This window comes from Henckelia pumila, chromosome 2, assembly GCF_033568475.1.
Source record: "Henckelia pumila isolate YLH828 chromosome 2, ASM3356847v2, whole genome shotgun sequence".
Taxonomy (NCBI): domain Eukaryota; kingdom Viridiplantae; phylum Streptophyta; class Magnoliopsida; order Lamiales; family Gesneriaceae; genus Henckelia; species Henckelia pumila.
The window spans coordinates 32,388,656-32,460,744 of record NC_133121.1 but is presented as its reverse complement, the minus strand read 5'-3'; the positions used below and the strand labels follow the sequence as shown (position 1 = coordinate 32,460,744).

Here is a 72,089-nt window from a genome sequence, read left to right as displayed (position 1 = left end):
TCTGGAACCATTTCCGAGCCTCAGCTGGGTCTCACCCATCCTAAGCCTGCGACTTCTTGTCATCACCTGCAAATCATTGTAAATGTGAGATCCACATCCGGTATCCAATACCCAAGAAGTAGTATTAAGTGAAACATTTATTTCAATATAGAACATACCCTTCGCAGTTCGCAACTGCTCTAGATATTCCTTGCAGTTACGCTTCCAATGACCGGGCTTCTTGCAGTAATGACAAACATCCTTGGATTTTTCATTGTTTGAAGCCTTTGTCTTGTACTTCTTCTCGGGTTCGACTTTCTTGGGTGGGGCAGAACGCTTCTTGCCCTTTGTACTTGGCCCCTTCTTAGCAGAAGAAGAGGAGCCCACCAAGAAAGCCGGTTTATCCTTCTTTAATGTGGATTCATATGTCACAAGCATATTGACCATCTCTTCAAGGGAGGCCTCTATCTTGTTCATATTGAAATTTACCACAAATCCGTCAAACGAAGAAGGAAGAGACAGAAGTAGTAAGTCCACGTTGAGTTCATGCTCCAACACCAAATCAAGGGTTACCAACTTCTGTATGAGCCAAATCACTCGTACCCCATGATCACGGACCGAATTCCCTTCACGCATGCGACACGTCATTAGCTCCTTTACAGTAGCGAACCTTTCATCCCTCGATTGAGCCCCAAAAAGTTCCTTGAGTTGAACGTGAATGTCAGCAGCATTCACGGTGTCCTCAAATCGCCTCTGGAGTTCATCAGACATCGAGGCTTGCATATAGCATTTGGTCTTGATATCATGGTCCCACCATGTATCAAGTTTGGCTAACTCCTCTGGACTTACGTCAGCTGGTGCTTCCTTCGGAGGAGATTTTTCTAACACGTAGAGCATCTTCTCTGAAGTCAAGACAATCTTCAACTTGCGGAACCATTCCGTATAGTTGGCGCCAGTCAACTTATTTTGTTTGAGGATCGAGAAAAGTGGATTACGCGAATTCATTGTATGAAATACTGAAAAGAAACAGACAAATATCAGTGATTGTTTAAGCAATTTACTAAGACATAAAATAGGCGAAATTTATTTTATGAATCTCACTCCCACTATTTTCACGATTTCACTACCCTCTAGTGAAAACGGAAAACTGTTTTCCTTAGTGAGAACATGGAGTCCAATTGACAAACTTATAGTCCCGAATAATATCAGCCAACCATAATTTTCAAAAGGTAGAGCCCAATTGCTTCCAAAGCAACCTCCACGTTTTTACCTCACGTCCAATAAGGGCCCAATAATATGACGCCGATTATTGTGACATGTCAAGATGACCCATCAATATTAAGTTGTGATGGACGGTCGCCATGTGGATCCCCCAATAATATGAGCCGATCCCATGGGAGTTCCACCCAACTTACAACATGTGTCGATCCAATGTACAGCTTTCCGACGAACGGGCCCCCCCAATAATATGAGCCGGACCGTATCCGCGGGTAGCATCTCATACATTGATCGTTGATGGAAGGTAGGAACATTTAAACAAATTTAAATTTCCTTTATTTATCTTGATATCAATTTTAAATCATATTTAAAATGAGGGATTTTAATTATAAAAATTTGTCTCATCATTTTTAAAATTTTGTATGCTTGTCGGATTCACACAATTTTGTCTAAAACATGCATACAACTATAATATCACATATTATATAGGATGATCGATTCCATTTCTAATCGACCCGTGGTTGCCAATCACGAGTCTTAGTCCAATCCTAGGTAATATGCAGTATGAAATGCAATCCTATTACATTTGCTTCCAATTTACATTTCTTCTGTCTTTATTGTCTGCTGGGCCCACCTCCATCTTCAAATCTTGATCTCCCACTAAATCTAATGTATTTACAATAAATAAAAATGACAAGTAGGGGATACATTTTTAAGGGGTGGGAACGGGCCATAAACCAAGCCCACTTTTATTACATATGACATTCATATTGGGCCATAAACCAGGCCCATTAATAAAACCAACAACAATAAAACAAATGTAAATTCCTAACATACACCTACAAAATTGGTCATGGCAATCGATCATCCTTATCCAATAACATTTAATTCAAAATTAATTTATTGGATAACATGCAATGACAATTTAAATTTAAAAAGATAAAATCATATCTCATACATAAAATCTTATTTTACATATAAAATCATATTTTATCCTTTTATCAAATAAAATCATATTTTATCTATAAAATCCAATTTTATACATAAAATCATATTTTACTCAATATATCCATAAGATCATATCTTATCATCAATTGTACCAAAAATTAATTAATTTCAAAATTCAATTAAAGGATAAAATATTAAAATTTTCCAAAAATTCAAATTTATCCAAAAATCAATTTTAAAATTTTCGGACTCGAACAATTCGATCCGACGACTCGTGGACCAATCAAAACAATTTTCGATCGGACCAAAAATAGAATTTTAACATATTAAAATTTAATTTAAAATTAAAAAATAATTTTTCCCGCGGGCCGCCCGGGACGTTCCCGGGCCGTGCAGCTCGGTTGCCCCTAGGGCAGCGACGATCGCTGCCCTGGGCAGCGATCACATCGCTGCCCATGGGCAGCGCCGAGCGCTGCGCCGGGCAGCGCCGTGCGCTGCCCGGGGCAGCGACCATCGCTGCCCCGTGCGCCGCCCTGTGCAGCGCCCAGCGCTGCGCAGGGCAGCACCGTGCGCTGCCCGAGGCAGCGACCATCGCTGCCCCTCCCGGGCAGCGATCCAATCGCTGCCCGGGTTTTTGCCCAAAAAAAAATATTTTTATTTTAAAATATTTATTTTGTTTCAAAAACCGAGGCCTAAAAATTTTTGTACAATCGATTAATTTAATCGCTTGATCTGAGCAACCTGGCTCTGATACCACTGTTGGATTGCGCGGCGTTCAGATCAAACAAGATTGATACCCGGTGCAGCGGAAGTTTAAAATTTTTATTATATGGAACGATTCCATATTGGGTATCAAATCTTTACGATTAAATTGTGTGTGTAAAAATTTAAATAACTATTATAAAATTTTTACCTTTAATCTCGAATCGAGATTCTGGACACCAACAGATTTCTCTACTCTTGTTGTATCTCCCTGGAACCGATGGACGAACAGTTCTTCAATCAGGTCCACGAATAGAGATTTAATCCCTCTGATAGATTGCACTAGAAAATCTATCAGAAGTTTTCTACGAAGAGAGTTAACGAATTTGATCCGTTAAACCAGACTGTAATTCAAAATCACAGGCTGGAATTTTTCTCGAGTAGAGAAAGGGAGAGGGGGCGGCCACTTTAAGAAAAATAGCTTAGGGTTTTCAAAAATTTTGTGCCTATTGTGTGTAATTTATGTACTGCAATAACTTATTTATAATGCAGGCCACTAACAGCTTAGGGCCCATTAGTCATAAGTTCAAGCCCGACAAGCAAAGCCCGCATGTTCAGAAATTAATATAAAATTCATCGTGACTCCGATTGATAAACCGATTTCACCAATGTGCACAGAAACCATTTCTGCACCTTTTAAAGTCAAGATAAATTTTTCTGAATCCGAATTCAGTGATTTCCAAAAATGGCCATCCCTATGTCATTTTAGGAAATCTTACTCCTCTACTCTTAAATAAGAAGTCCAACTTCTTCGTTCATTAAATTTAACTCTTTAAATTTAACTATCTCAACGGGGATTAAAAATCCATTACACTGTGTGACCCTCAATGGTTCAGGGATACAGCTAGCCGTGGGCTCACAACTCCTTGTGACTCGGAACAACAATTTCCGACTTGCCCATCGAATCATGGTATGAGCGCCTAGCAACATCGCCCCATGATTCCCTAGGTATCACTGATAGTGCCTACAAGAACCAGTAGATTTTGGTTAGCGTACAGTACGGTCCCTTCATCCATATATCCCGATCGAATCAACAACCATTGGTATATCGAGAGTCGCTCGAGATTCGATAACTATGCAATGCATCTTGAAGATCAAATAGTGACATCGCATGCGCTACTAAGAAACCATTTCTTAAATCACATCATGTACTCTGTCCAGAGATTCGTCACACTAATATCTCCTCAGATCGCATAGGATATCCACACTCGCAAGTATGTGGTGAATCCTTGACAACAAAGCATCGACTCCTATATGTGTTGTAACTGTACCCAATCCCGACACCTGATGACCCCAATAGAGTCGGTAAACGAGTCAAAGCACAGTACTAGCATATAAAGTCTCAATGATGTTTCAAGTAATAAGGACTAATGGTGTACAACCAAAACCGCGGACTTTATCCACTCGATAAGTGATAACCACTTGGTAAGTCCGGATAGGGTAGTTCGATCATTCATCATATGAATATCCATTTGCATGCTTCGAACATCTCTATGTTCCTTACCAATGAAACGTGGTACTCCGCATCGCAAATGCTAGTCTCAAACTCGAGCGATCCTTTATCCTTATTTTCGGACGGCTCAATCGACTAGGAACAGTTTAGAATATACAGTGACTATAAGATGTGTTTCATGATAGACATCTCCATGTTCTACCACATTTTACATACACTATAGTATATTCAAGGTCTTTATCAAAACAACAATAGTATATCACAATATAACAATATGAAGAAAGATAAAGTCATTGCCATTAATAAAAGTGTAAATTATATTAAACAAAAGATTGTTTATACAAAGAGTCATCAAAGCCCTTAGCCACAAGTTGGCTCACTGGGCACCCACTCTTTCATTTGATTGATGATCTATGAATGTTTTCTTGAAAATTTTATGAGTATGTTCCTTGATTGTGATACGAGAAGCATTCTTGATGTTTTCGGTTCAAGTTTATTGAGTTTTGAATGATTTGAAGGCAAGAAATCAGATTGTTGGGGTAAAAGTGAATGAGGGTTTTTGATTCAAAATCTTTGAAATGGTTGTTGTTTTGGGAAAAGTTATTTTGAAGTTTTGATGTTTTTGAATGGTATTTTTGATGGAAAAACGTCCCAAAGCATTGTGGGTTTTGAAAAAAGTGCAGAAAAGATCAGTTCTCGGAATCAGACGCCGCGACGGCGCGCCCGCGCTGCCGAGCAGAGCGCCCATGCCTGAGCTGCGAAATCTCTGCGCACAGACGGCGCGCCCGCACCGCTTTGTCGCAAGAAGTCGAGCGGGCGGCGCGGCCGCGCTGAAGAAGCAGCGCGGCCACGCAGGGCTAGCGCGCCCGTGCTGTTGAGACAGCGTGGCCGCGCCTCAGGCTCAATTTTACCACCCCATTTTATGAGTTTTTGAGTCCTAAAAATCATGATTTTGATACTTTAATGTATTTTAATTATTTTTAAGAATGTACATTCATGAAGAATTTTTAAAGTTTTCAAGGTCCGAAACGGATGGAATGCCTCGCGTGGATCAGTCAAGTTATGTATTGCATGATTATGTGATTTTCTCATGAAAGTTAATTTCTCATGAAATGTTTTGACGGATTTTAAGCATGTAGCATCACGAGAAACTTTATGAGCATATACGAGATTTATGAAATGACATGATAAGATGAATGATATGATGCATGGAAAATATTTTGATGATTTATGCGTCTTGTGGTGATTATATGGGGTATGCACTTTGGGATGAGCTCCGGAGCGGCTATCCAAACATGGCTCACGGGATGGTTATACGTGGTATGCACTTCGGGTTGAGCTCCGAAGCGGCTATCCAAAGAATGAAAGTTTGCGGGCTTAATGCCATATGCTTGTTGATCAACAGAAAACTATGAATGGCTCGTTATGAAGGTTACCACAATACTCATACTTCATCTCCCCAAATATTTTTATGATATGGCTATATTAAAGTTATGTTTATTGCATGGGAGTTTAAGTTAATGTTTTCCTTTTAAAGTTAGAAAATCCTTTTCTGCATGCTCTTGCTGAGTCTTGCGACTCACTATACTTGAATGGTGCAGGTAATGATGATGTGGATGCTTTTATTGATGATTATGTGGGCGGACATTAAGAAGAGGCAGGGATCGGTCCAACGGGCAATGCATGATTATGAATGCTTTAGAATGGAAGATGTTTTAAACCTTTTTATTTGATGAGAGGCAACAAGTTTTAATTTTTTTTTTAAGTTGATGGCCATTTTTTGGCAAATATTTTTAGATGCTATTTTATTTTGTGCACATTTTATACGCTATTTTAATAAATAAGATGATGCTTCCGCAAAGTTTTTATTTTTACCAAATTTTTAAGTAAGTATGTTTGAGTAACGTTTCGATTGAGAAATTGGGACGTTACAATATAACAGGGAATATAGGGCTGAGAGACTCTACTACAAATGCTATCTCGAATGAGACTCGGCTCAATATGAAAATAGCTGGCCTAGATGTACAAGTATCTACAGTTCAATCCTACAAACCAAGATAATATCATATCATTAATACTAGTCTACAAGTCTTAAATAAGCTAATAGATACTCCATAATACTAATTGGGATCTCGGACTATACCTGCGTCCGTCATCAGCCCACTGATTTCAAAGGCCCTAACCTAAGAATAGCTCCGCTACAAGCCCCGTAGCACATAGCTATCGCCCGACCCTCAAGTATAAGGCTAAAACCCTAAGAATATAAGCTGGTGCACACTCAAATACATCCAAACACACATTAGTTGTGAGGATTTTGGCCTCTATTTATGGACCTCAATTGGAAGCTCAGATCCCTAGCTCGAAAGCTCCGATCTATACATGTATTTCACGTTCAAAACTGCCCTGGTCGGAAACTCAGATCCCATATTTGGATGTTCCGATCTCATGCATGCGATTGCGTGTCAAAGCATTGGTGACACATCACTAGTGCACATGTCATAACTCTTCAGAAGCTCAGATCTGTCGTTCGATGGTTCTGATATACACCCTCAGCTTCCAAACTCCTTTGCTTGGTCCGAACTCTTCGGACCTTCCGAACTCACACTGGACCATGTTCAGACCTTCCAAAATACCCGAGTCAACTTTGTATTTTCGACCATTTTTGGACATCCTAGAGTTGATTTCTTGGTCCGATTAATCTTCATAAATTTCTTTAATCATGTTTAACTATTAAGCTCGTAAAATGGGATACGGGTTACTACAAAATTCTCCCACCCTAAGAGATTTCATCCTCAAAATCAAGTCTAGATCTTACCTGAAAATGTAACCGCAAAACCGTATTTAACACTGAACTGTAACCAATCACTGATGTATCCTTTAAGATCAATCAATACCTAGAAAAATTGAAGTTCCTAATCTATGATCTGAACAAAGCTTACCACAAAGGCATCACAACATTAAATGGCGCTTCAAACAAATATAAAACTCATTTTTCACATATCATTCTATCAAGATACGCAAAGCATACTTGTACAAACAACAGGATCAAAAGATCCCAACAATCCTCAGATTTCAATGAATAATGTCCCAATACTTAGAACGGATCCCTAAAATAATACCACCCCAAGGCTATGGTGATATACATGTTGAATAGAGAACTTCATCAAAGTGTCATTTTTCGGATCTTTTGCTGATCCAAATAATTCAAATATAAAAGCAGACATTGAACACCAGTTCTTATGTTATGATCGGGGTGAGTAAATACACACTTAAAAATATTTTGGAGCTACAATAGCTTCAAAAATTAACCAAGCATCGAGAGATTTTATCTAGTTCAATTTTCAAATCGAGAAGAAGACATTCAAAATAATCTCTCTAAAAACCGATTAAACATTTTAGAAATCTTTTGAAAAGAATGCAAGTTGAAATGATAAAAAAACAGTCTAGTTGATGAATTTTATCAAACACTTTGTATGCAACATTTTGAAATTTTATCAAACTCAGAAAATTCTTCAAAAATATATCTCAAAACAGAAACAACAAGTAAAAACAATAAAGAAAATAAACACAAATTTTTTTATGAAATTTCGAATGTCAAATCCTTCTACATTTCCCCTTCCGTTTTCGGAAGGATTCCAGTAGAAGATTTTGAGAATTCCAACTTCTTGTAACTACCTCACTCCAATCTTAGGACTTACTCAGTGCCTAAATCGGAACTCCTAGTCTCTCACTTTCAAATAGAAAACACGTCCAAAACTCATTACAAAATTTACAAAAATTTGCAGATTGTTTAACGTCTTTGTGCAAAGACTCTCACTCAACTAATGTAAGAATACATCTCTCTTTTGTGTGAGTGAGTGTTGCATGTTTTCTGCTCGCAAGTACACGATGTCAAGTTTTAATATATGATAAGTAAAATATCATTCCAGCAAGGAGTATGTATTTAAAAATATATTGATTCTTGTAATTAAAATACACCAGATTTTATCTAGAAAATTTAGAAAATCAGATTTATTCAAAATTAAATTAATTAATTAGAAAAACCAGCAAGCAACACACACAATTGACATATATAAAGGACAGAAAATTATCTATAAGTTTGATTTCATTTAGTTTCGATGATGACTACTTCTATCGAATTTATGTTCATGAATTTCACTTATTTAATAGTCAATATATAACACTTAATTGTTTCTATTTTCCTTTGTCAAAAAACAAATAGAATGTATCAATTATGTTTTGATTCCAATATCCTTATTAAAAATCTAGACAAAATGAATTGTGGAAAACAATGTTCTTACTTAAACTCTGATGACGTTATATGCCTCTCGAACTATATAAACATTCAACAGTGTATTTTCCTATGATCCTATTCAAAATCCCCTATCCCAAGTGCCAAATTTTAAATAAATTTAATATCCAATCTATGACCAGTAAATTTAAGGACAATAAAACCTAGAAAACACAAGAAAGTTGAGGAATTCAATCACATAAATCAAAGAGTCATAAATATCGTCTCAACTAAGCTACATCATTCCACTTGAAATAAATAAATAGTTCATAATGCAAAAGAAACAAAAACAAGGCATGCTCATGAATCAAGACATCAAACTTCAATAGTAAGAGAAAAAGGGAAAGAATACCGAAGCCAAATCCGTGTCTCTGTCCCCAGATTCAGTGTTCTTCGTCTTTGCAATCAATCTTTCTTCAAACCCTTCAATTCTCTTGTGTCGTTCTCTCAAATCTATTGTATGCATGTGTAGCGCCCCGATTTTTATCTTAATTGAGTTTATTTGAGATAATCAGATATTACAGAGTTCAAGAGCCGACTTGATTTTGATCAGGGTTTATTTTGCAAATTTTGGAAATTTCAGGGACTAAAGTGCAAATTTGGAGTTTTATATATTTTCTTGGCATTATTTGACTTCTTCATCCTCTCCTCTCCTTCATCTCGCATCTCTCCTCCATTTTTAAGCTTGGAAACGTGACTTCAAGCTTTCAGATTTCAGTCCGAGTTCGATCCGTCCGTTGAAAATTATTTCTGAAGGCAGTTTAGCGATCACAACCGCGAGAGCTTTGTTATATCGTAAGTTTTTCTTCGATTAGCTAAATTTTGATTTTCAGATGTTGTTAGAATCTATTGAGTTTCGGTTATGTTGTGATTGGCAGAGTTCTGATCATTTATTCTCAGACGGTTTTGAAATAGAGCGTCGTTCGGATTTGTTATGATTTTTTGAAGCTTATTTTCGAAAATGGAGTTTTGAGATTTGTTGGGTTTGAGCCTTTGTTGTTGTCTTAGCGTTGATATGAGTTGATATCGATATTGTACTGCTGTCTGCGTTTCCGGTTTGATCAGTTTATAGCCGTTATGCCGCCGGTTTGAGTTTTTGGGATTTTGAACCATTTTTGAGTTGTAGAACTTTGGCATTGAGTTTTGATCTTCGTTATTGATCTTCTTTGCCTCCGTACAGATTCTTTTGTAGTTTTTCGAGACCATGTTAGCAGCATTGGATCGTCGAAGAGTTGGACAAAGAGTTGGACGAAGAGCGGTAAAGAGTTTACCTTGAGCCATGTTGTTGTTTAGGTTGTGTAGAGTTTGATATAAACTTTTATTGTAGCTTATCCAGAGTTGGAGATATTGCATTGAAAGGTACAAGCAGTCATCGTTAGCGGGATAGCATACTCGGGAGAGTTGGTTCTTGAGTTTTCCCTTAAATCACATACTTGCATCAATACTTGTTCTAACATGTGGAACTTGTATTTTGTTGTTGACTGAGTGTTTTTTGGTTATATGGCTTAATGCTTTATGTTTTCTTATGCATTCATCTTGAGCCAAACCTTTGATTTCAGCGGGCAGAATAGCCCTTTTTTTTAGATGTTTTGGGGGCTATAATGCGAGTGGCCTGGGTGTAGAAGTTCACCCAGTGTCAGCATACTCCTTATAGTCGCACCAAAGTTTAGGGGATTGGGATACGTGGCACCACCTCGATTGGGAGAGTCGGTGAGTCATTACGTGATCTCATACTTGGGATCCCAAAAGCATAGCAGCAATCCATCGTTTATCAGAATTGATATCTCGATTTAAAGACATGCATATCATTCGTTTGGATTTGATTATGTTGTATTGAAATCATGTTGTTGATATATTACTTGTATTACATGTTATGTTGCTTTTACTGGGAATATCTTTCTCATCGGAGTTATCTGGTTGTTGCTTTGTTTTGTATGTGTACTTGGCAACAGGTGGGGCAGGATCAAGTCAGCGAAGACCTGGTTAGCATCAAGAGGGAGAGATAGTAGTGGGAATCGGTTTAGAAGTCGTGTCAGCATGTCTATAGAGTTTATGTTGGAACTTGTTTAGATCTCAAACTTCGTTGTTTATGTTGTATCGGATATGCGAGCTTTATGGTTAAATGTTGTCGTTGCATGTTCTATCCTTTTGAGCAGTTGATCAACTCTAGAACTTCATGTATTATTTGGAGAGATTGTGATTGTAATGGATGATTATGATTTGAATGTATTAGAATTGAGTTTTTAGCAAGTTTTCTGCTGCTTTTGCTTCAATACTGTCACCGCTCGATCGATGAGATTTAACCGATCGAGCGGTGGTCATTTTGCTGAGTTTCTATTTCTGCTATAGAGTGCCCACTCGATCGGTGAAATGTTACCAATCGAGCGGCACTGGATTCTTCCGAGACAGTAAGTTTTGGGAAACTTGCTCGCTCGATCAGTTGGATCTTACAGATCGAGCGAGAAACTATTTCAAAAAAAAAATTATTTTCCTTTATTGCTTTTTAGTCTTGGATCTTGTATGCTTAATTGTTGTTTAATCCGAGATCAGTTGTTTAGAACCAAGGTCTCACATTAAGTGGTATCAGAGCGATAAGTTTTTGGTTGTACTAGAGTAAGCGGAAATAGATCGAGTCTGCGTGTATTGGCTCCTCGCATGTGATTGAGTTATTTAATTTTTATTTAATTCCATGCGACCATGATTTATTATTTGAGAATTAATTGAATTACATGATTATGTGATTTAATTTATAAAGCATGATCTACTTGAGATATAACTGTTTTTGCTATCGACTGGTATTTGATTTTCTGAGAGGTTTGAAGGGCACCGTTTGTAGCCAAAAAGATATTTTGTGTCCTAACCTTTGATTATCAGATGGGTCCTCGTCAAGTTATTAACAAAAATCCACCGTCAGTTACTCCTCTAAGTGAGCAAGCTAGTACTGAAACTGTTTAGATTGATGCTATAGCGACGCCTATGGAAACCTTGCTTGAAGAGGTTTCAGTTGTTTAATCCGCCGTTGTTGCTAGGTACAGAGAATCCGGTTGACTGTGAGAGCTGGTTGGACGACATTGATCAGTTGTTCGATTTCCTTGATTACTCTGACGACCGCCGAACTAGGTTAGTCATTCATCAGCTTCGAGGTGTTGCTAAGAACTGGTGGATCACGATGAAGAGATCCATGGAGAATCGAGGTAAAATTGTTACTTGGTCTCTTTTCAAAACTGAGTTTTATAAGTGGTTTTTCCCTATTTCATACCGAAAGGATAAGGGAGCCGAGTTTGCTAATCTGAGGTAAGGGAACTTGAACATTGAAGAGTATGTTGCCAAATTCGATAGTCTGTTGCGTTTTGCTCCGCATATTGCCGACAATGAAGAAGCCAAAGCCGACCAGTTCATTAACGGCTTGAATCCCGACATCTTCACATTGGTGAACACTGTTAGGCCTGATAACTTTGCGGATGCCATGAATCACGCAAAGGGAGCTGAAGAGCTTTTGTGGAGACAAAGAGGAAATCAGATGGTACCTCAGCAGTAGAGACAGTCTCAGAATCAAATGTCTCAGCATCAGAATCAGCCACCTCAGTATTAGAACCAACCATATAGGTACGAAGGTTGAAGCAATAGCAATAATAGGAAGGATCATTACAAAGAGAGAGGGAAACAGTTCAAGAAGCATGGGAACATTTCTTCTAGTTCTAATGGTTCCAAACAATCCAGTTCAGGACAAAGTTCTGGATCTTCATCTTTGTTCTGCAACAAGTGTGGGGGAAAGACACTCCCCGGATCAGTGTGTAGGAGTCTTTGGGAATTGCAATACCTGTCAGCAACCGGGACACTTTTCTAATGTGTGCCCTCAGCGTAGTAGAGACCAAGCTCAGAGTGGGAGTTCATCTAGACCTACAGCTCAGCCTGAGAGACAGTTTTCTGCAGTTCACTCCTTCCAGCCTCAGCAGCAGAACAGACAGGGAGGTAACCCTAGTGCGAACCAGCCTCCGAGACAGCAGGCACAAGTCTTTGCTTTGACAGAGGATCGGACTCAGGCATCACCGAAAGATGTTATAGCAGGTAACTGTTCGATTTTTGGTTATTCTACTCATGTATTAATAGATACAGGTGCTTCTCATTCCTTTATCTCCGAAAAATTTGTGTTGATGCATGCTTTGCAAACTGAGTTGTTGCCTACTGTAGTAGTTGTTACTTCACCTTTGGGTGAAGGAATTGTTTCTGTCAGATTATTTAGGAACTTTGAACTTTGTTTTGAGGGAAATTTGTTAGAGTTCGACTGTATTGTACTTGGACTGTCAGATTTTGACGGTATTGTTGGTATAGATGCTTTAACCAAGTACAGGGCAACAGTCGATTGTTTTTTGAAGGTTGTCAGATTCAGACCTAAAATGGTAGACGAGTGGAAATTCTTTGGTAAGGGTTTTTGATCTAGAATTCCTTTGATTTCAGTGTTATCCATGACTTGTTTGTTACAGAGAGGTGTAGAGGGAATTTTGGTTTATGCAGTTGATGTACTGAAATCTAGCCCTGAATTAGTTGATATACCAGTGGTTAGGGAATTTGCTGATGTGTTTCCGAAAGATGTTCCTGGATTGCCACATGTTCGAGAGATCAAATTCAGCATTGATTTAGTGTCAGGTACTCAACCTATTTCCAAAACTCTGTATCGTATGGCACCGATTGAATTGATAGAATTGAAGGAGCAGCTTGAGGATTTGATTGCCAAGGGATACATCAGACCTAGTGTGTTGCCTTGGGCCTTGTTGTTGTTTAGGTTGTGTAGAGTTTGATATATCCTTTTATTGTAGCTTATCCGGAGTTGGAGCTATTGCATTGAAAGGTACAAGCAGTCATCGTTAGCGGGATAGCATACTCGGGACAGTTGGTTCTTGAGTTTTCCCTTAAATCACATACTTGCATCAATACTTGTTCTAGCATGTGGAACATGTATTTTTTTGTTGATTGAGTTTTTTTTGTTATATGGCTTAATTCTTTATGTTTTCTTATGCATTCATCTTGATCCAAACATGTGATTTCAGCGGGCAGAACAACCCTTTTTGTTTAGACGTTTTGGGGGCTATACTACGAGTGGTCTGGGTGTAGAAGTTCACCAAGTGTCAGCATACTCCTTATAGTCGCACAAAGTCTAGGGGATTGGGATACGTGGCACCACCTCAATTGGGAGAGTCGGTGAGTCGTTACGTGATCTCATCCTTGGGATCCCAAAAGCATAGCATCAATCCCTCGTTTATCAGAATTGATATCCCTCTTTAAAGACATGCATATCATTTGTTTGGATTTGATTATGTTGTCTTGAAAGCATGTTGTTGATATATTACTTGTATTACATGTTATGTTGCTTTTATTGGGAATATCTTTCTCACCGGAGTTATCCGGCTGTTGTTTTTTTTTGTATGTGTACTTGGCAACAGGTGGGGCAGGATCAAGTCAGCGAAGACCTGGTTAGCATCAACAGGGAGAGATTGTAGTGGGAATCGGTTTAGAAGTCGTGTCAGCATGTCTATCTAGTTTATTTTGGAACTTGTTTAGATCTCGAACTTCGTTGTTTATGTTGTATCGGATATGCGAGCTTTATGGTTAAATGTTGTCGTTGCATGTTTTATCCTTTTGAGCAGTTGATCAACTATCGAACTTCATGTATTATTTGGAGAGATTGTGATTGTAATGCATGATTATGATTTGAATGTATTGGACTTGAGTTTTTAGCAAGTTTTCTGCTGTCTTTTGCTTCAATACTGTCACCGCTCGATCGGTGAGATTTAACCGATCGAGCGGTGGTCATTTTGCTGAGTTTCTATTTCTGCTATAGAGTGCCTGCTCAATCGGTGAAATGTTACCAATCGAGTGGCGCTGGATTCTTTCGAGACAGTAAGTTTTGGTAAACTTGCTCAATCGATCGGTTGGATCTTACCAATCGAGCGAGGAACTATTTAAAAAAAAATTTATTTTCCTTTATTGCTTTTTAGTCTTGGATCTTGTATGCTTAATTGTTGTTTAATCCGAGATCGGTTGTTTAGAACCGAGGTCTCACAGCATGTGGTATGCGTTCTCATTTCCTTTCTGTAGGTTATAGTTTGTCTTTTATAAGTCTCAAAGCCCGGAAATTAAATCCCAACAAGTCCTGTCATTTTGGTTGCTCGAAACTTCTTTTTCTTCATGTTTTTCGCAGGGGTCTGCGCCTAGGTGGTATTCATGGTCAGGTATTGGCTCCTAGGCGCTAGTTACCACCCCTCTTGCACCATATTCTCTTTTTGGCAAATAGACACCTAATAGTGGTTCTTAGAAGGAAGAGCCTAAGCACCAAAATAGGCGCCTAAAGTGTTGGAAAAAGGAGGAAGTAAGAAGCAGTGGCAGACCATTAGGACTCCCTTACATTGGGATGAAGTTGGAAAAAGAGCTGTTCGGGACCAGAAATAGTGACCCAGACAGTAAGTCTGATAGCTAAGATCAGAGATAGAATGTTGACAGCTCAGAGTTGTAAGAAAATATATGTCGCGCCAACCAGCGGCATAGAGATTTGGAATTCGAGGTTGGAGATCGCGTTTCTTTAAGAGTGTCACCATGGAAAGGATTGATGAGATTTGGAAAGAAAGGAAATTTGAGTCCGAGATACATAGGACCTTTTGAAATTCTAGAGAAAGTTTGGGCTCGAGCTTATCGAGTGGCTCTTCCTCCAAACTTGTCAGGTGTACACAACGTCTTCCATATCTTCATGTTGAGAAAGTATGTTGCAAATTCTTCCCATGTGATTTTCCATAAACCAGTCAGTTGGAACCATATTTTCCTTATGTGGAGATGCAAGTTCAAATCTTGGAAAGACAAGTTAGAAAGTTGGGGAACCGAGAGATTGGAATGGTGAAAATTATGTGGTGTAACCAGTTGGTAGAACAAGCCACATGGTAAATTGAGAATGATATGCATACTTTCTATCCAAATTTGTTTGGTAAGTCGAATTTTGAAGACGAAATTCTTTTAAGGAGGGTAAAGCTTTAAGATCCAAAAGTTCACTATCTCACTTATGAAAATTTTAAATGATTTTTATGGTTTTATGCATTTTATTTATGAAATTTAAAAGTTATATTTAATTTATGTGATGCAATGGATATACCTGATATTTAATGTTTTGTAAGTTAGTTTAATGTTTTCAGGTTTGAGATTAATATTGGATTGAAGGAATAATATTAGCCGTCGAACGAGGTTAAGAGAAAATATTTTATGATATTTAAGTTTGATGTTTGGTGCAGTTTTATTTTTTAAAAAAACATGTTTTATTCTTATAATTTTAAGTTGAGGGAAAACATTAAAGTTTGTTTTTTCAAGTAAAGGGGCGACTTTCAAGCTCAATAGTTATAAATCAAGTAGGTGTTCACTCTTTCTCAAACTTTTCTCAATCACGATGCCTACATCCCTTCTCTCTCTCTCTCTCTCTCTCTCTCTCTCTCTCTCTCTCTCTCTCTCTCTCTCTCTCTCTCTCCCTTCACATTCAAATCTGCATACAAATCTAGGTTGATTTCTTCACTGTTTGAGGCTAGATCGCTCCCAAATTTCAGATTAAATCCAAAAGTCAACGATCAGACAAGTTTTTAAATGTTTTGAAACCAACATTCAAGAGTATAAGTATTTTAGTATGAAAACCTATGTTTATTGATGTGTATGTATGGTTTAACGCATGATTTATGACAGTTTTTAAGAACATGGTGTAGAGTCGAAAGCGTGATTCATTCCTTATGTTTTTGGTGAAAATTTTATTGAGATTTAGATATTTAGACGTGTAAAAATCAAAATGTTTTGTGTGAGCGTGTTGGATACAAAGTTTTGAATTAAATTTTTGAAAGATGGATCGTTTGATAGATTTCCTTTGTAATTTTGAAGTTTTCTGGCATGTAATCATTGTTTTCAACGTGTAGGTGCGTATTTTCTCAAAGTGCAGTCGAAGGGGATTAAAACAGAATGTTTGGAATGTTTTTTGTATAGTCGCGCAGCGTCGACCTGCCTGGAAACCCAATGCATATCGCTTCGCACTAGGCGCAAATTTCTTGCACCTAGGTGCGAGGGGTGGTGCTAGGGAACGAGAAAATGCTGACCTACACTAGGGAAAAAATATTTTTCCGCCCTGGCGGGAAATGTTATGTCCAACGAATTTCACTATGCGTATTTGAAGTTCTAAATTCATGTTTATGATCTTTTAAGCTATTTAAGTATTTTTAAGATGTTCTATTAAAAAAATTTCAAATTCGGATGTCCGAGACAGACGGAATGACTCACGTGAATCGATTAAGATATGTAATGCATATATAATTTACATTTCTTCATGAAAGCTATGTTCACTATGAAAGACATAAAATCTTATGAAAAGTTAGACGCATGCTTGATTTTACACCAATTTTAGCATGCATGAATTTTTAGCACACGAGTTTTAAAGCTCCGAGGAGGGCATTTTCATATGATGTGCTCACGGGATGGAAATACAGGATTGGCGTCCTGGGATGAGCTTCGGGGAGGACCTTTTCAAAGAATTAAAGTTTAAGTGGCCAAGGCCATTATGCTATATGCTTGTTGTACAACAAATCCATGATCATGGGAACCCAATGATGTGCTCATTATGATGGTTACCACAATTGAAAGTATCTTATCACCCAAAAATGACAAGTTTTATGATATGTTTATGTTATTCCATTGAATTAAGTTTTATGTTTTATATAAGATTTATGTTGTAAATTCTTGTTGAGTTTTTAGATTCACTATAATTGAATGGTACATGTAATGATACTCTAGATGATTTTATTGACGAGTATGGAGGTGAAATTGAAGCGGAGCAAACGGTCGTGTGGGAAGAAGATGCATGAGTGCGTTGTTAGAAGAGCTTTTATGATGTGCATATTTTTAGTTTATTTGAAAATAAAACAAGTTAACTTCTTTTACTGTTGGTTTTGTTGGAAAACGATGATGAAGATTATTTCATTCAAATGTTGGTGCACATTTACCCCTTTTAAATAAATTTTTTATTTCCGCAATTTTATCTCAAATTTTAGAGAATGTATGGAGACTCGTAACCCAATGAGCCGTGTGCATTGACACCGGAGGTAGAACAAGTGGAATTCAAAATATTAATAAGCAGAGAAAAGTGCAAAAACTTATAGAGATAAAGGGAAAAGTAGTCGGAAATCGGAGGGTGAGAGCACGGGAGAACGAGCATATTATTGGAAAAACAAAGAAGGCAAGAGAGACGAAAAAAAGGAATCAAAAGTGTGGAATATTTGGGGGCAGTTAATTATAGGCGCATAGAAATGATCGGGGCAGTCCAATACGAGCCAGTCGGAAAAAAGAGATCAGCCTCGGAATTTGAACCGGAAAACTTGGGCAGTCAAAATGATGAGTCGGCCAGGAGAAAGAATGATGTACATAACAGTCTCAAATGAGGACTCCTTTTCAATTTCAAAGGCTGAGGTCACTATGTTAAACCCTGACTTTTGGAAATAACAAAACAATATATCATTGTTATAGTATGGCCGCAACGTATATGGAAAACAGGAAAAACGTCTACCAAAAGATGTCAACCGATCTTATCATGTCAACCGACTGGAAGATATCGACTGACTTACAAATATCATTAATTCTTGGATATCAACTGACTCTCATATATCAGCCGACTTCATAATGTATATCAGCTGGTCCTCAGATTTCAACCGATCTTAGCTACCATAATAAATGTCAACCGGAATACAAATCTCAAGGATATATACCGACTTCATAAAGACACAAAAGTTTAGTAACGAATCCTTGACAAGACAACTTAAATGCGAAAGGACAAAGCATTTAAGGAGCCGTCTGACAAAGCTCGAAAGGCCATTAATAGCATTTATTATGAAGACATATTGAATGGACATTAAAGAAACCTCAAGTACATATATTTTGAAGACGAACAGATTTCACTCCACAAAATGAGAAACATTTTTTGGTGTATATCTGTTTTAAAAGATGTTTCTTATCGTTGACATAAAGAGATAGAGATGTTGAAGATTGAGATATAAATACTCAAGCCAAACAAAGAAAAGAGAGTTTTTTTTACGGCCATCATATTATTAAAGCATCAGAGAACTCGAAGTTGTTTTCAACACTCTACTGCTCACTCAAACCTTCGCTCAAACAGAAGCATATCTGATCTTCTAATAGATCTATTTAAGGGTTACTCAAATCCTAGCCATTGTTTGAAGAACATCGACTACTCTAAGGATTTGAGATTCTAAGCTTTCAAAAGATTAGTCGTTAATCATCATCTACTGAAGAAGTTTGATAAGAACTTAGAAATCTTATCAGTGTAAATCTAGGAGTTCCATTTTAGGCAGTGATAAGTCCTAACTTGGATCGGGTGTATTACAAGACGTTGTAATAGTCAAAATCTTCTAGTGTATCCTTCCCTTGAGGAAGAAGGGATGACGTAGAAGATTGAGCTCCGAACATCCATAAACAACTCTATGCACATTTACATTACTGCATCTCATCATATTTTCACTATTATCACCAAGTTTAGTGAGAGCCATTTTCTGCACTATTTTAGTAGCTCTTATTTATCTAGGAAGCTGAGAAAAATCGGTTAAGTGAACTAACATTTGTTTAATCTTATCGCATTAAAGAATAAAATTTTCAGAGTGTGTATTCACCCCCCCCCCCCTCCCTACACACACTATTGATTTCTAACAAGTGGTATCAGAGAGGGTTCTTTCTCAGCTGCTGATATTTACTCATCATGACTTCTCTAAACAAAATTCCTATGTTTTCTAAAAAAGATTATGATGATTGGAAAATACGTATGCAGGCACACATTTCTGCTCAAGATGATGATATGTGGTATGTTATCAGTGATGGTCCAATGAAGATTCTCAAAGTCAATACAGTTATAGCCATTTCAGGAGGTGAACCATGGATGGTTGAAAAACCGAAAGCAAAATGGAGCACCGAGGACAAGAATAAAGCAAATCTTGACAACGTAGCCAAATATATCTTGTACAAGACTTTTGACAAAAATATGTTCAGCAAAATCAAGACCTATTCTACTGCCAAAGAAATCTAGAAGAAACTCACTCAACTGTGCGAGGGCAATGACCAAACCAAAGAGAACAAACTCTCACAGTAGCCATTCAGAAGTTTGATAATTCCAAGATGAAGCCAGGAGAAACCATGGCTAATTTTGACGAAAGATTTAGTAACATTATTTGTGAACTTATCTCTCTTGGTAAAATATATACTAATCCTGAATTTTTTTTGAAGGTTATGTGTGCACTGCCCAGAGAATGGGATGTCAAAACTATAGCTATGAGAAAATAAAAAGATCTAAACAAACTAGAGCTTCATGATTTATTTGCTGATCTCAAAGCCTACGAGTTTGAACTCGGAATCAGAACTGAAGAAGAACCATCTGCTTCTAATCCTACCAAAGCATTGACCTCAACTCCCGTACCTCAACCAACTGAAGAAGCATTAGCAAAGAAGACAGCTGAGCAAATGAGCAGTGAAGCAATGTCTCTCTTCATTAAGAAATTTGGTAAGTTTATGTGCAAGAATCAAACAAAGTTTAATAAACCTTACTACAAACAAGACCATACAGACGATGGTCCCTCGGGCTTTAACTGTGGAAAGAAAGGTCACTTCATTGCAGATTGTACTAAGCCTAAGAACGACGAAAAGAAACAACATAATGAGAAGAAGAAGAAAAGAAAAGAAGAAAGAAGAACGTTCAAAAAGAATAAAGAACAAAGAGTACTAGTTGCCGACGAAGGAAAAAACAAGTGGGCAGAAACTGAATCTGAGTCATCGGATTCAGACAGCTCGTCCGAAGAAAGTTAGGATGAACAAGTCCAGTGTCTAATGGCCAATTCTCAAAACGGAGATGATGATACTGAGGTATTTGATTTTAACTCTTCTGAATTTACACGTGAGGACCTTGTTCAAGCACTTAATGACATGGTCAATGAGTATCAAAAGCTCTCTGTATCATTCGATGAAGTGAAAGCAGAAAAAGCAAGTCTCATTGATAAGTCAAGAGAATCTAGCTGTTTACGGCAAAAGGAACTTGATAGTCTAAAGACTAAGCTAAATCTGCTAGAAGCTGAGAATGATGACACGAGAAGATTATTCCAAGCCACTTTAAATGAAAATCAAAAGTTGCTTAAAACAATCAACTCTTGGAATAATGCTTCTACCTCGTTAGGTAAGATACATGAGAACCAGAAACAGGCATGTGACAAAACTGGTCTAGGATATGGTTCAAATGATTGGACTCTTACTGAAGAAAGTACTCAATCGTATCCTAGTAAGAACAATCCTAATGTCGTAATATGTGTTCGATCTAGTACGATATATGAACACAATGAGCCTAAGATCAATGATGGACAACCAATACGTTATGAGAACAAGGCTAAGCATAGAGGGCTGGGATATGTGGAACCTCAGAATCCAGGGAAAGGAGAAACATGGGTCAAACCTAGATAGAATGAACAAAGAAAGGGAAACCAATTTAAGTTTAAACAGTCAAAGTTTGAACCAATTCAATCTAAGTACAGGAATATTCAGGTGAAATAGAACCGGTACTTCAACTGCATGCATGTTCAAAAGAGGTACAGACTAAACAACAAAGATCAAAAGTTCAAACATCACATATTAGTATCTAGACCACACACAAGCACACATCAGGCCCCTCGACCGATTCACTTTTTGGATGCACACACGGGTAAACCCGTCAGGGTAATTCAGGTGTGGGTCCCGAAAAGACTATTCCAGTTCGGGCCCAAATAGATAAGGGTACCATAGTCATATTTTCTTTTTGCAGGTATTATCAATAGAATCAGTCGCGAGAAGCAAAACAATAGAAAAGACAACTTGGTTTCTTGATAGTGGATGCTGCAGGCACATGACTGAAAATAAAGAGCTATTATCTGAAATCACATACTACAAAAGACCTAAAATAATTTTTGGTGATACCTTAAAGGATAAGATCGTGGGTAAGGGTAAGATTACTCATGGTAACATAATTATTAATGATGTGTTACATGTAGATAAACTATGTTATAATCTGATTACAATCAGTCAATTTTGTGATAATGACCATATTGTTGAATTTCACAAACACTCATGCACAATTGAATCTAGTAAAGGTGAAGTTATGTTAACCGGATTAAGAGAACAAAACTCTTATAGGATAAATTGTCAATGTGATCAACCATCAGTTCCTACATGTTTTGTTGCTCAAAGTGATAAGCATTGGTTATTGCATAAGCGTCTGAATCATTTAAACTTTAAGTTCATTAAACAACATGAATTGGTTCTTGGCTTACCCCAAGGAGATTTTAAAATAATAAAGTCTGTTCAGTATGTCATCAGGGCAAACAAGTGAGAGCAACTTTTAAAACAAAAGGGTGTATGTCTTCTTCCAAATGCTTAGACTTGTTGCACATGGATCTATTTGGTCCTATACCGGTCAGAAGATTAGGGGGAATGAGATATACTTTAGTTATTGTGGACGATTACTCTCGATTTACCTGGGTAATCTTTTTGTCCTCTAAAGATCAAACAGCTACTCAATTGATCAAAATTTTAAAATGTTTGAAAAATGAGAAACGTACTGGGATAGATCGGATGAGGAGTGATAGGATAGAGGCACTGAATTTTTAAACAAAATCCTTGGATCCTATCTATTTGACCATGGAATCAAGCATGAGTTATCAGCTGCTCGGACCCCACAAAAAAATGGTGTTGCTGAGAGAAGAAATCGCACTCTCAAGGAATCAGCTAGAACTATGATTGTTGATTCTGACGTCTCTTGAAGACTTTGAGTAGAGGCAATTAACACAGCATGTTATACTCAAAAAAGATCTATGATTAACAAGAGACATATCAAGACACCATATGAGATCTGGAATGGCACAAAACCCAATGTTTCATATTTCAAAGTATTTGGTTGCAAGTGTTTTATCCATGACAATGGCAAACATCATTTGACAGCTTTCGATGCAAAGGCAGATGAAGACATATTCATTGGTTATTCCTTAGTCAGTCAAGCTTATAGAGTATTCAATAATAATTCATTGACAGTAGAAGAAACCATTCATGTTATTTTTATGAAACTACTGTATGTGCAGATCAATCTCAAATGAATATTAAAGATCTAGCAAATATGCTGGAAACAACCGTCTTAAATGAAGAAAGTTATAGTGATGAGCCTCCCATAAGAAAAATTGAACCAGATTCCCTGACCACTCAACCAACCGAAGACCAAATCGGTCGAGAGCATGAAGAACCGAGGATTGAAGATGAAATTATCACACCTGACAACACAGTCAAACTTGAGGATGATATCCCAAGAAATCGGGATACAAATCCCCTTGGATCATTGATAAGTGCATTTTGTATGCATTATTGAGTGATATTTTTATATCTATTTTGTGTGCATTCATATTGTTTTGTGTGTTTTATGTGTTTTATTGCATTCATGTGCATTTCATTCTCCGGGTTTTATTTGTAGGAAAATGGAAATTAAAAGAGTTTTGAGGGCAAGAAAAGAAAAGAGAAAAGAAAAGAAAAGAAAGAAGAAGAGATTGAAGCGCTAAAGAGAAAAGAAAGAGGTAGAGCTGCTATCGAACAACTCTAACAAACAGCTCTAAACTACAGCTCTAGGAGGAGAAAGGAAGCGCTATAGCGCTAAAGAAGAGAGCCTAGAAGAAGCGCTTCAAACTAGAGCTGCTGCGCTTGGTCTGTGCTGTGAGAAAAATCGGAGCAAAAAACATCTCCCTCGAGCACGTGTTTTATGCGCTTGAGCGAGCCTGGAGAATGCGGAAAAGAATACGGGCAGAAAGTTGCTCGCTCGAGTGCAACTTTTGTGCACTCGAGCGAGAGATCGCGATCACGAAAAAAATCAAAATTTCGAAAATGAAATTTCTTATTTTGCGGGCTTCATTTTGTGGGCTTTTCAACACCATATAAATAGAACATAAAAGAGCATATTTTGGGGAGCCACGAATGCAGAGGAGAGGAGCGGCTAGGGAGAAGATTGAAGATTTGAAGAACGCTCCATTCTAGTTCTTATTTCCTTTCTTCTTCTTCTTTTTATTTTTGAATTATTGTTTCCAATTATTGAATAGATTTTCTTCAACCAAGACGGCGTGATTGGGCTGAACAAATCTATGTAGAAAATTTGGATGTTTGTTTGGGATTTTTCAGATTTAGTTTTATATTATTGATTATTAGATTTATATTTGTCTTGTGAATGATCTGACCAATTGTTTTCTTGCATGGTAATCTATTCTAAGTTTACAGAGGAGGAATTGACTTTGATCACTCTAATAATTAGCACAAGGTAAAATTGACTAGAAATAGTATTCGATTTCATCGTGCGGTTTTAGGTGCAAACTGAATTCTCATAGTTCCTAATGCATTTGAGTTTGATTAGAATTATGAAAATTAATCTTTCAATATTTTAATAGGTTTAATTGTTCTAGAAATAGGCCTTTAAACAAGTTAGAAGAATTCACCGTAATTTAAGATTAAATCTGAGTCCTGAATCAGCTACATGTTACATGATTTGTTCGGTACCTGCATGTATCTTGGTTGGCTTATTTTAATTAGAATTATTATTGAGTTCTAGTTTCTAGTTAATTTCATATTTATTTATTATTTCAAATTCTTATTTTATTCAATTCATACTCCTTTCTATTATTTTGTCTAGATTAAGTAAAATAATCAAATCTTTAGAATTGATAACGGTTCCTGTGGGATCGATACTTGAACTCTCTGTCCCCATATTTGACATCGTCAATGGTCTTTACATGTACACCACTTGAAGATCAATTATTTCCATTGACGCAAAATCCACATTATTACATCCTCGATAAACTTCAGCCTAGATCCGAGGTCTTTCCCCAAAAGAAAAAGTTCATGAAGAGTATTGTTGGACCGACGAGCTTCCCATGTAAATATCACGTCATGCTTGAGGGCGTAGAAAATCAAGACCCATACATAGAGTCGTATGATTCTTACTATGGGCGACAGCCGCTCTTTGATAGTTGCTACTAGAAAATCGGGAGATAGACTATAAACTTAGCGCTGATTGGGAGGCAACCCAGTGTTCTTACCTTTCTCTTTATTTTATTTTTGGTTTATGATTCTTTTTATTTTAATTTTGTTTCTTTCCTATGCCAGTTTGCCATGCCTTCCCCTATACCCAGTCTTCTGCTGATACTGCCAAGAAGAAAGCGGAAGAATCTATAACCAGGAAAGTGTTATTTTTGTTTTCATTGTGTTTTGTTCGTCTTGCATTATGTTCATTGTTTCTAAAGCATTGAGGGCAATGCTTTGGATAAGTATGGGGGGTAGTCTAGTTTTTATGATTTTTATTTGTGTTGTGTTTGTGTTGCATCTGTCATGTTTTAGTTTTTTTGCATATAGTTCATGTCAGTTTTGTTTTTGTTTTCATGAGTGTTAAGTAGGATGATGAATGAGAGCCGATGATGATATGAAGTTATGATTTTTGAAAAAAAAATTTTGTTTTTGCTCTTGACTTGACATGAGAAACCTTAGATTGAACCGTGAATATTTTTAAGCACTCCTGTTAGACCAGTGAATTGTAGCGAAAAAATTGATGATATTTGTGTCTGTTTGACCATTGCATGACACTAGGTGTTTAGTGATCTTCATTGTGTCCTGTGAATTCTATGATCCTCTAACAATTGCACTTATGATCTTGGGTGCACCATAATTTTTGAAAATTTTTGAATTTGATAATTTTTTTGGAAAAATTCAACTCCATCCGGGTCGTGGAAGAGGAATTGAAATCCTAATTACCTTGTCCTTGGCTAAGTATGCGGATTAAATGGGGTTAATTTTCTTAAAAAGAAATAATTTGGTTTTTGAAAATTAATAACAATTCCATACGGGTTTCTGACAAGGGATTGAAATCCTAATATCCTAGTTAGATGCTAAGTTTGCGGGTTCAATGGGAATGTTTCTCCATCTGGGATATAGACAAGGGGATTGAAATTCGAATCCTATCACAATTATAGCTAAGTTTGCGGTTAATTATTGGGGCTTAAAAATGTCGGGTGAAAAATTTGGCGGTGCGTAAAACTAATCTTAAGGAAGGTGTGTTTGTTAGAGGTAATTGGAAGGAATGTATGCATGCGAGTGACTCTTGCATTGATGTGTTATTAGGTCGCTAATAAGTCTTGAAACGGATTCTTTCTAAGCTGCATGTAACTGGAATAACATTTCACACACACACATTCACGCTAAACCAAAGGTGTACTGTGAAAATTTGAGGGTGTTTTTAAGTTTGGAAATGACTTCTCTGAGGTGAATTCCCTTGAATTTTTTCTACTTTAGTGTTTGTGTTTGTTTGTTTGTTATATGTCTTGCTCGAGGGAGAGTAAGATTTAAGTATGGGGGTGTTGATAAGTGCATTTTGTATGCATTATTGCGTGATATTTTTATGTCTATTTTGTATGCATTCATATTTTTTTGTGTGTTTTTATGTGTTTTATTGCATTCATGTGCATTTCATTCTCCGGGTTTTATTTGTAGGAAAAATGGAAATTAAAAGAGTTTTGAGGGAAAGAAAAGAAAAGAAAAGAAAGAAGAAGATATTGAAGCGCTAAAGAGAAAAGAAAGAAGTAGAGTTGCTATCGAACAACTCTAACGAATAGCTCTAAACTACAGCTCGAGGAGGAGAAAGGAAGCACTATAGCGCTAAAGAAGAGCGCCTAGAAGAAGCGCTTCAAACTAGCGCTGCTGCGCTTGGTCTGTGTTGTGAGAAAAATCGGATAAGAAAACATCTCGCTCGAGCACGTGTTTTATGCGCTCGATCGAGCCTAGAGAATGCGAAAAAAAATACGAGCAAAAATTTGCTCGCTCGAGCGCAACTTTTGTGCGCTCGAGCGAGAGATTGCGATCAGGAAAAAAATCAGAATTCCGGAAATTTAATCTCTTATTTTGTGGGCTTTATTTTGTGGTATTTTCAACACCATATAAATAGAACATAAAAAGAGCAGATTTTGGGGATTCACGCACGCAGAGGAGAGGCGGCAGCTAGGCCGGAGATTGAAGATTTGAAGAACGCTCCATTCTAGTTCTTCTTTTCTTTCTTCTTCTTCTTTTTATTTTTGAATTATTGTTTCCAATTATTGAGTAGATTTTCTTCAACCAATACGCCTTGATTGGGCCAAACAAATCTATGTAGAAAACTTGGATATTTGTTTGGGATTTTTCAGATTTAGTTTTATATTATTGATTATTAGATTTATATTTTTCTTGTGAATGATCTGGCCAATTTTTTGCTTGCATGTTAATCGATTCTAAGTCGACAGAAGAGGAATTGATTTTGATCACTCTAATAATTAGCACGAGGTAAAATTGACTAAAATTAGTATTCGATTTCATCGTGCGGTTTTAGGTGCAAATTGAATTCTCATAGTTCTTAATGCATTTGAGTTTGATTAAAATTATGAAAATTAATCCGTCAATATTTGAATAGGTTTAATTGTTCTAGAAATAGACCTTTAAACAAGTTAGGAGAAGTCACCATAATTTAAGATTAAATCTGAGTCCTGAATCAGCTATATGTTACATGATTTGTTCGGTACCTGCGTGTATCTTGGTTGGCATATTTTAATTAGAATTATTATTGAGTTCTAGTTTCTAGTTAATTTCATAATTATTTATTATTTTAAATTCTTATTTTATTCAATTCATACTCCTTTTTATTATTTTGTCTAGATTAAGTAAAATAATCAAATCTTGAGAATTGACAACAGTCCCTGCGGGATCGATACTTGGATTCTCTGTCCACTTTACTATTACTTGACCTATTATACTTGCTAATAAATACCGATTTTAGCGGTCAACCATGTATCTGGTGGAGCAAAGATCATCCACCTGGGCTGGTCATCGGTAATCCTATCGCTCCATTACGTACTGGAAATCAAATGATTAATGAGTTACTGCATGCAGCATTCATATCACAGCTAGAACCTAAGAAAATTGATGAAGTCTTACAAGATGCTAGATGGATTGAAGCAATGCAAGAGGAACTAAATCAGTTTTCCAGAAACAAAGTTTGGAATTTAGTTCCTCGACCGAATAATCAGAATATCATAGGTACTAGATGGGTATCTCGCAATAAATTGGATAAGCATGGTGCGGTGATAAGAAACAAAGCTAGACTGATTGCTCAAGGATTTAGACAAGAAGAAGGTATTGATTTCGATGAGTCATTTGTTCCTGTATCAAGACTTGAAGCCATCGGAATATTCCTTGCATATGCTGCTTACAAGAACTTCAAAGTCTATCTAATAGATGTGAAGTCAGCTTTTCTTAATGAATTACTCCAAGAAGAAGTGTATGTTGAACAACCACCAGGTTTTGTCAATTCATTATTTCCTAATCATGTCTTTAAATTTGGCAAAGCACTTTACGGTTTAAAGCAGACACCAAGAGCTTGGTATGATACATTGTCACAATTTTTGCTAAATCATGACTTTGTTATTGGAACGGTCGATAAAACTCTTTTCAAATTCACAAAAGGATATCATATTTTGCTTGTTCAAATTTATGTGGATTATATTATATTTGGTTCAACTAATCCTAGGCTATGCGAGAAATTCTCTAAGCTTATGCAGGAACAATTTGAAATAAGCATGATGGGCGAGTTGAATTTCTTCCTTGGATTACAAGTAAAACAACTTGAGAATGACATCTTCATGAATCAAGCCAAATACACCAAAGAACTTAATAAAAAATTTGGCATGGAAAATTGTTCAACAATATCTACTCCTATGAGTGCTTCCATAAAACTTGACAAAGATGAAACAGGAGCACCGGTAGAGGTAACGATGTATCGAGGACTTATCGGTTCACTATTATATCTAACTGCATGTAGACCTGATATTATGTTTGCAGTATGTTCATGTGCTAGATTTCAAGCAGCACCCAAACAATCACATTATATAGCCGCTAAACGAATACTTAAATATCTTAAGGGTACTCCTAACGTGGGTCTTTGGTACTCCAAAGACTCAGAATTTAACTTAGTTTGTTATTCAGATGCAGACTATGCAAGATGCAAATTGATCGAAAAAGCACTATTGGATCTTGTCAATTTCTGGGAGAGATACTAATTTCATGGTTCAGCAAGAAGCAAACATCTATTGCTACCTCAACCGCCGAAGCTGAGTACTTAGCAGCTGACAGCTGTTGTGCACAAATATTATGGATACAACAACAGCTCCGATACTATGGAATACAATCAAATGAGGCTCCCATATTTTGTGACAACACAAGTGCTATTGCAATCACTCAGAATCCTGTAATGCATTCAAGAACAAAACATATCAATGTACGACATCATTTCATAAGAGAACATGTGCTGAAGAAAGAGATTCAAATGATCTATATATCTACTGATCAGCAGGCAGCCGACATCTTCACAAAACCATTACCGGATGCTAAGTTTTCTTATTTTCACAACATACTTGGGTTAATATATTTAAATTAAAATAAGAACAAATTTAGGAAGAACATTGCATTTTTTTAAATCATTCAAAACGTTGAACACATACACGCTCACATAGATGCATACTTATTTTTTAAGACTGACGATATGCTACACGAGCTGCAACTATTCTTCTCATCATTTCATGACTCCATTCAATAGTCCACAGAGTTAGTGAGCCTTGACCATTGCAGACATCATCCTCAAAACAATTGTTCTGCATCTCATCTCTCTCTGCTAGGAGCATCAAAAGTCTAACTGCAGCAGGCTTTAGCACAACACGAGTGTTCTGAGTTTTCAAAAGACGTTTGCACCAATGCAATCCTTCAGCATAACGAGGTTCCATAATAGCAGAACCCCGAGGAGTGTTACAGCAAATTGTTTCCAAGAAAAACCATATTCTCATTCCTCTTGCTATCACCCTGTCTCTATATCTATTCTTACGTATCTCGTACTCCAGCTCATTCAAATTAATATTTAAAATTTTACATTTTGCTTGAACTAATTTTTTTTTGTTGCTTGTTGGTTTATTTATATGTAAGAAACGAAGAAGGTAAAAGGTCATTCAGGCCAACAGTCACCTACATGCCGAATCAATGCTAACTTATCTAAAGAGATCTTAATACAGACAATCTGATATGTATATTTTATTTTTTTTGTATTCATGTCTCATGAATTTAATAAAAAGCTGCAACAACTACTTTTGAATAGTACATTTCTGAATATTACATTAATATATTAAAATAAATGCAGCTTACTTGCTCATGTCTAATAATGTTGCTTACAACTGACATATTTCAATCTCGGAGCCACAAAATAGTTGTCCTCTCTATTTCTCTGTCTACATAATCACTCCACTCAAGCATCCAATTTGTCACATTGAAAAGACTGGTTGCATCATTTCGATCATCAAAGAAATACATTTCTTCCAAGCTCATCTTCTCAACATATAACATCAACAAAAGACAACACGATGGCTTGAGTATATCTCGATTGGATTGAGTTCCCAACATTCGCCTGAACCGACGAGCTCTAGCAGAATATTTTAAATCTTCTTCAACTGAAAGTGAAGGAGGACTAGATGACATATGGTAACCAAATTCTTGGACCTGATCATGCACTTTCATCACTCATGCAAGTATTTGATCTTGATAATATTTCTTCTGAAATTCAAAGAATTGAGCCTCCATCTGATTATTATCTAATATATCTGATTTTATTTTACACTAATCTTTGTGTGATATTTATAGGCAGATTAGAAGGAAGATAATGGAGCCTGAGAACTCAAGGGTCATTGTCGTGTCAAATCAGTAACTGATAGACATTTAATACAGTACATTAGTTGAGACCTACGAGTTTAATACTAATATGCCATCTAATAAGTGTCATCTCATCCTGTCACATCATTCACTATCTGATTGATATTCTATGGAAATGTGTGCATAATTTATCATTTATAGAAAATATGAAAAGTCACTAGAAACCAAAGATCAGATATCACATCAACATCCTTGTCAGGATTTTTATGATCTTTAAACCATGCGATTTAAATAAGAAGAATGTCAGATATATATCTAGTTTCATCATTCGCATTAGCTGCTGAGATTTATGAACAGATAAACATCAACCGATCAGCAGCAAAAGTAAAAAGAGTAGTCACTTTCCATAGAAAGTCATTTACTTAAATTTTCAAGGAGAACTGACACCTTTGTTACAGGAAAACTTTAAAAAAATATTTTACAACAAAGCATCAAAATCTAGTTCAGTCATAACTATCTCCTTGCTTACAGCATCTCGCCATGATTGGATAAAAGAAGAAAGCTCTACAGTAGGAGATCATGAAAAACCAACATCATCTTCCCATATTTGCTTCAACTCATAGCGTTCTGTGTAGAGAAAAGTAAAAGGGTTTCTTCAGCACTGAAAATGTCCCTGGTACGAGTTGTCCACAGCAAATCCTTATACTGATGCTTTAAGGCCGTAAATCGACAAACTTAAAAATCATAGGTTGGTAGTACATCACCAGAAAGATGAATACGCAACCGTTCCACAGCCTCCCACTCTGCAAAAACCTTTGCAGCAACCCGCTCCTCAAAATTTTTCTTTCGAGATTGAGTTAATGCAGCATTGAACTCACCCAGCATATCTTCTCTTGAACTAGAAATTTTGATAAATGATGTGTTTATATGCGATTGATTGAATATCCTAACTATCCTTGGTCATGTATTTATAGGCACTATCAGGAAAATAAAGAGTCAGCAGAGTTACACCTCAACCGCTCTTCGTCTACGGTCAAAAGTTGCAACCCATTATTATGGGATCTGACGACGTATCCCAAACGCCATATCTATTCTTTCTGCCATCAATCTTGAACAGACATTGGGATTCGCGTTAATCGTCATTTCTCATATTTATGACTTATTAACATACATCGACTGCTCATATGCACTTTTTATAGTAAAGCGCGTAAATTCAAAATTCAAAATCTATTAATTATTTTACCACGTCAGGATATCTCATTTACCTAATACAAACATATATATATATATATATATATATATATATATATATATATATATATATATACCCAGATTCTTCTGATTATATTTTGTGATACCTGTCTTGTGCTCTCTTCTTCGTTCCTATTTTAGGATACCTAATCGTGCTATTTCAAGTGTATCTTAATTTCAGATAGCACAAAGATGTCACTCCAAAAGACGTGTTTGAGTATTAAATTCGATGAGATCTACTCCATCAATAATCCAGAAATCTCAGAGATCTTTCGTATGCTTGAAGGTTCAGGACTCTGAAAATTTCTTGGCTATTGTTCTACCGTCAACTACAATCTGGTAAAGGTTCCACGCAAATCAATCATGGAATCATCACCTGCATCATCCAGGATCAACGAATTAAGTTCAATCAGCCGTTCTTCGGTGAAACATTTGAGTTGCCCACCAAGGGTTTGACAAAATGCGTAGATCTACCTGATGACAATGCTACTCATTGGGCAGCCCAGTTCACTTTGGATGGTGCACCCATCAAATTCAATGGACTTAAGCAAAGTTAAAAGCTAGTATATCTCCTATTATCTAACGTAATGACCAAAAATCTACTCGCCAAAGCAGGTTCTTATGACAAAATTACTCTTGAAAAGCTTCAGTATATGGCACCTATTGCCTCACAATTTAACTTTAACTGGTCATCTATTTTATACTTCGCACTTTGTGAGATGATTCGAGGTAAAGGCCAATCTGAAGGGTTCGCTTTGCAAATCTGTCACATACTCGAACTACTTGGTGTTGACTCATCACGTGGGGACCTCGGGTGCTAATCTCGATTCTCATTGGGCAATTAATCAGAACTAGGATCAAACAAGAAGTAAGCAATCAACAACACAAAAATTTTTTTTAACTAGGTGGCTCGCTCGAGCGAGCAGGGCTCGGGTTCAACCCCTTCTGGCTGAGCTCTGTCCAAACTTCTGAAATTCTGCTTTTGCTGTCAAATATGGATGAATTTTGATGTACTTCATCTACAATAACTTCAAAATCATACAAATGAAGTTAACATAAACCAATCTCATTTTAAACATGCATTTTAACATCTCAAGTTGACATCTTGAGTTTCAATACCAACTAAGTTCAATACATGTTTTTGACAGCAAACTCTACATCTAAAACCCAAAGCCACCAAATGCTAAGACTCTCTCCCAAGCTAACCATGTTGACTCTGACCAGCTCCTGCCCCACCTGTTTCCATGCACACATACAAAATAAGACAACAGCCGGATAATTTTTGTAAGAATATAATTCTCAGTATAAAAGACATATACATGCAAGATCAACATATATCAACTTAAAGAGATAAAGAATAAATTGCATAATTTGTAAACAGACTTCGTTCGTTGAGATTTAAAGCCGCTCCAGGCCTCAAGATTTGAATAAAATCTCGGTGTTGAGATTTAAAGCCGCTCCAGGCCTCAAGACTCGTATCTGATCTTGGATAGAGATTTAAAGCCGCTCCAGGCCTCAAGATTCACATCTGAACCTTGGATGGATCCATTTTCAATAGTTCATAACCGATACGATACCAATATAACTTCAGTTATAATTTAAAGGTCCACTACCTGTGATGGATCAACAATTCAAATTCTAAAACACAAACATAAAATAACAAGTATGTGATTTCTTCGGGAATACTCAATAACCTCCGTTTCGAGTATCAAATCCCTTCTATCGATGTCATCTTATATCTGTCATTCTTGGTTCTTGAGATGCTCCAATTCTGGACACTTGAGCTATTCGATCCCGATTCAAAGCGGAATTCTCGAGTCTTCCAACATCAATACCAATATGAAATCGAAGTGATCCCAAGCTATAAATATAAGTTGGCAACTCAAGAAATGCTTAGCTCAATCCACAAATCAATCTTCATTCATCCTCAAAGCAAAACTAGTTGCAAACCTTGATCTTTCTTTCCTGGTTCGAAATCTGGAATCTCGAGTTCGATCCACCTCTTATCAAATCTGAAATATAGTGTTTACAACAAGAAGAATATCAGCTTCCAACTCATATAATACGCAGCTCACTCCACAAGCCGAAAGTCTATCAATTTTGAATCGACGGCGTAATGGTACAAAACCGGCAAACGTAACTCATTTTCAACAATTCTAACAATCAATATACACTTCAATACACTTGTGAGACCTCGATTCTAAACATCTAATCTTGGGATTAAACAACACTAAGATAAACAATAACCAAAGGTTAAAGCAATTAAAAGAAATTTTTTTTTAAAATTGTGCCTCGCTCGATCCGCATGATCTTGCGGATCGAGCGAGCAACTTTTGCCAAAGCTACTGCCCGGAAAACTCAGCCCTTGCTTGATCCGTAAGATCTTGCGGATCGAGCGAGCCACAAAATTTCCAAAACAAAACTGCATCAAAATGCCCTCGCTCGATCCGCAAGATCTTGCGGATCGAGCGGTGACAGAAACAGAGCACAACAGCAGAAATCATGCTAGAACTTGAGTCCAAAACCAACAACATTTTATCATGCATTACAATCACAAGTTCTCCAACTAATACTTTAAATTCTAGGGTTACACAACCGCTCAAAAGTATTGGATTTGTAACGACAAACTTTCAACACAGCTCGCAGAATCAATACAATAACCTAACGAAGTTCGATATCTAAACATGTTCAAATACAACTAGGTAGACATGCTGACACGACTTCTAAATCGAGTCTCACTACTAGCTCTCCCTCTTGATGCTAACCAGGCCTTCGCTGACTTGGTCCTGCCCCACCTGTTGCCAAGTACACATACAAAACAAAGCAACAGCCGGATAAACCGATGAGAATGACATTCCCAGTAAAAACAACATAACAAGTAATGAATATACAACATGTTATCAAAACAACATATTCAAGTCGAAGCTAATGATATGCATGTCTTTAAAACCAGGATATCAATTCTGATAAACAAGGGAGTACTGCTCTGCTTTTGGGATCCCGAGGATGAGATCACGTAACGACTCACCGACTCTCCCAATCGAGGTGGTGCCACGTATCCCACTCCTCTAGACTTTGAGCAACCATAACGAGTATGCTAGCACTAGGCGAAATACTACAACCCAGGACACTCAATCATAGTTCCCAAACGTCTAAACAAAAAGGGCGGTTCTGCCCGCTGAAATCGAAGTAGGCTCAAGATGAATGCATAACAGAAACATAAACATAAGCCACATAACAAAACTCAATCAATCAACAAGATACAAGTTCCACATGCTAGAACAAGTATCGATGCAATATGTGATTTAAAAAGGGAAACTCAAGAACCAACAGTCCCGAGTATGCTATCCCACTACGATGACTGCTTTTACCTTTCAATGCAGTAGCTCCAACTCTGGCTAAGCTACAACAAAAGATTGTATCAAAGTCTAACCAATCTAAACAACAACAAGGCTCAAGGTAATTCTCTATACCGTTCTTCGTCCAAAACTCTGAAACGAACAATTGCTGTTAACCTTGAGTTTGACAAGCTCCAAACGAATATGTTCAGATACAAATAAATGATCAATAACCATGATCAACTTACAAGCCAAGATCACAACTCAAAGACGGTTTGAAATCCCCAAAACTCAAACCGACGGCATAACGGCTATAAACTGAACAAACCGAAAACGCAGACAGCAGTTCAATATCGATATAATCTCATAACAATGCTAATACCACAACAACAAGGCAATCCCAACAAATCTCAAAACTCAAACTTTTGAAAATGGCTTCCAAAAATCATAACAATTCCGAACGTCGCTCTATTTCAAAACCGACAGATAATAAACGATCAGAACACTGTAGAGAACAACATACTCGAATCTAGAATGATTCTAACAACATCCAAAAATATAATGTATCTGATCGTAGAAAAAAATTACGATAGAACGAAGCTCTCGCAACAGTGATCGCTAATCTGCCTTCAGAAATAATTTCCAACGGACGGATCGAGCTCGGACAGAAATCCCAAAGCTTGGAATGAGAAGGGGGCGGCTCTAATGGAGGAGGCGTGCAATGAGGAAGAAGGAGAAGATTTTTCCAATCAAATCCAAGTGTAGATAATATATAAAAATCAATATTTGCGTTTTAGTCCCTGAAATCTCCAAAATTTGCAAAAAGGACACTGATCAAAATCAAACCGGCTCGAGAACTCTGTAATCTCTGATTAACTCAAATAAACTCATTTAAGATAAAAATGGGGCGTTACAATTCTCCCCCACTAAGAAAAAATTTCGTCCTCGAAATCAACGAGAACCACAACTCATAAGATAAAATAAAGAACTAAAGACAGTAAGAAGAACTCACGTCATCCGAATAACTCTGGAAAACGCTGTCTCATGTCAGACTCTGTCTCCCAAGTCGCTTCCTCGACTCCGTGACGGCTCCACTGCACTTTCACTAACGGAATCAACTTGGTTCTGAGTTGCTTTTCTTTCCGATCAAGGATCTGAATCGGTCGTTCAAAATAGCTCAGAGTCTCGTCTAACTTGGCTTCATCAGGCTGAAGGATATGATAAGGATCTGGATGATACTTTCGCAGCATAGAGACGTGAAAAACGTCGTGAATACCAGATAAATACGGATGAAGTGCAAGTCTGTAGGCAAGATCGCCTATCTTCTCGAGGATCTCGTACGGCCCGATGAATCTAGGAGATAACTTCCCTCTCTTTCCGAATCTGACAGTGCCTCTGAAAGGAGAAATCTTAAGGAATACACGGTCTCCCTGCTCAAAACTCAGAGGTCTACGTCTGACGTTCGCATACTTTGCCTGTCTATCCTGAGCTGACTTCATTCTAGACTGAATGACCTTAACTTGCTCTGCCATATCTCTAAGCAAATCCGGTCCCAAATCTGGTGACTCGGACAAGTCGTCCCAAAACAACGGAGATCGGCATTTCTTACCGTACAATGCCTCAAAAGGCGCCATACCGATACTTGCGTGGAAGCTGTTGTTGTAAGAAAACTCAACAAGAGGCAAAGATTCCTGCCAACTAGTGCCAAAGTCTATCACTACCGCTCGCAGCATATCCTCTAACGTCTGGATAGTCCGCTCTGACTGTCCATCCGTCTGAGGATGATAAGCTGTACTCAGATGAAATCGAGTACCAAGTGCCTCCTGAAGACTATGCCAGAAGTGCGAAGTGAATCTAGGATCTCTGTCTGAAACGATCGACTTTGGCACACCATGCAATCTCACAACATTGCTAACATACAACTCAGCCATCTGATCATGACGATACATCATCCTGTACGGAATAAAACAAGCAGACTTCGTTAATAGATCGATCACTACCCAAATAGCATCGCATCCTCGAACGGATCGTGGTAGCTTCGTGACAAAATCCATAGAAATGTGATCCCATTTCCATTCAAAAACAGATAGACTGTGCAAAAGACCTCCTGGTCGCTTTCGCTCTGCTTTTACATGCTGGCAGTTCAAACACCGAGATACAAACCTCGCGATGTTGCTCTTCATTCTCTTCCACCAAAACTGAATCTTCAGATCGTTGTACATCTTACGACCTCTAGGATGAATACTAAACCGACTACAATGAGCCTCTCGAAGAATACGCTGTCTCAATTCCGAAATATCAGGCACAACAACACGGTTATTCACAAACAAAACATCATTTCTAACCTGGAATTCAGACTGATGTCCCGATCTAACTTTCTCTACTGAAACTTGAATGCTCGGCTCAGACTTCTCTACTTCTCTGATTGCAACAAACAACTCTGGCTCGGCTTGAATAGCAAACACTCTGATAGTCTCCCTATCTGTTTCAAACTCTAAACCAGAAGTGCAACAATCATCGATCAACTGAGAAACACCAATAGTAGAAAGAGATAAAGAACATAGCTTTTGGCTCAAAGCATCTGCAACTGCATTTGACTTTCCCGGATAATACTTGATTTCACAGTCAAAATCCTTCAACAGATCTAACCATCTTCTCTATCTCATATTCAACTCTGCCTGTGAAAACAAGTACTTAAGGCTCTTACGGTCAGAAAAGATCTCGAAATACTCACCATAAAGATAGTGACGCCAAATCTTCAGAGAAAAGACGATCGCAGCTATTTCAAGATCATGAACCGGATAACGAGTCTCATGCGATTTCAGCTGCCTCGATGCATATGTTATCACATGCTTATGCTGCATAAGAACACAACCCAAGCCTCGGTTAGAAGCATCACAATAGACTGTGAAACCTCCAGTACCCTTCGGAATAGAAAGAATCGGAGCACTGGTCAGTCTCCTCTTCAGATCAACAAAGCTAGCCTCACAATCTGCAGTCCAGACAAAAGGCGCATTCTTCTGAGTCAGTTGGGTAATCGGCTTGGCAATAGACGAGAAACCCTCGATGAAACGATGGTAATAACCAGCTAAACCCATGAAGCTTCGGATCTCAGGTACTGATGTCGGCCTAGGCCAATTCATTACCGCTTCGATTTTGCTGGGATCGACAGAAATCCCATATTCAAAAATAATATGACCGAGAAAGACAACTCGATCTAACCAGAATTCACACTTAGACAGTTTGGCAAACAACTGCTCAACTCGCAAAATCTGCAGTACGATCCTCAAGTGCTCTGCATGGTCAGTACGGTTCTTCGAGTAGATAAGAATATCGTCGATGAAGATAATGACGAACTCATCTAGATAGCGCTGAAAGATACGGTTCATCAAACCCATAAAAACTGCTGGAGTGTTAGTCAAACCGAACGGCATGACTATAAACTCGAAATGACCATACCTCATTCTGAATGCGGTCTTAGGCACATCTTCCTCTCGCACTCTTAACTGGTGATAACCTGACCTCAGATCGATCTTCGAATAGACAGTAGAACCCTACAGTTGATCAAAAAGGTCATCTATTCGAGGTAAAGGATACCTGTTCTTAACTGTAGCCTGATTCAATTGGCGGTAGTCGATACAGAGCCGCATAAAACCATCCTTCTTCCGAACAAAAAGCACAGGAGCACCCCAAGGTGATACACTAGGTCTGATGTATCCCTTGGCAATCAAATCCTCAAGCTGCTCCTTCAACTCTCTCAATTCAATAAGTGCCATACGATACGGAGCTTTGGAGATAGGTTGAGTACCTGGCACTAAGTCAATGCTGAATTCGATTTCTCGAATAGGTGGCAAACCAGGAACATCTTTCGGGAACACATCAGCAAAATCTCTAACCACTGGTAAGTCAACCAAAGCTGGGCTAGATTTTAGTACATCAACCGCATAAACCAAAAATCCTTCTGCACCTTTCTGTAGCAAACGAGTCATAGATAACACTGAAATCAAAGGAATTCTAGATCGAGAACCCTTACCAAATAATTTCCACTCGTCTGCCATTTCAGGTCTGAACCTGACAACTTTCAGAAAACAATCGACTGTTGCCCTGTACTTGGTTAAAGCATCTATACCGACAATACAATCAAAATCTGACAGTCCAAGTACAATACAGTCGAATTCTAACAAATTTCCTTCAAAACACAGTTCACAGTTCCTGACTAATCTGACAGAAACAATTTCTCCACCCAAAGGTGAAGTAATAGCTACTACTGTAGGCAACAACTCAGTAGGCAAAGCATGCAATAACACAAATTTCTCAGAGATAAAGGAATGGGAAGCTCTTGTATCTATCAAGACATGAGCAGAATAACCGAAAATCGAACAGTTACCTGCTATAACATCGTCAGGTGCTGCTTGAGCCTGATCCTCTGTCAGAGCAAAGAATCGTGCTTGCTGTCTCGGAGGCTGATTTGCACTGGTAATACCTCCCTGTCTATTCTGCTGCTGCTGAGGTTGGAAAGAGTGAACTACAGAAGACTGCCTCTCAGGCTGAGCTGCAGGTCTAGACGAACTCCCACTCTGAGCTCTATCTCTGTTACGCTGTGGGAACACTTTAGAGAAGTGTCCCGGTTGCTGACAGGTGTTACAATTGCCAAAGACTCCCACACACTGATCCGGTGAGTGTCTTCCTCCACACTTGCTGCAGTACAAGGTTGATGATCCAGAACTCTTCCCTGAACCAAACTGTTTGGAGCCACTGGAACTAGAAGAACTGTTCCCCTATCTTTTGAACTGTTTACCTCTTGCTTTGTACTGATCCTTTCTGTTTCCCCCACTATTACCACCATCATACCTCTGCTGCTGGTTCTGATGCTGAGGTGGCTGATTCTGATACTGAGATGGTTGGTTCTGATACTGCCTCTTCTGCTGAGGTGCTACCTGACTACCTCTTTGCCTCCACAAGCCTGCTTCTGCTCCCTTTGCGTGATTCATGGCATCCGCAAAGTTGTTAGGCCTGTTGGTGTTAACCAACGTGAAGACGTCGGGGTTCAACCCATTTATGAACTGATCTGCCTTAGCTTCTTCATCTCCGGCAATTAGTGGCGTAAAACGCAATAGACTATCAAACTTGGCAACGTACTCTTCGATGTTCAGATTCCCTTGCTTCAGATTTGCAAACTCTGCTCCCTTATCCTTACGATATGAGATAGGGAAAAATCGCTTATAAAACTCAGATTTAAAAAGAGTCCAAGTAACTTCCGTACCTCTACTCTCAAATGCTTTCTTTGTCATGATCCACCAGCTCTTAGCACCACCACGCAGCTGATGAATTACTAACCTGATTCGGCGGTCATCGGTGTAGTCAATGGAATCAAACAACTGATCAATATCATCCAACCAACTTTCACAGTCAACTGGATTTTCTGAACCCAACAACAACGGCGGATTGAAAGACTGAAACCTCTTCAGCAAGGTTTCCATAGGTGTTGCTGTAGCATCCATTTCAACTGTTTCAGTACTAGCTTGTTCAGCTGTAGGAATAACTGGCGGTGGGTTTCTGTTTATCTCTCGACGAGGACCCATCTGATAATCAAAGATTAGGACACGAGATATCTCAATCGCTACAATCAGTGTCCTTACAACCGCTTGGGATACCGGATACCAGTCGATAACAGAGACAATTATATCTCAAGTAGATCATGCTTTATAAATTAAATCACATAACCATGTAATTAAATAACTCTCAATAATAAAGCATGCTCGCATGAAATTAAGTACACAGTTAAATAATTCAAACACATGCGAGGAGTCAATACACGCAGACTCGATCTACCCCGCTCACTCTAGTTCGACCAAGAATCTTAACGCTCTGATACCACTTAATGTGAGACCTCGATTCTAAACATCTAATCTTGGGATTAAACAACAATAAGATAAACAATAACCAAAGGTTAAAGCAATTAAAAGAAATTTTTTTTTTTAAATAGTGCCTCGCTCGATCCGCATGATCTTGCGGATTGAGCGAGCAACTTTTGCCAAAGCTACTGCCCGGAAAACTCAGCCCTCGCTCGATCCGTAAGATCTTGCGGATCAAGCGAGCCACAAAATTTCCAAAACAGAACTGCATCAAAATGCCCTCGCTCAATCCGCAAGATCTTGCGGATCGAGCGGTGACAGAAACAGAGCAAAACAGCAGAAATCATGCTAGAACTTGAGTCCAAAACCAACAACATTTTATCATGCATTACAATCACAAGTTCTCCAACTAATACATGAAATTCTAGGGTTACACAACCGCTCAAAAGTATTGGATTTGTAACGACAAACTTTCAACACAGCTCGCATAATCAATACAATAACCTAACGAAGTTCGATATCTAAACATGTTCAAATACAACTAGGTAGACATGCTGACACGACTTCTAAACCGAGTCTCACTACTAGCTCTCCCTCTTGTTGCTAACCAGGCCTTCGCTGACTTGGTCCTGCCCCACCTGTTGCCAAGTACACATACAAAACAAAGCAACAGCCGGATAAACCGGTGAGAATGACATTCCCAGTAAAAACAATATAACAAGTAATGGATATACAACATGCTATCAAAACAACATATTCAAGTCGAAGCTAATGATATGCATGTCTTTAAAACCAGGATATCAATTCTGATAAACAAGGGAGTACTGCTCTGCTTTTGGGATCCCGAGGATGAGATCACGTAACGACTCATCGATTCTCCCAATCGAGGTGGTGCCACGTATCCCACTCCTCTAGACTTTGAGCAACCATAACGAGTATGCTAGCACTAGGAGAAATACTACAACCCAGGCCACTCAATCATAGTTCCCAAATGTCTAAACAAAAAGGGCGGTTCTGCCCGCTGAAATCAAAGTAGGCTCAAGATGAATGCATAACAGAAACATAAACATAAGCCACATAACAAAACTCAATCAATCAACAAGATACAAGTTCCACATGCTAGAACAAGTATCGATGCAATATGTGATTTAAAAAGGGAAACTCGAGAACCAACAGTCCTGAGTATGCTATCCCGCTATGATGACTGCTTTTACCTTTCAATGCAGTAGCTCCAACTCTGGCTAAGCTACAACAAAAGATTGTATCAAAGTCTAACCAATCTAAACAACAACAAGGCTCAAGGTAATTCTCTATACCGTTCTTCGTCCAAAACTCTGAAACGAACAATTGCTGTTAACCTTGAGTTTGACAAGCTCCAAACGAATTTGTTCAGATACAAATAAATGATCAATAACCATGATCACCTTACAAGCCAAGATCACAACTCAAAGACGGTTCGAAATCCCCAAAACTCAAACCGACGGCATAACGGCTATAAACTGAACAAACCGGAAACGCAGACAGTAGTTCAATGTCGATATAATCTCATAACAATGCTAATACCACAACAACAAGGAAATCCCAACAAATCTCAAAACTCAAACTTTCGAAAATGTCTTCCAAAAATCATAACAATTCCGAACGTCGCTCTATTTCAAAACCGACAGATAATAAACGATCAGAACACTGTAGAGAACAACATACTCGAATCTAGAATGATTCTAACAACATCCAAAAACTAGAATGTATCTGATCGTAGAAAAACTTACGATAGAACGAAGATCTCGCAGCAGTGATCCCTAATCTGCCTTCAGAAATAATTTTAAACGGACGGATCGAGCTCGGACTGAAATCCCAAAGCTTGGAATGAGAAGGGGGCGGCTCTAATGGAGGAGGCGTGCAATGAGGAAGAAGGAGAAGATTTTTCCAATCAAATCCAAGTGTAGATAATATATAAAAATCAATATTTGCGTTTTAGTCCCTGAAATCTTCAAAATTTGCAAAAAGGACCCTGATCAAAATCAAACCGGCTCGAGAACCCTGTAATCTCTGATTAACTCAAATAAACTCATTTAAGATAAAAAGGGGGCGTTACAACACCACATATCAGCATAATATTCATCAAAACCAGTAAAATCTGAAGTGTATCATTGTCGAAAATAAGCTGGAAAATCATAGCTAATTCAACCGACCTCCGTTCTTCTATCCGACTCCAACATATTCATACATATAACTTCATGAAATAATAAAAATCTGAATCCAGCCACTACTCAATTTCGAAATATGATGGAACATCTAAATACTTACATCAAATCTAAGCTCTTCTTGCAAGGATCGTGGAACTAAGCTCAGATTTAAAATCGGTTGGCCGGATCAAAAGATATCAAAGATTGAAAATGAATTTTTGGCTATGACAATGGAGGCTCTCGACTTTGCTGCTGAAATTCTGATTAGGAATACATGTATACACGTATAAATTCTTAGCAAGACATGTATCCCACTCAAATTACCAATTTTGCAATTTGGCCCCTGAAATCTTTACTATTTACAATTCAGTCATCGGCCCACTTTTTAATTTAATTTCAATCCTCAATAATTTAAGAATATTAGAATTTACATCTCAACTCCACATATTCTCAAATTAAATATTTTTAGAATAAAACTCAATTGCACTTTAGCCCTTGAAACTTTGATATTTGCAAATTAGTCCTTCATCGAGTTTCACCTTCTAATTCAATCCTCTATAACTCCTGAAACTCGGAATTTAAATCTTAAATCCCAAAAATATTCAATTCAAATATTTAATCTTTTAGTTTAAAAATTTTCGGAATTTAAATCTCAAATCCGTAAATTCTCAAATTAAATATTTTTAACTCAAAAATTAAATATCTAATTTCCACAAATTATCCAAGTAATATTTTCCCAAATTCGGAATTTAAATCTCAAATTTCGTAAGTAATAACTTAATTTTTTCGGGCCTTACACATCAGATTTGAGCCACTGCATGTCTCAAAATGGCTCAATGCGGTTATTATCCCTGTGTTTATACTAAAGAACAAAGTCACACCCGATCATCTGCGAGCCATTAAGCAAGAAATTTTTGCTGAACAACAGATGGCTATTGCTGGTATACGTCATCTTCAAAAGAAACATTCCAGAACTAGCAGACGGATTGTTAATCTTGAATCCGATGAAGTCGAGGATGCTATCGATAATGCTCTACTCGTTCAAGTTTTTGGAAGTCCTTCTTTGTCTCCAAAGAAGAAAGAGTTCACTAAAGTACCTCAACCGAAGCCCAAGAAATTAAAGCTCTTGTCAACAGTCAAAACTAGAAATGGCAATGGGTCGGGTATGGGTAGGATATCGTGCCTCCATCCCCATACCCATTTATTAAATCCATCCCCATACCCATATCCATCGGATATTTAATTTCATCTCCATCCCCATACCCGTCGGATGATCGGATATTCATACCCTACCCATATACCCATTTATTGTATATAATCCATAAAAATAATTTTTTTAAAATTTTAATTATTTGATAAAATTATACTTATTTACTAGATTTTTATATCAACATTTTTAAGATAATAAAAAAATAAAACACCGAAGAAAATTTACAACCAAAGACTTATATAAAAAATAAAACTTCTAAAAAATAGCATTAGTTTTATATTAATAATTTTCATTATTTCATCCAACTAACATAATTCAACAAAAAAAAATTAAATTAGCATTTATTTAATATAAATTAATATGTGTATGTATATATATATATATATATATATATATATATATATATAATCGGGTATCGGGTCGGGTATGAGTAGGATACCACTACATCCTCCTCCATCCCCATTTACGAGATCCTCATACCCATTTACCCATTTATTTAATCGGGTCCAAAAAATGCCTCCATACCCTCCTCCGTTCGGGTCGGATATCGGGTTCCCCATCAGGTTCGGAGGAAATTGCCATCCCTAGTCAAAAATCCAACTTCACAGATCACAGTTTCGTCCGTAGAGGTCTCAGCACCATCAGCACTGACCATCTCTTCATCGGTTGATGTACATATCTCGTTAAGTGACCTGCCGATATCATCCGCTGCTCAGGTCATATCGCCTTTACGATCGGTACCTACCCCGACTGATAGCAATGTAGTTAAAATTGAACCTATTTAACCATCTTTGTTTACGGAATCTACTCCAACTTCTGAGGTAGTGACTATCCACACTGATCAATCAATCAGTTCATCATCTTATCCGTCCAAAGGGATTACAATTACTAAGCCAACCTGCTCAAAATATGGGTAGCAAAATTATAATCAATCCTCTAGACAAAGGCAAATGAGTTCTTCTACCTCCATCCAAGATGCCCTCTGTTGCTAAAGTTGAAGCATTTCTCATTCTCTTTGGAATTCTCAGAGAAGTCTGATTCTGGCTACGAGAATTTGATAAGTGGTTCACCTACCGAACATAAATATCATATTCTCAAATTCTTCACAAGAAAAAGTTGGAATACTTAGCCAGATTGGAGGACAAAATTTTTGTTCTTTCTGCTACTTCTCATCTTGAAACGGCTCTTAGCAGATTCAAACTTGTTGATGTTCAACTGCGCGATAGCCTGGACCGATATCTTCTTTTTCAAAGAGAACAACATTTCAATCCAATGAGCAAGACCGCCAAAGATGATTGCGAAGTCATTTTGCGTCTCAAACAATCAGTTGATGTCACTGGTACTTTTCTGAATGAATATCGGCTGAAACATCATATACCTCAACCGTCCGACAAATACATTAATATGTATCTTGAAGAAACTAAGGCAATGCTACCCACCATGGAATCTTATGATGAATCTGATGAACATGAACCCATATTCACGGCCGAAGAACAAGAGTTTTCTAGCAGCACAAGAGGAATCTCCTTTGTCCTACTCCACATTTGCAACTACATCAGAGGAACCAACAACACGTCATCCTGGAACTTCTGATCCCAGACCAACAGCTATGGACACAGTCGCTACTGATGATCCATTACTAAAATTCCACTCACTTTTGTTTCAGAAGTTCTGCAGTCGTTATCTAATTTCGAGGTCGCTCAACACACATAATCTCCTGCTGATACTACGTCAGCTGAATTATCTCCGAAAACCATCTTTGAAGAGACTCTTCCAACCGATCATATAGTCACTACTGACCAAATCACCAAAATAGTTGAACCTCCATCAAAAGACAAGGGGATCTTGACAGAAACCGATGATGATGCTATCTTCTTATCTTCTGTCAAAACCACCATTGTTGTTAAAACAATCCCCAATCCTGTCTCCGGCGTTGATAATTTCATTATGGCAGACAAGCCTATCTCAACATCTCTCGTTGCCATGGAGTCTCCTAAATGTGATCTGGAAAGTATCATTGAAATCTTCGTACCACTATGCAGAGTCTTAGAAATCGCATTCAAGGACAAGATGCCGATATTGCCAATTCTCTCTCTGCTATCATGTCTTGCCTGAACGATTATCTTTTGAAATCACCAAATGTGTCACTGAATTAAAGAACTACAAAGAACGAGATCTGTGTTCCATGGAAACTGTTGCAGATAAAGTGACCCAAACTGTACGTCACACAAATGATCATACCACTGCAAAGATTTCGGTTCTTCAAGCTGACCTGACTGCTCATATCGACTCCCTCATTGACTCCTTCCAAGCCACTGTAGGTGCTCAACTTGGAGAAATCATTTCTCATCTCACTCGTGGTGATGCCAAAAATGGGAAAGAGCTTAGAAAATTGGTTTATATAGAATGAAAGAAGCGTGAAGTTCCACATCAAAAATGGCAGCAGAAGAAGCAATAGTTGGTATAACAGGTAAATTTTTTTATCTATGCTCAGTAGGTGTAATAGGATTTTATTGTGTTTTATTAATGATTTCATGTAACAGTTATGTATCAATGCAATTCATTTTTGCAATGAATTCATTACCATGTGTTATTTGTTATGATTTTCGGGGAATAGGTTTTGTCATCACCAAAAAGAAGGAAATTGTTGAACCCTGACTTTTGGTGATAACAAAACAATATATCATTGTTATAGTATGTCCTCCACTTAAATGTAAAATAGGAAAAACATCTACCAAAAGATGTCAACCGATCTTATCATGTCAACCGATTGGAAGATATCGACTGAATTACAGATATCAGCTGAACTCTTGGATATCAACTGACTCTCAGATATCAGCCGACTTCATAATGTATGTCAGCTGGTCCTCAGACTTCAACCGATCTTAGATATCAGAATAAATGTCAACCGAAATACAAGTCTCAAGGATATCTACTGACTTCATAAAGACACAAAAGTTTAGTAATGGATCCTTGACAAGACAACTTAAATACGGAAGGACAAAGCATTTAAGGATGCGTCTGACAAAGCTCGAAAGGCCATTAATAGCATTTATTATGAAGACATATTGAATGGACATTAAAGAAACCTCAAGTAAAGATATTTTGAAGACGAACAGACTTCACTCCACAAAAGAGGAATATTTTTTGGTGTATATCTGTTTGAAAAGATGTTTCTTACCGTTGACACAAAGGGTTAGAGACGTTAAAGATTGAGATATAAATACTTGAGCCAAACAAAGAAAAGAGAGTATTTTTTTTATGACCATCATATTATTAAAGAATCAGAGCACTCGAAGTTGTTTTCAACACTCTACTGCTCACTCAACCCTTCGCTCAAACAAAAGCATATCTGATCTTTTAAGAGATCTATTCAAGGGTTACTCAAATCCTAGCCATTGTTTGAAGAACATCGACTACTCCAATTATTTGAGATTCTAAGCTTTCAAAATCTTAGCCGTTCATCATCATCTAGTGAAGAAGTTTGATAAGAACTTAGAAATCTTATCAGTGTAAATCTAAAAGTTCCATTTTAGACAGTGATAAGTCCTAACTTGGATCAGGTGTATTACAATACGTTGTAATAGCCAAAGTCTTCTAGTGTATCATTCCCTTGAGGAAGAAAGGGTGACGTAGGAGATTGAGTTTCGAACATCCATAAACAACTCTGGGCACTTTACATTACTGCATCTCATCATCTTTTCACTATTATCACCTAATTTAGTGAGAGCCATTTTCACACTATTTTAGTAGCTCTTATTTATCTAGGAAACTAAGAAAAATCGGTTAAGTGAACTAACATTTGTTTAATCTTATCGCATTAAAGCATAAAATTTTCAGAGTATGTATTCACCCCCCCCCCCCCCTCCCCCCTCTACACACTACCGATCCCAAACACACTATGTCAGCCCTATCCCGGCTAAAATTTGAAAGGAGAAAGTTTCTCGCCCAGGTCCTAGATCAATCACTCAAGAAAGAGAGCACGGCTCTAGCCCGACAATTTAAGGAAAGAGTGGTGATACCCCGGGAGCTTAGAGGGTCATCACCGGACCTGGGTAAAGTATGGGTAATCTCAGAGGAAGAGTAAGACAGTCAGGGGGCACAAACGTTCCTGAGATAAGATTTTGAGGATCTAGGCATAGCAAGAAGGAATTGGCCGATAAGAGTAGAAAATATGGAAGGGTGATAGCCGGGACTAAACCTGCTCCGGCGAAGAGACTAAGTCAAGGGGTTATGAGCTACTCTCACCGATAATTCAATGACATTCTCCCTCCTACGATCACTCACGCAGAAGTGACCACGACATGGGCCATGAGCTTGCATCATGGTCAGTACCCTAGAATCTCGGAAGGGCCCTCAACTTTGAGGTACCATAAATACCTCAAGCAGAGGTACAACAGGGGGTTCACTTTTACATATACTCTCTACATTCTTTCAATTCTTGATATTTCGTGTGCACACTTTGCTGACCTAAGCATCGGATTGGTCACTTCAGAATCTTCTGACATCCCACTAACCTTTTCTTGTTTGAGTGTGTGCAAAGCTAGGAGAGACAAGGCATTGGCTACTTAGTTACCCTATTCATATCAGTCGGGGCTCCCATAATTTACCTGTATAATCGCCCACCCAGACTACCCGATTATTCCCGGGTGACCTCAGAACTTCTCTGTTTATGGAAACTATTCAAAGATGAGCTTCATCGTAATAGTCTTGGGAATATGACTAAAAAAATATCTTGTTTGCCAATTTATAAGAAAATTGGTTGGGAAGCATATCCTCGACTCATAGGATGGTGTCGAAGCCGTTTCTGAACATAAAACTACAAGAAAATTGTGATCCACGATGTATATATACATGTGTGTCGTTATTATTTTTACTATTTTCATTATTATGTTAACATTTGTGCCCATATTTTTGTTATGATAATTTCTGGTTATGCCTATAAAATTCCTTCAACCATCTCGCTTTTTGTAGATCAAAAAGAAAAACATGACAGGATCCTCTACACAAACACTGTAATATTTGTGCATTTTGTGGTTCTAGTTCTGGAAAATATGAAATATTTGTACAAGCAGCAATTAATCTTTGAAAGAGATTAGCTGAGATAAAAATTCATTTGATATATGGGAAGGTAATAATGGGTTAATGAGGTATGTTTCAACATCTGCTCATCTTAAAGGTAGTCAGGTTTTGGGTATAATTCCTACTACTTTAGCTTAAAAATATATTATAGGTGTTACGGTTGGAGAAGAGTTGAAAGTTTCATCTATGTATGACAGAATCACTAATATGATTGAAAATTCCAAAGCTTTTATTGTATTACCTAGACATGATCTTGCAACGATCATAAATGCTTATAAAAGTATCTGTTCCTCACAATAAATATCCATTGCCTTGAGCAGTAAGTTTTGGAGATAAATTCTGAAATATAGTACAACTCTGCGTACTACAACTGTTGTGGCGTCTATAGTGTATTTTCTCATTTTCCATTAATGGTTAAAACCAATTCTGAAGGATTTTGATCATGTTGGGAATGTTTTGGGAACTTTGATTGAGGTTATTGAATATCTTGATAAGTGTCAGTCGTCCTAAATTTCAGACGAGCAACCTTGACTAGTCGAGATAATCTTTCAGTCATGGTTCAGTCAAGGTGTTGAGTTCAGTCGATGTCTTCAGTATTCAAACTCTCTGCTATATCCAGTATTGGATCTTTCGATAATTTCAGTCGTCTAGCTCAGTCGTATAAATTCAACTGCTACACGAAAACTAGTTGACTATCTTTTAGTGACTAGTCTAGATGAGTAACTCAGCTCAGTTATCCAATTTTGTCCAGTTGAATTACTTAATTTAGTCTTTTATTTTTGTCTCTATTTATTTGTTTACAATCAAAACTTGATAATTGACTTCTCAAAATATTTGAACTCACATTCGCATTCACAACCCAATTGGGTCTTCATAAAAAAGGCTATATGTAACATCTTCGTTTGAGGTGTCACTTCTCTCATTTTCTTCTTTTCATTTAATATTTATATAATATATAATTTTTTTATTCCATAATATATAAGAGGTGAAACTGTTAGTGTCTGGTCTGGTCATATTTGGCACAGTTAAGATCTCTTCTGTGGTTCAAATTGTATCAATATTTGGACCAATGCCTCTGTTTAACAGGATATGATGCTTTATGGAGGCTCAGATGCAGCAATAATTTCCATAGGTTAGATTGAATCTGAATAACATTATAATTTTCTAAAGTTTCCTATATGAAAGCATCGATTGCCCTAAAATTATAACTAAATTGCTGAACTGGGAGGATTTTAGCTTGTGGATCACTGTCTTAGAGGAATGACGATCCAAAAAAAGCTTCTCAGTCAGTTTTATCTTCTTAGAATGTGTTGCGGTGAATTCACTAAGGTTGCGCTTGAGCGAAATGATTTCAAATATATTTAAGTTATTCATAGAAGTAAAGTCGCAAAGTTTAACTCGATCAATGTCATGTTTATGTAGTTTACATGTTAATTATGATATATTTCAAGTCCACTCAATAATGATGGCATTTGAAATCTAGTTTATATAACTAAAACATAAATAAGTGAAGCATGGATTTACAATCAGATCATTGTTTAATTATTGACAATAAAATTACAATAGAAATTCATGGATTTGAAATCCTTCCATCCAAGCGCAACCTATAACGACAGTCCTTAGTTCATACCTGAATTTGATATGAAGTTTCATGTCGTAATGGAGGCAGCACGTCATGGATTTGTGATGGGGGATGGGTAGAGCATGCCATGGTTTACTTATTTGGAATTAAATGGCCGCAGATACCCAAATGAAATCGGACTCCAACAATACGAAATGTTTCGGTTGTATCGGAGAGATGCAGTTATCTATGCAGAGTTTCTGGGTGGAGGCTTCACTTTTGATGCCTATCATACAACTGAGGCTCATTCTGAAGGTAGACGTTCGTCTTCCTAGAGTTTGAACCCTTGAGAATAGGTCATTGAAAACGGAAAATTAGATTTAAGAATAGTTAGAAAGTTGAAATTTTGAGCAAGCTTCTTGTATCATCTTCAGCATTGTTTTGTTGATATGTGCTGCTAACACCCCATTTCTCCCCTAAGCCGAGTGTAAATTCTTATGCTGTTTCGATTGTAACACGTCCTCCCACTCTTAAAATAAGCAAGACTAGATTTGATTTAGTTATCCACTATTCTGTGATCTTGTGAGCATGATTCAATAGTCGATTTTTGCTGAATGAAAGACAATCTTGTTCTGATACATTAAGGGACGGGAATTGTTCTTTTCATGGAGTCATGGAGAAGGCCTTGGCTCAGTCGGGGGTAGCTAGAGATATCAACCTTGAATACCCAGTCGAGGGCGTGGTATGCATTCCTTGCCCATTCCACAACTTTTATTTGATAGCAATGGTTCTCGATGTATGGGTTTGTGACTATACTAACGAAAATGCTGTGCTGCTGCCTTCATACTTCATAGGACGTTCACATATCCCAAGAGGGAATACCCAGACGTTAAAGTAGATCTCTCTCTAATTCACTTGGCTTTCAAGGTCACAACTCCTCCATTTTATTTGGCCCATACAAGGGAGTTTGGTTACAGATACACTGCAATAACCACTACAGGAAGTTCAAACAAATCCCAGTCGCCCCTTGACTGATTTAGTTTTTAGTCTGAAACGAAGCTTACGGATTCAGTTTAATGCATCTTGAAAGGGAATCACGATAACACACATAAAATATATATAATTTTGGTTTCTTAAATCAGCAATTTCAGTTTTAATATATTTTGACAGTTAAAGGAAACCAAAATATGTTCATGTAAATATTGAAACACGATGAACAAATTGCTTTTAAGTAGATGAAATGTGTGATTATCCATGACTGAACAAAGTAGACATTACTATTTGTCTCTTAACCATATTCCTAGTTTCCATTATGGCTTTCATCCGTCGTAACTTCAAAAAACAGTCATTGTAAAGATCTCACAGGGGTCCTGAATGTCTTCATCTATTGTGAAATGAATCGCAGCATCACCATAACTTGTTCTTGACCCAGAAGAGGAGGAAAACAACTCCTAGAACAATAGCAACTGGGGCCCATTTCCGAATCAGAGCCTATAGAAGAAGATCAATAAGTAACTTCTAAAAGTCCAGTAGAGTGTAAATGATAAAACATCATCTGAGGAATGCAGGAAACTCAAACGACTTTAAATGTCATGACAATTTCAATAATGTTGCATTACCGCTGAATGATTCATCTGAACATATAAAGTTAAGCAGAAATATAAGAATGAATCAATTCTTTAGCATTCATGTGTTTGAATACTTTTATTTATTACTAGTCAAAAAAATGCACTTAACAAAAACTGAAATTGTAATAATCCATTTATCAAACAGTAAATCAGAATCTTTGGCAACAGAAAAACAATGGATAGCTAACCTGACGATTCAAATCTTTTGCCTTATCCGCATATATGCGGGACTCAGATGTCAAGCGACTGGACATCTCACTGACCTCTGCAAATTAATAATTGATAATTGATATTGATAATAAAAGAGAAGTGTGAACCAATCATCTAAATTCTTTGACAAATGTAGATCTTAGGGAAGAGAACATAAAAGATAGAATCACTTACGGTCCAACTTTTCACCAACACCAAGAACTTCTTGTACATTGCGAGTCATAATTTGGTGAACTTCATAGAGTTCGTCATTTAACTTTGAAATGTTCCGCTGAGTTCTTGTATCCTGGTATAATTTCTTTGTCTTGAGAATAAATGTATCTAGCAAACGCAAAAGCATCCATCAAATGATCTGAACAAAACACATCATATTTTGACTATACCAGAAGAAAAACAAATGACTACTAAAATATGGGGATAAAAAAAGAGATAAAAGATGCAAACTCACCAAATTTGATAAAGGCATACGGTCTAGCAGCAGTTTCAATCTGATTCCCATATACACGTTCAAATTCATTCTTCAGGTCTTCCAGATATTGGAAGGAGAGTTTCTTAGGATAAGCACGGTCACACATTGTCAAATAGCAAACACGCCCTTCAATAATATAACTGGAAACTAAAGTTGAGGTCAAAACTGTCCAGGATAAGTTGAAGCTTTAAACACATGTTGCACAAGAAAAGCACCATATGGAATCTCAGGATGCTCAGGGAATTCATAAATAATCACCACAAAGAGGATGTTATTTTCTGATAAGCAAGCAAAAGGGACCAAAATTGCCAGCAGAGATTATCAATTTCCATCCGTATGCAAAACCCATGGAACACTTTCAAAGTGTCTAAACATGTATAGAAGAAGATGAGAAATGATTGTCCTATATGGCTCAATAAAAGATTCTAAGATGCATTGGCATAAAGTTAATGTAAGCAGGGCATGGTTGAAACTATTATCGTTTTCTTAATGATGTAACAAGATTCAAACCTAGGTGCATAGAGGTAACAAGTGGAGAGAAAATCGCAAAATAACTAAAATGTCCAAAAGGATACTGGAAGACATATGGTCCTGTCTCAATCGACATTCTTGAAGGCTCATTCTGGCCCCTTGAGAGGTTTTTGAACAAAGACTTAACTTGCTGTTTATAATAATCAGCATCTGGAACATCACGACCATCATCCAATCCCTCTGCTAGAGGAAGGCCATCAGTAACACGAGCAATCATAGTCAATTTTACCATCTTCGCTTTTCAGAGATCACGCCTACAAGATTCTTAACAAATTAATCAGTCATGTGAAAAGGACTTGATTCACCATTTTGCAGTAAATCTTGAATACAATTTGAGCGGAAACAAAAAAACAAACCTAATCAATCGCAACAGGAACTAAATATTCAACTTTACACCAGTACTTCACATCCCACAGACAGATCAATTAGGATCGAATTCGAAAACGCAAGAACAACGCATTCATATCAAATAGGCAAGAAATCCGCTCAAATGTCTAAAAACAAAATCCGCCCAATTTCCAAAAGTACAAAACTAAACAATCAGAACAAGTACGACGAAAGGTACATGTAGATCAAGGAGAAGATGAAATCTAAACATAATCCCAAAGTGCCCGTTCAAAAAAGTGGCCAACATTCCCCAAAATTGAACACAGAATACCTATCGCATGCGTATGTGAACCGAGCCTCGACCTACGTAAATGCCAATCGGGATCTCCGATCGTGAATCCAACTCCAATGATTGACTGATTCGTGAATTTGAAACGGATCTTCGGCCTCGGAATTCAAAGGATTCGTACAATAGATTGAGGGGATGATAAGAACTCTGACTGGGAGAAATGTAAAATTTGAATAGAAATAGGGTTTCCGCGGAATTGAATACAGCGTGACCGTGGCACATAAAATATAATTTTACTTATCAGTAATTTATCTACGCAAAAATTTTGCATTAAAAGCTCACATTTTTTTATGAATAAAAATCAATATAAAATATTTAAATTATGATATTAATATATGATATTTGAGCATTAATTAGTTTCGATTTGGTGCAAAACATAAAATTTTGAGTACAAAATTTTAGCGATCTGGTTTTGGAATCGAATAGACGATACTTTGTAGTAGTTATGTATCTGATTTCCTCCCTTCTATCATTTCTTCTCCTTGGATTTGGTTTATGGTGACTAGATTTTCATTTTCTTCTGCAATTTGAGAAAATCCTGTAAATTTTTAAACATTGGGTGGATTGATTCCGGAATTGGGTCTACTTTGGCCCCATTTGATTTGGTACCTAGGATAAAAGCTTGATTGGTAAATAAACCCGTATTTGAAAGGATTTTTGTAGTTGGACTGTAACATAGATTGTTTAAAATCTACTGTACAAACTTGATTCCTTTTTCACTTGTATTCCCAAGGATTGAAATTGTCCCACTAGATTACATACATTCATTTACCAAAATAACCCCAAACTTCAATAATAATAAAATCAACGTACTCGCTTCTATAACCATAACCCTAGATGAAATGACCCTAACTTCTAAACTTAATTAAATAATAATAAATAAATAAATATGGATTTATAAAAAAATTTGTCATGAGTTGTTTAAAAATACAATAACCCACCTGTCTCAATTCAACAGTTCAAAATAGAATAGACACTAAAAAGGAAAGAAAATACGATAACCATAAACTGCAAAAAAAAAAAAAAAAAAAAAAGAGTAACCCCGAACGAAAGTGTAAGAGGACTAACAAGTTACATGACACAATTCAAATGCAGGGAACAAACCCTGCTAAACTACTGTAAATAGTAAAAGTGCACTCGATTCATTAATACAGAAACTTAAATGCGGAAACTGAAAGTAGCAACGATCATGGGTATGTACACCACCGGAGACCTCAGCCCTGCCCTTGGCCTTAACAATGAACTCACCGGCACCAAGCAAGCATAGTGAGTCTAATGACTCAACAAGTATAAACTGTGTAATAACAAGGGTTGAAAATACTTGCGAGAATACTTAAAGTACTATACATAATATACTTTGAAACTTGAACTGAAAAGCTGTATGATAAAAGAGAATGAGACTAACTGTATGCAATGAACTCACACATGAAACTCACACTTTGAAACTTGAAACTTGCTTACACTTAACTTGAACTTGCTAGAAACTTTCATAAACTTTCCTTGAACTTTACTTTTCTTTTCTGTGAATTTAGATCATCGATTGTGACTATGGTTTTGATCGATCAATGGCTGCAGTATACTATGCCGACAAGGACGCCGAGATTAATCTCGTCGACACATTGCCCCTTTTTCATTCTTTTTGGTAGGGGAGCCGAGATAAATTCTTGGCCGCTTACTACACGTCTCATTTGGTAGGGGAGTTGGGATGTCTCCCAGCCGCTTACTACACGTCTCATTTTGGCAAGTGAGCCAGGGCATCCCCCGACCGACATTGCACGTACAAGTCACAACCAACTCACTTCATTCGTTAACTTTTACTTTCTTTGACTTGAAAGTTTAACTTTTCTTGAGATGCAAAAGGAATGCTTCAACTTTATGCAACTCGAAGATGAGAACTCACGCACGCAAATATGAAACTTTGGGGAATGAAACCCAACTCAAAAATATGGATATTAGGTGAGTGAGTAGTTGCCCCTAAGTTGGTTACCCAGCTTAGACTCTAATCTTCCTCAAACATGAATAATCCCGAGAAATCAAAGCGAAAAGCCCTTAACTCAATCTTATCTTAACCAAATTCGATCCCTCTTGAACCAAAACTCTCCACATACTTCAAACTAACCCAAAGACTAGGTTATGACCTCCAAAGACCACCTGAGCAACCCGTTCAAAATGGATTTCCGGGCAGCCCTCACACTTATCAAAATTCTGCACTAGACACCTCAACTTGAAAAATTCATAACTTGACCAAAACTAACCCGATTCGCTTCCAATTTGAACCGACACAACCACAACATCCTAAACTTGACTTAGGACCAGCCCTTACCCATCCATAGTCTTCCAAACCGTTCAGTTTAATCAAGCAACCCAACCGCTCACCCATTACTTCAAAAATTTTGCTCAACCTCTATAACTTAAATGACCCTTAATCCATTCAATACTTAACCAAATCGAGCCCAATTTACATCGACGCGACCACAACGTCTTAAACTCAACCTAGGACCAGCCCAAAACCCAGCCAGCCCAGAAATGGCAACTCCCCTGCCTAGAAAATCAGCAGCCCATACAAAATTCCTCAATCACTCTACATATACTTCAAAATCCAACTCTATGCCCATTTTCTCTTAACTCTAACTCCTTCCAACCCACAAAACCAATCAAATATCATGTCTTAGGACTTTAAACAAGCACTTGGCAGCCCTCAACCACACCACAATCCAATTTTTTTGAAAATGGCAAGAAAATACACCAAAATGCATCAAACTTTTGGACAATCAAAGAAACCAATGACTATCAAAAAAATTCTCATAACACAACTTCAAACTCCATCAAAACACAATGAAATTCTCGAATTTAAGCATAAATTACTTCTGAAAATTCTGAAATTTCGAATATACATAAAAACCCTTCAAGTCTCTTGTCACAATTCATCATACAACCCCTTAATCTTCAAAACAAATGCAAATCTTGAAATTTAAACATCAACCTTGCTGAAAATTAGTAAAAACCGAACATAAGCTTGCATAAATCATGACCATTTCGAAATTTATCAAGAACAATAGAACAAGAGATTAAATAGCTAGCTTGGGGCCAAAGGAAAGCTATACTTGTCTTGCTATACCAAAAACCTAAATAAATGAGATGGAACAAAGGTTGAACTCATCCAGCAGCTAGAAGTGACCTTCCATGGCGGACTTCCGGCGACGGCGGTGGTGGGAGGAGGACGGCGGCGGCCGGAGGAGCAAGGAAATGGGGCGGTCGATTGGAGAGGAAATGAGGGGGAAATGAAATTGAGAAGGGGCGGCTCAAACGTGTGTGTTGTGTTAGGATTTTGAGTTTTATTTTGTATTATAAATTAAGTGTTAGGTGTATATGTGTGTATGTATAGGTGTAAGTATGCAAAGGTAGGTGTGTTGTGTGATTTAAAAGTACTACTCAAAATGCTACAACTTTTGTCTCACTAACTTGCACCTATAAAATACCTAAGTTTAAAAATCTCAAATTAAAGTATTAAATTGGGTTTTACTAGTCCGGGTTTAAGAAAATTCTAACTTTTGAAAAAGTTAAAGAATAAGCTCAAAAATGCGATAAAGTGATTTTTGACACCCGAAAAATTCTAAAAATCAAACTTTCATCTATTTTTCTCATTTCTCCCAACTTATAACTCTTCAAATAAAATCTAGGAATTTATCGCCGAAATCCACAATCGTCTTATGCCTGAATCGGAAGTCACTGAATTCAAGAATCTCAAGAATAATTAACTTAATAATTAAAAAAATAACATCTGAAGGAATTTAAGCACTAACTTAGGAATTAAAATAAAAAATTTAAATATTTTTATGTCGCAGCGATAAATAAAATTTTTAAATAATAATTAGAGCGATTAAAATAATTTAAACAAACTATACGAACGTTTAAAAGTAATTTAAATAAATACACAAACGGAATAAAAACCTTTAAAACGACTTGGACATTTAAAAGTATTTAAAATAAATAAGTTAGACATTTAAATAATTTAAAATAACTAACCCCTAAACTTAAATTATTTAGAATAAATAAGTTGAGCAATTAAAAATCATTTAAATTACTATCATATAAGCTCAAGTAATTTTAAATAAGTAAACGGAACAATTAAGATCATTTAAATGAATAAACTAAATAATTAACATCATTTAATTAAGCAAGCTTAATTTTTAAAATATTTAGAACAATTAAGTTGCACAATAAAAATCATTTTGACAAATAAACTTAAACAATTAAAAAACATTAATTAAATAGTTAGTAAAATAAAATAATTTGAATAAATAATTAATATTTTATTAGCACATTCGTCCTCGAAATTCAGGACTTACTAAATAGGTCCAGATATATTAGACCCGATCGACACTAATTTTTCTTACCGTGCGACACTAATTTTTCTTACCGTGCACCCACATGAGTTGACGCTAAAAGCTTTCGCTTCTAACTTTGATACTTATTGATATCTATATCATCAAGGATCAGACTAACTCTTACTGAAATAAATATTCACAATTCTTATTTGTTCCCAAATGATTATATCCTAAGAGATATTTCAAATCACTGCTCTAATGTGACTTTAAATGTTTTAATTCGCCACTTAAAGTCCTAAAATATCCGATACTTTCCTTAGTTCAATGACCTTAAATCCCTAATCACCGCTTCGAGCAGTAGATTCCGCAAAACCAATAAATAACTTGCGTCAATCTCGACCAATAAATTAAAAATTTTCTAACAACGAAACTGCGCTTAATGTCTATTTACCAATTAATCTTAACACATATAATATAGAACCCGAGCTATTAAGAAATCTACAAGCTTCCAAAATACTTACCAACTAAACACTAACCTTTTCTAAATAGGATAGTTAAGAACTATACAATTCTACCTCGTTAGCCTCAAGATATGAGATGGATATGACTCATACTTCCACAACCAATCTCTGCGGTATGCACAAACGATAAAACAAATTACTAATCTCATCTACAATCTCATAAGGATCGACAAAACGAGTTGATTTCTCTATATACCCAAATAAATAGTATTACGGAACAATGATACCTTCAAGAACAACTGAATAACCAAATTTGAAATTCTAAAGGTTTAGGCCGCTTATTAGCAGTGTTTTGCTTAATGATCCTGGACTATGCTCACTCCCTTATTAGTTACTACATCTCACAACGCTTCTATGGACGATTAAAATTTTCTTAAGCAATGTCTCTAGTCCAGTTAACCTTCAAGTGGGACGAAGGGCTCTCCTCAACTTAGGATTGATTGACCCATTCTATAAATAATTCTAATCTAATCCTTGAAAAGAAAACATAACCATAAAATCCATTGTTGTTCAGTTATCTGATAATATAGAATCCAAATGGGTAACTAAACAGATCTCATTCATCCATTCACCAATTTATACTTTCGTCTCTTGGGAATTCTTGATTCTACAATAAGTTCCATAATACGGTCACGAAACCTCAAAATTTTGGTTCACCCATTTTGTCAAACAACTTACTTTCCTTCGGTGGTACTACAGTTCTTAATTAAAATTTTCCGACGGATTTACCCACCTTAACTACCTCAGACGCAACGACTAAATAATTCATATTTACTCTTAAAGTCAAAATATACCATGAGCTACTACCCATTTATTGGATTAGATCGTCTTTAAGTACCAAATAATTTTTACATATATCATGAAGGAATTTCTCAATCTCCTAGTTCAATCGACAGCAGGTCTGGAAATCCCAAAAATTCCCAAATTATTATTGTAGGGTACATCCTGAATTAATATTTCAAGAGCTTAGCATACAATTGGACACCTCAAAGGGTTTGAATCTCGTTCGTAAATTCTTTCTCATTGTACCTCCAGTACATTAGTATTTTACCGTTAAATAAATCTACAGCTTATCCAGGAAAACTACCTGAATATTCTATTCGTCATTCTGTACCCATAGTTGGTGCATTAGTCTTACCGGTTGACATTCATAAAATATTAGAATGAATATGTAAAGTACCCAAAAGTATTCTAAGGACAACTCTATTTCCTTATCTCATGACTGAACACCCATTCAGCTTACCAAAATCGTCTGTTTATTCTTAACAATCCTGTTTAAAATGAAACAACTCATTCAACTAATCCACTGACTAGCAGTCTTCCTGTTAGAACTTAATATAATTGATAATCATCATTCCTCGGAACACAATGGTAATTTAGGATTTTATCTAGTACTAATACTAAATTCCAACAGTCTAAACACTCACTATGCGGTTACAAGTCAATTCTCTATTCAAGAAATCGAAATGATAATTGAAACTATAATCCACCCAAATTCTCATCATGATGGATCATAAAAGGGAACAAACATACACGTAATGTTTCTTAATGCGAAATGAAATGACGCAAGCATTACAAACAAACGAGCTAAAAATAAAAATCTAGATAAGTGAAAACAACTCACTCATAATTCAATTCTAGGGATTGGTGAATAATAATGGAGGATCCAAGAAAAATGACTATGAGCCAACAAGATAACAAATCTGTGATCACTCATCCATAGGTAATGACATCATTCTCAAAGCACAATCAAGGAAATCAGTGTGACTTCAATCGAGAGAAGTCCACACAAGTCAATAATCAGGGAACAATGGTACTAAGACATATTCAGGGGTCAACCACACAACGCAAGTAGGTCACCAATAAAATACAAAGTGATACTTACTCACATCAACATGCGTGGCTTTAGAAATGGAGAAAAATTTCAAATAATGTGAAATGCGAACAAGGTCTTATTAAAAGTTCAACCAATGTCAAAGTAGTAGAATACAAGGTTGACTTGCGTCATATGATTCCATAAATGCACAAAGGAAGTGCAACAAGATTTCGGATACTTAAAAGTGTATGTTGCTATGGATACGAGCACAAAAGAAGAAAAAGGGAATAATGATCGGAATTATAGTTCATATAATCAAAAGACTGAAAGAGTGGGTGTCCAGTTAGCCAACTTGTGGCTAAGGGATTTTGTGACTCTATGTATAAACAATCTTTGTTTAATATAATTTACATTCACTAATGACATTTTCTTTGTCTTTCTTCATATTGTTATATTGTGATATACTATTGATGTTTTGATAAAGACCTTGAATATACTATAGTGTAAGTAAGATGAGATAGTGAATAAAGAGAGATCACTATTATGAAACACATCTTATAGTCACTGTATATTCTAAACAGTTCCTAGTCAATTGAGCCGTCCGCTAATAAGAATAAAGATCGCTTGAGATTGAGACTAGCATTTGTGATGCCAAGTACCACGTTTCATTGGTAATGGACATGGAGATGTTCAAAGCATGCAAATGGATATTCATATGATGAATGATCGAACTACCCTATTCGGACATTCCAAGTGGTTATCACTTATCGTGTGGATAAAGTCCGCGGTTTTGGTTGTACACCATTAGTCCTTACTACTTGAAACATCATTGAGACTCTATATGCTAGTACTGTACTTTGATTCGTTTACCGACTCTATTGGGGTCATCAGGTGTCGGGATTGGGTACAGTTATGACACATATAGGAGTCGATGTTTTGTTGTCAAGGATTCACCACATACTTGTGAGTGTGGATATCTTATGCGATCTGAGGAGATATTAGTGTGATTAATCTCTGGCCAGAGTACATGATGTGTTTTAGGTTACTCGGTTTTCCTAGTAACACATGCGATGTCACTATTTGATCTCCAAGATGTAATGCATAGTTGTCGAATCTCGAACGACTCTCGATGCACCAATGGTTGTTGATTCGATCGGGATATATGGATGAAGGGACCGTACTGTACGCTAACCAAAATCTACTGGTTCTTGCAGGAACTATCAGTGATACCTAGGGAATCATGGGGCGATGTTGCTAGACGCTCTTACCATGATTCGTTGGGCAAGTCGAAAATTGTTGTTCCGAGTCACAAGGAGTTGTGAGCCCACGGCTAGCTGTATCCCTGAACCATTGAGGGTCACACAAGTAATATATTACTAAACCCCGTTGAGATAGTTAAATTTAAAGAGTTAAATTTAATGAAAGAGAAGTTGGACTTCTTAACTAAAGGGAGTGGAATTTCATAAAATGACATAGGGATGGGTATTTTTGAAAATCACTGAATTCGGATTCAGAAAAATTATCTTGACTTTAAAAGGTGCAAAAATGGTTTCTGTGCACATTGGTGAAATCGGTTTATCAATCGGATTCATGATGATTTTTATATTAATTTCTATAATAACGGGCTTGGCTTGTTGGGCTTAAGTTATGGATTATGGGCCCTAAGGAGTTAGAGTTCTAACATAATTATAACTTAATCTAGTCTAAAAATTATATATATATACATATGTAGGGTTCGAAATTCTCAAGAATTCCTTGCAATTTTCGAACACTACACAAAATTTCTAAGGGATTTTTCGAAAATTCCCTTCTCCCTTTTTGAGAAAATTCGGTCTGTGATTTTTCCGAAAAATCACTTTCTGAATTAACAGATCAAATCTGTTTATTCTCATCGATAAACATCTGATTGATTTTTAGTGCAATCAATTAGAGGGTTTCTGTTTTCTGTTCGTGGACCTTATTCCGGAGATTGATCGTGAATCCATAGGTTCCCGGGATATACAAGAAGAGCAGATTAAATTCTGTTGGTGTCCATAATCAAGCCGTTACTTGAATAGGTAAAAATTTAATTGTGATTTTATTTTTACTTGCATAATTTAATCGTAAAGTTTTGATACCCATGATATGAAATCGTTCCATATATAAAAATAAAATTTTTAAACTTCCGCTGCACCGGGTATCAATTCTTAATTGATCTGAACACGTTTTTTCCAACAAAGACTCATTAGTAACCAGTTCACTATATTCCAAAAATCATATTTGTCCCTGAAGTGAGTAAGACTCAAACTATCTATAATATAATACAAAGCATGTATCCCAAGACTTCACACGTGCTTCGATCAATAACATTAACTAACAAAACATACATCTATCAATTTCTAAGAAAACTATGCGCTTAATTGTATCCGATTAAAATCCAATATAAGAAGGTAACTTCTAACAGTAACACACAATTAATATCTCCTAATACGCAAGTTTAATATTTTTCGACAAACTCCTACCATCTCATCAAAAATTACTAACACTAACTACGCAAATCAAATAATTTCTATGTCCCAACTACAACTAGAAGGAGTATTTGTACACCAATTCCACTTAACTGGTAGTTGCATGCTTTTTAAAGACACTTAAATAGTACACTTTAAACTACTTAAAATAAACAAGAGCAAACACTGAAATACACATTTAAATAAATTAAACATCTAGCTTTGAAAGTAATTTGAAAAGATGACATCAAAACATTTAAAGTAGTAATTCAAATACGGCTAACATATGAAATTTGCTTAAAACTTACAGACTTTGAGGCGAGATCCCCTGAGTTTCGGCAATCGGTAGTAAGCACAACCCAAACTAAGACCGTGCTCTAATACCAACTGAAACGACCCTAACTTCTAAACTTAATTAAATAATAATAATAAAAAAAATATGGATTTATAAAAAAATTTTCCATGACTTGTTTAAAAATATAATAACCCACCTGTCTCAATTCAGCAGTTCAAAATAGAATAGACACTAAAAAGGAAAGCAAATACTATGATCATAAAATGCAAAAAAAAAAAAAAAAAAGAGTAACCCCGAACGAAAGTGTAAGAGGGCTAACAAGTTACATGACACAATTCAAATGCAGGGAACAAACCCTGCTAAACTACTGTAAATAGTAAAAGTGCACTCGATTCATTAATACAGAAACTTAAATGCGGAAACTGAAAGTAGCAACGGTCATGGGTATGTACACCACCGGAGACCTCAGCCCTGGTGATCCTGCCCCTTGGCCTTAACAATGAACTCACCTGCACCAAGCAAGCATAGTGAGTCTAATGGCTCAACAAGTATAAACTGTGTAATAACAAGGGTTGAAAATACTTGCGAGAATACTTAAAGTACTGTACATAATATACTTTGAAACTTGAACTGAAAAGCTGTATGATAAAAAAAAAATGAGACTAACTGTATGCAATGAACTCACGAATGAAACTCACACTTTGAAACTTGAAACTTGCTTAAACTTAACTTGAACTTGCTAGAAACTTTCATAAACTTTCCTTGAACTTTACTTTTCTTTTCTGTGAATTTAGATCATCGATTGTGACTATGGTTTTGATCGATCAATGGCTGTAGTATACTATGCCGGCAAGGACGCCGAGATTAATCTCGTCGCCACATTTCCCCTTTTTCATTCTTTTTGGTAGGGGAGCCGAGATAAATTCCTGGCCGCTTACTATACGTCTCATTTGGTAGGGGAGCTGGGATGTCACCCAGCCGCTTACTACACATCTCATTTTGGCAAGTGAGCCAAGGCATCCCCCGACCGACATTGCACGTACAAGTCACAACCAACTCACTTCATTCGTTAACTTTTACTTTCTTTGACTTGAAAGTTTAACTTTTCTTAAAATGCAAAAGGAATGCTTCAACTTTACGCAACTCGAAGATGAGAACTCACGCACGCAAATATGAAACTTCAGGGAATGAAACCCAACTCAAAAATATGGATATTAGGTGAGTGAGTAGTTGCCCTTAATTTGGTTACCCAACTTAGACTCTAATCTTCCTCAAACATGAATAATCCCAAGCAATCAAAGCGAAAAGACCTTAACTCGATCTTATCTTAAGCAAATTCGATCCCGATTGAACCGACACTCTCCACACACTTCAAATAACCCAAGGACTAGGTTATGACCTCCAAAGACCACCTGAGCAACCCGTTCAAAACGGATTTCTGGGCAGCCCTCACACTTAGCAAAATTCTGCACTAGACACCTCAACTTGAAAAATTCATAACTTGACCAAAATTAATCCGAATCGCTTCCAATTTGAACTGACACGATCACAACATTCTAAACTTGACTTAGGACCAGACCTTACCCATTCAATACTTAACCGAATCGAGCCAAATTTACATTGACGCGACCACAACGTCTTAAACTCGACCTAGGACCAGACCAAAACCCAGCCAGCCCAGAAATGGCAATTCCCCTGCCCAGAAAATCAGCAGCCCATACAAAATTCCTCAATCACTCTACTTCACCTGTACTTCAAAATCCAACTCTATGTGTAAGAGTGGGTGCCCAGTGAGCCAACTGTGTGGCTATGGGCTTTGTTGACTCTTTGTATAAACAATCTTTTGTTTAATATTATTTACACTTTTATGGCAATGACTTTATATTACTTCATATTTTTAAATTGTGATATACTATTGTTGTTTTGATAAAGACCTTGAATATACTATAGTGTATGTAAGATGTGGTAGAACATGGAGATGTCTATCATGAAATACATCTTATAGTCACTGTATATTCTAAAACCGTTCCTAGTCGATTGAGCCGTCCGATAATAAGGATAAGGATCGCTCGAGTTTGAGACTAGCATTTGCGATGCGGAGTACCACGTTTCATTGGTAGGGAACATGGAGATGTTCGAAGCATGCAAATGGATATTCATAGGATGAATAGTCGAACTACCCTATCCGGACTTTCCAAGTGGTTATCACTTATCGAGTGGATAAAGTCCGCGGTTTTGGTTGTACACCATTAGTCCTTACGACTTGAAACATCATGGAGACTCTATATGCTAGTACTGTGCTTTGACTCGTTTACCGACTCTGAGGGGGTCATCAGGTGTCGAGATTGGGTACAGTTACGACACATATAGGAGTCAATGCATTGTTGTCAAGGATTCACCACATACTTGCGAGTGTGGATATCCTATGCGATCTGAGGAGATATTAGTGTGACAAATCTCTGGCCAGAGTACTTGATGTGATTTAAGAAATGGTTTCTTAGTAGCACATGCGATGTCACTAATTTGATCTTCAAGATGCATTGCATAGTTATCGAATCTTGAGCGACTCTCGATATACCAATGGTTGTTGATTCGATCGGGATATATGGATGAAGGGACCGTACTGTACGTTAACCAAAATCTACTGGTTCTTGTAGGCACTATCAGTGATACCTAGGGAATCATGGGGCGATGTTGCTAGGCGCTTTACCATGATTCGTTGGGCAAGTCGGAAAGTGTTGTTCCGAGTCACAAGGAGTTGTGAGCCCACGGCTAGCTGTATCCCTGAACCATTGAGGGTCACACAGTGTAATGGAGTTTTAATCCCCGTTGAGATAGTTAAATTTAAAGAGTTAAATTTAATGAACTAAGGAGTTGGACTTCTTAAATAAGAGTAAGGGAGTAGGATTTCCTAAAATGACATAGGGATGGACATTTTTGGAAACCACTGAATTCGGATTCAGGAAAATTTATTTTGACTTTAAAACGTGCAGAAATGGTTTCTGTGCACATTGGTGAAATCGTTTCATCAATTGGAGTCACGATGAATTTTATATTAATTTCTGAACGAGCGGGCTTTGCTTGTCGGGCCCCAGCTTATGACTAATGGGCCCTAAGGTGTTAGTGGCCTGCATTATAAATAAGTTATTTCAGTACAGAAATTACACACAACAGGTCATAATTTTTGAGACAGGATTTTCGAAACCCTAGCCCCTCTCAAAAACGTTTTCGGCCGCCTCTCCCTCCCTCTGCCCGAGAAAATTCCGGTCTGTGATTTTGAATCGCAGTAAGGAATAACGAATCAAATTCGTGTATTCTCTTCGCAGAAAACTTCTGATAGATTTTCTAGTGCAATCTATCAGAGGGATTAAACCTCTGTTCGTGGACCTGATTGAAGGCGTTCATCGGTTCCAGGGAGAGACAACAAGAGCAGAATTGTTCTGTTGGTGTCCATTAATCTCGTTGCGAGATTTGAGGTAAAATTTATTTAACTGTTATTTAAATTTTACACACACAATAATTTAATCGTTGAACGGTTGTTACCCACACCATGGAATTGTTCCATGATAAAAATTTTAAACTTCCGCTGCACCGGGTATCAATCGTGATTGATCTGGGAACTCGCCAGTTTTCCAACAGTGGTATCAGAGCCAGGTTGCTCAGATCAAACGATTAAATTAATCAATTGTACAAAATTTTTGAGTCTCGGTTTTTGAAACAAAATAAATATTTTTAAATAAAAAAAAAAAAATTTTTCGGGGCAAAACCCGGGCAGCGATTGGATCGCTGCCCGGTGGGGCAGCAATTGTTGCTGCCCCGGGCGGCGCACGGCGCCGCCCAAAGGGGGCGCACGGCGCCGCCCAAGGCGGCGACCGTCGCCGCCCAGGGCGGCGCACGGCGCCGCCCAGGGGCGGCGCCAGGCGCTGCCCTAAGGGGGCAGCCGGGCTGCCCCCGGCCCGCGCCCCGGGTGCGGGCCGGCCCGGGAGTGTCCCGGGCGGCCCGCGGGAAAAATTATATTTTTATTAATTTTAATATTTAAAATTTTATTTTTGGTCCGGTCAAAAATTGTTTTTGATTGGTTCACGAGATTTCGGATCGAATTGTTCGAGTCCGTAAATTTTAAAATTGATTTTGGATAAATTTGAATTTTTGGAAAATTTTAATATTTTATCCGTAAATTGAATTTTGAAATCAATTATTTTGGTACAATTGATGATAAGATATGATCTTATGATATATTAAGTAAAATATGATTTTATTTGTAAAATTGGATTTTATAGATAAAATATGATTTTATTTGATATAGAGATAAAATATGATTTTATATGTGAAATGAGATTTTATATATAAAATATGATTTTATCTTGTTTAAATTTGAATTGCCACAGCATGTTATCCAATAAATTAATTTTGAATTAAATGTTATTGGATAAGGATGATCGATTGCCATGACCAATTTTGTAGGTGTATGTTAGGAATTTACATTTTGTCTTTATTATTGTTGGTTTTATTAATGGGCCTGGTTTATGGCCCGATATGAATGTCATATGTAATAAAAGTGGGCTTGGTTTATAGCCCGTTCCCACCCCCTAAAAATGTATCCCCTACTTGTCATTGTTATTTATTGTAAATACATTAGATTTAGTGGGAGATCAAGATTTGAAGATGGTGGGCCCAGCAGACAATGAAGACTGAAGAAATGTAAATTGGAAGCATATGTAATAGGATTGCATTTGCATACTGCATATTACCTAGGATTGGACTAAGACCCGTGATTGGCAACCACGGGTCAATTAGAAATGGAATCGATCATCCTATATAATATGTGATATTATGATTGTATGCATGTTTAGACATAAATTGCGTGAATCCGGCAATGCATGCAATAAATTAAATATGATGAGACAAATATTTTTATAAATAAAATCCCTCATTTTAAATATGATTTAAAATTTATATCAAGATAAATAAAGGAAATTTAAATATTGTTTAAATGTTCCTACCTTCCATCAACGGTCAATGTATGTGATGCTACCCGCGGATACGGTCCGGCTCATATTATTGGGGGGGCCCGTCCGTCGGAAAGCTGTACATTGGATCGACAAATGTTGTAAGTTGGGTGGAACTCCCATGGGATCGGCTCATATTATTGGGGGATCCACATGGCGACCGTCCATCACAACTTAATATTGATGGGTCATCTTGACATGTCACTTTAAACGGCGTCATATTATTGGGCCCTTATTGGACATGAGGTAAACACATGGGGGTTGCTTTGGAAGCAATTGGGCTCTACCTTTTGAGAATTATGGTTGGCTGATATTATTCGGGACCATAAGTTTGTCAATTGGACTCCATGTTCTCACTAAGGAAAAAGTTTCCCGTTTTCACTAGAGGGTGGTGAAATCGTTAAAATAGTGGGAGTGAGATTCATAAAATTAAATTCGCCTATTTTATGTCTTAGTAAATTGTTAAACAATCATTGATATATGTCTGTTTTCCTTTTCAGTATTTCATACAATGAATTCGCGAAATCCTTTATTCTCGATCCTCGAACAAAACAAGCTGACTGGCGCCAACTATACGGAATGGTTCCGGAAGTTGAAGATTGTCTTAACTTCGGAGAAAATGCTCTACGTGTTAGAGAAAGCACCTCCGAAGGAAGCACCAGCTGACATAAGTCCGGAGGAATTGGCCAAACTTGATGCATGGTGTGACCATGACATCAAGACCAAATGCTATATGCAAGCCTCGATGTCTGATGAACTCCAGAGGCGATTTGAGGACACGGTGAATGCTGCTGACATTCACGCGCAACTCAAGGAACTTTTTGGGGCTCAGTCGAGGGCTGAAAGGTTCTCTACTGTTAAGGAGTTGATGACGTGCCGCATGCGTGAAGGGACTTCGGTCCGTGATCATGGGGTACGAGTGATTTGGCTCATACAGAAGTTAGCGACCCTTGATTTGGCGTTGGAGCATGAACTCAATGTGGACTTGCTGCTTCTATCTCTTCCTTCTTCATTTGATGGATTCGTGATAAATTTTAATATGAACAAGATAGAGGCCACCCTTGAAGAGATGGTCAATATGCTCGTTACATATGAATCCACACTTAAGAAGGATAAGCCAGCTTTCTTGGTGGGCTCCTCATCTTCTGCTAAGAAGGGGCCAAGTATGAAGGGCAAGAAACGTTCTGCCCCACCCAAGAAAGTGGAACCCGAGAAGAAGCAAAAGACAAAGGCTTCAAACAATGGAAAATCCAAGGATGTTTGCCATTACTGCAAGAAGCCGGGTCATTGGAAGCGCAACTGCAAGGAGTATCTTGAGCAGTTAGGAACTGCAAAGGGTATGTTCTATATTGAAATAAACATGTCACTTAATACAACTTCTTGGGTATTGGATACCGGATGTGGATCTCACATTTGCAATGATTTGCAGGTGATGACAAGAAGTCGCAGGCTTAGAATGGGTGAGACCCAGCTGAGGCTCGGGAATGGTTCCAGAGTTGAAGCTACGGCCATTGGAGATGTTTGTTTGATTTTGCAGAATGGTTTTAAATTATTGTTGAGAGATGTTTTATTTGTGCCAGATTTAATTAAAAACATTATTTCTATTTCTATGCTTGATAGAGATGGTTATTCTTGTAATTTTGTGAATGGGATTTGCAATATTTACAAGAATGAATGTTTAATTGGAAATGGACAACTTGAAAACGATCTATACAATTTAAAACTAAAAGACGTTCCAGTGAATTGTATTGACAAACCGGCGACAACAAACAAAAGGAAAATCGATAGTCAAAACCCGGCAAACCTTTGGCACGCTAGACTAGGTCATATTTCCTCAAGGAGGATGAACAAGCTAGTGGGAGAGGGCATGTTTGATATGTCTGATATTAACTCTCTACCTACTTGTGAATCCTGCCTAAAAGGAAAAATGACTAAATCTCCTTTTAAGGGGAAACCTGAGCGTAGTCAAAATCTGTTGGATTTGATCCATACAGATGTTTGTGGTCCATTTAGAGTAGGGACTCAACATGGCCACACCTACTTCATTACCTTTACTGATGATTATTCAAGGTATGGGTATTTATATTTAATGAAATATAAGTCTGAAGCATTTGAAAAGTTCAAAGAATTCAAGGCTGAAGTAGAAAACAAGCTAGGTAAAAGTATTAAAGCACTTCGATCGGATCGAGGTGGAGAATACTTAAGTACCGAGTTTTTGGACTATCTAAAAGAGAATGGGATTCTCTCTCAGTGGACTCCTCCTATGACACCACAGCTTAATGGTGTATCGGAGCGTCGTAATCGAACTTTGTTGGACATGGTTCGATCCATGATGAGCTTCACTGAGCTTCCACCTTCGTTTTGGGGCTATGCGCTTGAAACGGCGGTATTGTTGTTGAATAACGTCCACACTAAAGCAGTGGACAAAACACCATACGAGTTATGGAATGGCAAAGCTCCTAAGTATTCGTACTTGAGGATTTGGGGATGTCCTGCTTACGTGAAGCGGACAGTGGGAGATAAGTTGGATAGTCGATCCAGCTTGTGTTATTTTGTGGGGTATCCGAAGAATTCAATCGGATATTATTTCTATTATCCTGCTGAAACAAAGGTGTTTGTTTCACGGAATGCCACCTTCTTGGAGAAGGAGTTCTTATTGGATAAGAAAGGCGAGATGATGGAACTCGAAGAAGTTCGAGAAGAACCCGAAATACAAAATAACGATCCCACACCTCAGGAACCATTGCTGGACACGCCTGCACCTAGAAGATCCGAGAGGACTTCTAGACCTCCAGTTCGATATGGTCTTCTTCTTGAAGAGGGTCAAGATGAACCCGACATTGGATGTGATCCAAGAAGCTTCAAGGAAGCAATTTCTGATGCGGATTCGAATTTATGGCTTGAAGCTATGCAGTCTGAATTGGATTCGATGCATACTAACCAAGTCTGGTCTTTAGTGGATCCTCCCGATGGAATTGTTCCAATAGGGTGTAAATGGATCTACAAAAGAAAGCTTGGGCCTGATGGTAAGGTATTGACCTACAAGGCGCGATTGGTGGCGAAAGGTTATACTCAAAGGCAAGGAGTTGACTATGATGAAACCTTTTCACCAGTTGCTATGTTCAAGTCCATAAGAATCCTTATTGCCATAGCTGCATGGTATG

At 37.3% G+C, this 72,089-nt stretch overlaps 1 protein-coding gene across 2 annotated transcripts; it reads right to left on the bottom strand.

Moving 5' to 3' along the window:
- Nucleotides 1–52,126: 52,126 nt before the first annotated feature.
- On the bottom strand, nucleotides 52,127–54,683 carry LOC140882553 (25.3 kDa vesicle transport protein SEC22-1). Of its 2 annotated transcripts, none has more exons than XM_073288621.1 (6): nucleotides 54,453–54,683; nucleotides 53,839–54,058; nucleotides 53,243–53,403; nucleotides 52,969–53,115; nucleotides 52,773–52,849; nucleotides 52,127–52,447 (listed from the first exon to the last, which is right to left on the bottom strand). In XM_073288621.1, the coding sequence occupies exons 2-6, from the start codon at nucleotides 54,024–54,026 to the stop codon at nucleotides 52,364–52,366; spliced, it is 657 nt and encodes a 218-aa protein (XP_073144722.1). In that variant the 5' UTR covers nucleotides 54,027–54,058; nucleotides 54,453–54,683; the 3' UTR covers nucleotides 52,127–52,363. The 2 variants fall into 2 exon arrangements, with proteins under 2 accessions (XP_073144722.1, XP_073144721.1); XM_073288620.1 differs by having other exon boundaries at nucleotides 53,839–54,048; nucleotides 54,453–54,681.
- Nucleotides 54,684–72,089: the final 17,406 nt, after the last annotated feature.

Bases quoted from the DNA above. Each gene is read 5' to 3' on its own strand.
- LOC140882553 (XM_073288621.1), bottom strand. From the start codon at position 54,026: ATGGTAAAATTGACTATGATTGCTCGTGTTACTGATGGCCTTCCTCTA. The intron at 53,116-53,242 runs GTGAGTTTGCAT...TGCGTTTGCTAG, and splicing joins GTATGCCTTTATCAAATTTG to ATACATTTATTCTCAAGACA. The intron at 52,850-52,968 runs GTAAGTGATTCT...ATTAATTTGCAG, and splicing joins TGTTGGTGAAAAGTTGGACC to AGGTCAGTGAGATGTCCAGT.